This window comes from Xenopus laevis, chromosome 2L (genome assembly GCF_017654675.1).
Source record: "Xenopus laevis strain J_2021 chromosome 2L, Xenopus_laevis_v10.1, whole genome shotgun sequence".
NCBI lineage: Eukaryota > Metazoa > Chordata > Amphibia > Anura > Pipidae > Xenopus > Xenopus laevis.
The window spans coordinates 147287380-147359468 of record NC_054373.1 but is presented as its reverse complement, the minus strand read 5'-3'; the positions used below and the strand labels follow the sequence as shown (position 1 = coordinate 147359468).

Below are 72089 nucleotides of genomic sequence, written 5' to 3'. Positions count from 1 at the left end.
GCATGTACAGACAGGGATGAAGCATGGAAACCGAGGGAAAAGGCAGGCTCTGAAATCTGCTTCAACGGACTTGGGTACAACTGATGTAGGCAAGTACTCTGTACCCTTCTGATTTATTGTATATGCACTACACTGCACAGAATGGCAATATGTTGTATTAGGAAAACATTTTAGGTACTTGAGTGCAGCAATATCATTTACTTTTTTATTTTTTCTAACTGTCCTTTTTCTTCCATGCATGTTTTTTTTTTTTGTTTTTTTTTTTATAGAGGCAGAGGACTGCGTATCCTCACTTAAGTGCACACCAGCTCCATTTACACGCCCACCATTGGCCTGTGTGGAGCTACATGGAGTGGATGTCGCTAAAAAAAATTATAAAATGTATACATTCTCCACACAGGTAGACAAATGGGCCTGTCAATGGTGCTAGTGGGGTGTGCGCATAAAAGCACTTGCCCTTGTAGTCGATGCCTTTTCTTTGCTACTGCCTTAATTTTCATGGATATTTAACTGGAGGTTTATAGTAGCTGAAAACCTTGATAAACAGTTTGTGGGTTATCACTTATTCTTAAAAGGTTACCTTTAAATGGGAAAACCACTGAGACACTGGGGGATTGTTGTTCATCTTCTCTTTTTCTCTTCTTAGTTCTTGGCCGGGTCTTGGAAATAACAGATCTGCCAGAGGGCATCACTCGAGCTGAAGCTGGAAAGCTTTTTACACAGTTGGCAATGTCCGGGGCCAAAATCCAGTGGCTGAGAGACACTCAGGGTCATAATCAAGGGCCCAATGGTGACAACAATGGACCTACAGAAAATGGCCGCCAAACCCACAACAGTGATCTGGCAGCGTTTTACACCATTGTGGCAGTCTTCCCAAGCACCACAGCAGCACAGAATGCCTCAGTACAGCTTAATAACCCAATCAGCCACTTCAAACTGCGCAGCATCAAGAAGAACTATGATTTGCGCATACTAGAACGTGCCAGCTCCCAGTAGCATGTGGAGAAGGGCGGGAGAGGTGTGAGAAAAGTGGCAAGAAGACAGAGAAGGGGGAATAGACTCCTCACAATCCCCCCTTTTTTATCACTCTTTCCCCTTCTTCCCTTTCCTGCCCCCAAAAATAGAAGCACACTGGACTTAGAAATACAGCCTCTCCCTTCCCCAGTTTTCTTTTCTTCTTTCGTCCTTTGCCAGTCCCTTTCACTTGCTTCACTTGGCTCACTATGTTTTGCTTCATTACGGGTGACTAATTCTAGTTATTAAGAGTCATAGACAGGGTAGCAATGATCAAGTTAATCTCTCATCTTTTCAGCCATATTCACATTCTGTAATATTAAAATAAGGATACGATGAAGAAAGCACAAATGATCCACTTTCAGATACAAACATTCTATTCATGGGTGCTATGCGCCTCTGAATAAAACTTGCGTACAATTGTTCCGAAAGGCCGTTTTGTGCGGTTACTTGTTGGAAGCTGCAGGACTAATCAACTTTAAGAAGATCCCCCCGCCCCCATACAGTTTTGAACACAGAAGCAGTAAAATATGCAACGTTTTAGTTTGAGTTGAGAATGCAATGAAGAATGGAACATATGTTTTCTCCCATTTTATTCCACTATAGTGACAAAATATTTAACAAGACAAGTGGAAATAGAGGAAAATTAAGTTATCTGAATACCACATTTAATTATGCTGGATCACAAATTGCACCAAATCCTCCAGTGATGTACAAACGCATGAACATGTGTTGCTTTTAGAAGTCTCACTAAAAATTTTGTTATGCACTAATATGCTTTTTAGACCACTCAATGTGTTCCGTTTGTGTGTGCATAGGCCTAGTCTTAGCTCTAGGACTAGTTCCAGATGTTCTAGCCATATCTGCTGTTCTTCCAGAATGCATTTTTTCCTGTGACTTCCTACTGATTCAAAACAAAGACCGATACAGAGCACATATGATGGCGTTGTGGGGAAGCAGCTGTTGTGACTATGCATGCAGGTGGCAGACAAAGTGTGCAGGTTCCCAAGAGACTAGGATTATTTTACACATAAACAATATACATGGGGTGTTCTAAACATACACTTAAGATATGGACAGTTTGTGAGAATTGAACTGTAACACGCAGTTTTCAGGCAAGCGTGTGAGACACCATATTTGTCTTACCCAGCAATCGGTATACGGCTTGATCTAAACTCATGGAGAATGCTGCCCTTATAGAGCGATAGTAAGTGCAAATGGTGCTAAAAGGGACAGTTTTAGAGGTATCTGTATTCACTTTTCGAAACAGGATAATTATATGCAGGGGACTGCATTGTGTATCCTCTGGTATCCTTTAACATCAACGCTTAGATTAAGAACTAATGTTAGCTGATCCACATATCCTCAGATCTGAAATGAAGGTCTGCTGGAACCATAAAGGTGGAAGTCCTGGCTTCATCCTAATGCTGCTTTGCCAGTGGCCCTGGAACTAGAGTTGTACACCCCAAATTTCTGTCAGTCTACTCTTGGTTCATTCACAGCTTCTTGCACTTTGTTTCACTCTTAATTGCGCAATCAACTTGTTTTACTGATGTTTTTCCCTTTAAAATTTGTGTTTTACACTTTTTTCTTGTTCATATACAGTTTTCTCATTCACTTGTTATTTGTCCTTTGCTATTTCTCTCTTTACCTTTGCATCATTGTGTTTATTAATTCTGACCTCTCCTCCCAGCCTGTTGTTTTTATTCTTCCTTTCCCTTTATATGTTGCACATCCTGCACCCATTGCTGTACCTTGCAGGCACTATTCTGCCTAAAGCGATGAAACCTGGCGCCCCTCCCCCACCTGCCTAACTTCTGTTTAAAGAAACGTTAACCCATTTGTTGATCAAGAGTTGAGTTTCGCTGCACCAGGAACCAAACTGCCACATGCTGAAGGAAAAGACAGAGAAAAATTACAATTTTTTTGCCCAGAGTGGAAAAATCGACCTTTTATTTCTTTTTCTTGGAGTTGGTTGTCCCTGAACATTGTATAGTTTTTTTTTTTTTTTCTTTGATGCTTGTGAGAGTACATTAACATGGGTATTTATTTGCACAGATGGGCTGTACTCACTGTAAATTTTTATTTAATCCAATTTTGTTTTTAAATATGGAAAAAAAAGAAATATGTGTCACATTAAAAACAAGTGTGTCCTTTTCTTTGTAGCTGTGGTAAATGTCCTTTGCAGCTTGTTGATTTAAACACTGACCTGGGACTAGATTCTATCTTGTACCCTCAGTCAGCTTTTAGAATACAAGGAAGTACGTTTGGGCTAAATGGCAGCTTAAAGGGGAATGGTCACGAAAATGAAATTATAATATGTTTCATCATACTGAAATAAGAAACTTTCTAAATACAATCAAATATTCTGCATTGTTTTCTGAAATAATCAAGTTTATCTTCACTATTCCTCTCTCAGCATCGGTTTCTCTTCATTCCGCAGTTGGGTGTCATTGACAATTAGATCCAATATATCTTATAGGAGGAGCTCCCTTTCCTGGCAGATGTATTAGAGCTCACTCAAATAACTGATTCCATTACAAATAAAATCTAACAAAATAACTGCCTTTTGCACAAATCCTGCATGTAGAGAGACATGATGCCTGGTGATTTTAATAGAGTGCGTTCCAATACATCTAGGCAAAAGGAGCCCCCTATAACATATATTGGATCTAACTATCTGACACCCAACTCCTGCACAAAGAGAGAATGAAGAGAAACAGATGCTGAGAGAGGAATAGTTAAGATAAACTTGATTATTTCAGAAACAATGCAGAATTTATTTGATTATATTTAGAAAGTTTTTTATTTCAGTATGAGGAAGCTTATATTAAATTTTAATTTTTGCGATAGTTCCCCTTTAATAAAAAGGCTAGAATTGTACCTTGAGCTTATTCCCAGTACTGACAGCAGCTCTGAGCATTCATGCTTTTGTAGGTGAAGGGGGTATAGATATATAACCTATATATAACTTAATGTATAATTGCTCAGAATGCTCTTCAGAACACTTGCTTCTATTCCTTTTTTTTTTTTTCTCCCTGCTCCAGTAGCCAGGGGGTGCTCAAGGTTACACTTGCATGTAACTGCGAATATCATGAAACTGAACAATGACAAAAGTGCTCTGCAGAACACTCTGAACAATTTTACAATTTAGACCGTAGGCTTCCTGTCCTGTTTAATGTTTTTGGCCTTGGACTGCCTTCTTTCTTGTCTCAGCATACAATACGCATGTATGTGTGTTTTAGCCTTCTTTGGATAATTCTTGTTTTGCCTGAGTGCATTTGGAACAAAAGAAAAAGAACCGCTACTCAAGTGGGGCTCATTTATAACACTGGGCAAATTTGCATCTGGCCAGTAACCCATAGCAACCAATCAGTGAGTGGCTTTTTTCAGCCACCTACTGGTTGACAATGAAAGCCAACCTTTGGTTGCCAAGGCTTACTACCCAGATGCAAATTTGCCCAGTGTTTTTGTCTCTTCCGAACTCAGGCAAGGGGAACATCCAGGAATTCCAGGTGTGAGTCAGTCCCAGACAGTGCTCCTCTGTTTACGTAGCAGGAAGAGGCTCCTTATCCAAAGTTCAACCCAAAAGTTTGATCCCCTCCCCACTAAGCACCCAAAGGAAGACTTCCAGATTATATGGCCCTGTCCTGTACTCCTCTCTTGCCAATAGAGAACACACTGATTCAGTGTTGGCTGGGTAAATCTGCCCCAAGTGTGACATGGGGCCCAGATTGGCTGACTGCACCAGTGTTGAAATGACGTGTATAAAAGGGGCCGGACATCCATCACCTCAATATCAAGTCTCCTCTAGCATAGCTTCCAATTGTATAATAAATGCTACAACATCAGGGCACTCATTTACTACATAACTGTATTCTCCTTCATGCTGTGCTATATTAAATCATAATCATTAAACAAATGCAAGTTGCTAGGCTGTGCTCATGCATTCAGATTTAGTACAAGCAGTGCACCCCATCTAGACAGATTTTTTTTACATTTGCCATGATCTAGTTACATTATACTATGTCCCACATAAGGGCATGGGCAGGAAGATATTGTATTGAATGTACACTGATCTAAAAAGAATGCTCATTAGAAAAGGGTCTAGCTTAGAATTCAGTTGTGTTAATTATTTTCTCCGGTCAGCTCTGTGTTTAGCAATAGGATAGAGAACAAACTGCCAAGCAAAGCCTAAAGCTGGCCATAGACGCACAGATCCTATCGTATGAATCAAGGATTCGTACGATTTTCGGATCGTGGGAAGAGAGTGCCGACATCTTTCGTCCGGCGGACAACGGTCGTTTGGTCGATCGGACAGGTTTGATTTTGACCGACCAATCCTGCCGAAGCCCATTGCACATCGTAATTGCATCTTTCAGCCATACGGCTGAACGTTCAGATTACCCCGATATAGCCATGCTCGTTAATGGCATATCGGGGAAAGATCCACTCGTTTGTCGATGTTGCCAAACGGGGATCTTTGCGTCTATGGCCACCTTAAGTGCCACTGTCAACTTGTGCTTTGCACGCACCTTCCTGCATCATATCTTTAAAAGGACACTTCTAATATGGAAATGGCGTTCTTTCCTTTAATAGAGCTTGCACTTTAAAGGAAAAGTCACATGGGTATTCTGATAGTTTGCCATTTTGTATTGAGATGAAAGAATTGCAAAAGATTTTACCAATGTGCATCTGCATTTTTTTTCCAGTTGTAAGTCTCAAGGGAAAAGTTAGACTAGAGTAGAAAGACATCACATTATATCAGTACAGGTATAGGATCTGGTTTTCAGAAAGCTTGGGGCCTGGGTCACCATATCTTAAAGGGCACCTGTCACCCAGACATAAAAAGCTTTATATTAAAAGGCCTTTTTAAATTAAATATGAAATCCAATTTTTTTTTTTTATTAAAACATCCATACCTGTTATAAACTTGTTTAAAGGTCTCAGCTGTCAGTCATATATCCTATCCCTCCTCTATGCCATAGTCATAGGGGCGTGGGCAGGAAATTACTTTCACTTTCCATTCTGCATTCCTAGAAATCACTGCACTCCCCACATTCCCCTCACTCCTCACTATCTAATTGTGTAGCTAGTGCATGGGCATCAGGTGTCCCATTCTGGCACATAAACAACATTTTGAGATAATGCAAAGCTTGCCTTACTAACAGTGTTAACAAAATGGCCTGCTTGCTATGATTGTGAATTCCAAGATTAAAAATAACCAGATTTAAATACTTTTTATACTGCATGTGAAGTTTATTTTGCTTGACTAACATCATAAATAAGGATTTGGATTTTTTTCTTATAGTGACAGGTCTCCTTTAAGGCTGCTAAAAATGTTTAAACATTAAATAAACCCAATAGGATTGTATTTTCCATCAATATGAATTCATGCAGCTTAGATACCATCGAGTTCAAGCTGCTGTTTTATTATTACAGAGTTACAGGAAACCAGTAAAAAATATAGAAAATTTTCTAAACAGGAAACTAATAAATGTCTTGAATGTATTTCAGAGCCTTCTGCATGATGGGTTTTTAGTTAATGTATCCAATGCCTGTAGAGGTTTTCATTCATTTTTATTTTCTTTGAACCCCTTTGTTACTGCATTGAATGTATGAACAACCAACTACTTAACTGAACTTAGTGCCCCATATCCATCAGCTTAGTCTGGCCTATTTGTTGCTATATCACTGCCTGCTCTTTGCTTGCAGCTGCCCAAGGCCATACAGTCATAGAGGAGGCAGGAGAGCATAGAGGGAACACCTTGTTCATATTTGCTTTTTGGCCTGTTGCGTTGAGACAGAACAAAACTTACTCCATATTATAAGGACTCGTGATGTTGCAAAGTACAGTGTTCAGTGTGCATTTATGTCTCGCGGGCTAATGGCATACAAGGAAGTCATGACAACAGAACTTTTTAAGTCTCTTCCCACTGGCTGTAAAGGTGGCTATACACAAACGAGCGGATCTCTCCCCAATATGCCCACATTGAGATGGGCCCAACGATCAGGTTATAATCCAGCCAATACGGGCAGTCGGATCGGGGGACCACGTCAACGTACAGATTTTTATCCCTGCCCAACCGCTATCTGGCCGTATTTCGGCCAGTTAACGATCGGAGAAGCCTGTTGGAGGGCCCCACACACGGGCCAATAAACTGCCCGCTCAGTCTGGCACCAGCTTTTATCAGCTAGTGTATGGCCAGCTTAATGGTAGTATGCAGACTTTGATCAATTATGGACATTTGGGTTTTTGGGATAATGGCTGGTTGCTTGGAGATGGGCAGTTATGTTTTAGGCCCCTGGCACATAGAGTGTGTTGAAGTTCCTTCTGTAGATTATAGGTGGGTGACCTTTTACTAATAGCCTAGCCAGGGTATCAACTGTAACTCCCCAACTGCTCACATAACCCCAGAATGTTGCCCATCTCTGTAGAAAAATACCTATTCCTTATCAAAACTCATAAGGCCACAGTTGGTCAATTTGTTGCCCATGTCACCACAACCTATATTAGTGCTGAGCTGCTATTTGAATGTTAAAGGGGTGGCTCACCTTTAAGTTCAGTTCTTATGCTGGCCATAGACGCAAATATCTGATTGTACAAATTGAGGATTCGTACGATTTTCGGACCGTGTGTGGAGAGTCCCGACATTTTTCGTCCGGCGGAGATCGGTCATTTGGTCGATCGGACAGGTTAAAAGATTTCTGTCGGCTGCGGGTAATATCGCTGCGCGTATTGCCGATCTTACGATTTTCAGAGGGAGACTGTCACTAGCTTTGTCAGACATAACTGTCGTACGATTGCTGTCAGGGGCAGAACATCGTCTCATCTGTTCTTTTACTACTTTATTTGATCAGAATGGTTAGTGGAGGGTCGTGAGATGGGGAAGTCCGATCGTTCGATGATTCATACAATCGGATCTTTGTGTCTATGGTCAGCTTTAGTATGCTATAGAATCGCTAACTCTAACCAACTTTTCTATTGATCTTCAGTTTTTGGTTTTTTTATAGTTTTTGAATTTGTTGCCATTTTATTCTGACTCTTTCCAGCTTTCTAATGGGGGTCACTGACCTCAATTAAAAACAAATGCTCTGTAAGGCTATAAAATGTTTGTTATTGCTACTTTTTATTACCCATTTCTATACATACTGTATTCCAGTCTCTTATTCAAATCAAGGAAAATTTGGACCTTAGCAAATCAAAATTGTAATTGAGTAGATAAGATGTAGATTATTATTGTTAAAAAAAATGGAGGGGTAGGAGGCTACAGATTATCAAGAATTATTTTAGGAGACTTCTGTTATAAGGGATCTATAGAGTTTAGACAGTGGGGCGACATAAACCCCACATGTAATAAAAGGCACTATGTTTGCCCAGTAGCAGTAAACCATAGTAACCAATAAGAAGTTTGCTTTTAAACAGGTGACCAGTAAATTCTACCTGCAGATTAATTGCTATGGGTTACTGCACCTGGGCAAACTTAGTATCTTTTATTAAATAACCACAAGTGATTTCCCTTTCTACTGTATAACGGCAACCTGCTTTCCCATCACAGCAACAGACAGGAACAAAGAATTTTTGGAACAACTGTCTCAACCTGTTCTTGGAGTCCTTCCAACAACGTTGAACTGGTCTTAATGTAGAATGCGTGCAGGATTTTTCCCCCAACAGAAATACCACCATGATGATTATTAGAATTTAAAAGAATGGCTCACTTCACAATGTATACATGTGTGTTTGTGTACGATATATATATTTTATATATGTTCTATAGTTTAAGGGAGAACTAAACCCCCCATTTTGATAAGTCCCCATTGGCCCCTCTCCGCTGGCCCCCCTCCCTGCCTCCCCCCTGCACAGCCTTACCCCTGAATTCTTTTCCCTCTAGAAATAGCGACTGCAAATGCAGAGTGAGCACAGCGGAGCTCACAGATGCCATCTTCTTCTCTTCGGTAATCTTCATGTCTTCTTTCTCCCCTTCGACAATTTTCATCGCTTCCGGCGCATGCGCAGTTGTCGCTAACCGGATCATTGCTCCAACTGTGCATGCGACAATATGCTGCTCACATCACAAAGATTACTGAAGAGAAGAAGATGGCGCCCGTGGAACTCTACTGCACTCACTCTACATTTGCAGTCACTATTTTTAGAGGGAAAATAATTCAGGGGTAAGGTGGCCAAAGACGTAACACTTACGATCTTTCTTGGAAAATAACTTTACAGGAAAGAGCGTTCGTTTCAATGAACACGTGAAGAGCTGAATTGTTACATATACAGGTAGAAACAATAGATTTCTACCTGTTTCTGACAATGGACATTGTTTGGAGATCAAAATTTTCTGTCCAGCCCAATCGACGAGCCGACCAATGTCCTAGACTTCTGCTGATATCGGTCGGCTCTTTTCCCGCCATACACGCGAATATTGTATGAAAATTCGATCTGTGCATCTATTGCCACCTTTAGACTGTGCAGGGGGAGGCAGGGAGGGGGGCCAATTGGGACTTATAACAATGAGGGGGTTTAGTTCTCCACAAGAGATTATATTAATTAGCTATAGATTTATGGACACAAGGAAAGCATGAGCTTGATATACTTTATAAAGCCACTCACAAATTCTGCCATGTTTGTTCCCCACCACCAGGTCATGGATGAAAAACAACGTAGAACACAAATATAAACAAGGGTTATAGTCTTTCTGGCTGCTCCAATTGTTGGGTATATAAAATTGACTTTGTGAACATATGGTCATGAAGGCGATTACTGAGTTAATTGAATAGTCCTGAGCTAAAGAATAATAAACTAAATTAAAGGAAGAGGATAAAATGTAAAAACTAGTCACAACAACTGGACTTGCTGTGTTTTTTTCTTGAAAACATTTCCCAAGTCATCGACTGGCTTTCTCAAAGCTAGTTGGATGACTGGTGAAACGTCTTCAAGAAACATACACAGCAATTCCAGTTGATTTGACTTATTTCTGCAGATATGCCATGACCCAGATGAATGAAAACCTGCACAAACATATGGCATCCAGCAGATAATGCCCTGTGGTGATGGCATGATTGGGAGAACCATATTTTCTTCTTTTTACATTGAAATAAAAAAATGTGGAGAACTTGACATTTGTGACATCACTACATCATGGCTCTAAATCAGTTGTCAACCTTTTTTCACACATGAGCCATGCTTGTATTGAGACGTTCGTTAATTTTCCTTTGCAAGTACTACACCTGGACACCAGGATAATGGTCAAACTCCGAAAATTAGGTTTATTGAAGAGGTGCACCAAAACTGCACATGCAGCAATCAACAGCTCTGGACAAAAAGCCCCTCATTCCCTTTATTCACACATTTTCATACCCTGACACAAACATCATTAGTATTTTTTGATTATGCATGTAAAAAAAACTGTTGGGGAGCCACACGAGCAATTCCTTGGGGATGCCAAATAAGGGATGTGATAGGCTCATTGATGCTCCATGTGGACTGCTAGCCTGCAGGAGGCTCTGTTGGAGTAAACCTGTGTCTTCATGCCTCCAAAACTTGAATTTACTCAATGGGCAATTACTATGAGACCACATCAATGGGAGTGGAGAGCAACATGTTGCTCTTGAGCCAGTGCTATTCTCCATGTGAAGGCATCATTCCATCAGTAATTAAAGCAAATAAATATTCAAGCATATGATGTAGGTATAATTCCCTGAGTATCTGTGGAAACATCAACGGGATCATGTAGGATGGCATGTGGGCAAACAGGAGGCAGGAACAGCTGATGCTCTGCACATTTTATTATTAACTGCGGAATGTTTCCCTGACTGATTTAGCAGTTCTGTGTCACTGTTTGTTTTGCTTTGATCGGGAAGGGTGTGAACCTGACAATTCTGAGTGTAGCATTAAGCTAACTGTTAGTATATTATAGAATGCATAATTCTAAGCAACTTTTCAATTGGTCTTCATTATTTCTTTTTCAAAGCTTTTTTTAATTATTTGCCCTTTTCTTCTGTTTGCAGGTTTCAAATGAGGGTCACTGACCCCATCTAAAAAAAACAAATGCTCTGTAAGGCTATACATGTATTTGCTATTGCTAATTTGTATTATTCATCTTTCCATTCAGGCCTCTCCTATTTCTATTCCAGTCTCTTATTTAAATCAATGCATGGTTGCTAGGGTATTTTAGCTGAAATTGCAAACTGGAGAGCTGCTGAATAAAAAGCTAAATAACTCAAAAACCACAAATAATAAAAAATGAAACCCAATTGAAAATTGTTTCAGAATATCACTCTCTACACATTTTAAAAGTTAATTTAAAGGTGAACAACCCCTTTAAAGATGGCCATACAGATATATATATGCAGGGCCGCCATCAGGGGGGGCACAGGAAGTACTCCTAAAGGGGGGCCCAGCTGTGCTGTATTTTTCAAAACGGCTGGGCCCCCTTTGACAGTGACAAAGCTATGCCGTCCCTTCCTAAGTCCTGAACTGCCGAAGTCCCGAACAGCCGAAGTCCCGAAAAGAGACGAACTTGAAGTCCTGAAGCTGCAAAAAGCCCGTAGCCACAAAAGAGCCGAAGTTGAAGTCCTAAAGCCGTGAGTTCAGTATTACTGAATGTTTCCTGAGGCCTTGCCAGCTTGTAACAACGAACTTTATTTACACACTAACACAGACAATATCACAAACATTAGTGAATGCAGTACCGGCTACAACAGTAGATGGCAGCACATGTTAAGTGCTGACAGTGTCAGGTATCCCGCGTCGACTAAAATTCACTTTGCAGCATTCAAAGATGGTTTTGGAGGTGGTTTCTGAAATTGCATCTATCTCCCAAAAGTCTGAATAATAATCAACGATTATTAAGTAATCCTGCCCTGGTAATGAGAAGAGGTGGTGATTTCATCTCTAAAACCCCAGTAGTCCCTAACACAAATGGGTACCTTTTCTTTCTGATCAGGCCATTCAGATAGAACTGTTGTCTTTAATGATTGTAAGGCTTCAACTCGTTCAGAATGGTGTTGTATTTGTTGTAAACGTATGTCGGATACTCTTAAATATTCAGCAAAATTAATCTGTTCTAGCTCCTTCCAAGAGGCATCTTCGGCATAGATGGAGAATATTTCATATTCTGGGGTATCAGATTTCACTTGGGTTTTGGGTAATGGTGCTCTTGACAGAAAGTCTGCAATATACATTTGTGATCCTTTTTTGTAAGTCACATTCAGATTATACTTTCGTAATCGCAGCATCATTCGCTGTAACCGTTTTGGGGCTCCTAGTAGAGGTTTCTTGAATATACTTTCCAGTGGCTTGTGGTCAGATTCAATGCTGATTAGGTTTTTTCCATGTAGATACTGATCAAATTTCTGACATCCAAACACAATAGCCAGACATTCCTTTTCAATCTGTGCGTATCTTTGCTCTGTTGTGGACAGTGTGCGTGATGCAAAGGCAACTGGCTGGCCTTGTTGCAATAAAGTTGCTCCTAGTCCTTTTTCACTGGCATCACATTGTACTGTCACTTCCTCATATACATCATAGTATCTTGAGACTGGTTATGCCATTACAAGTTTTTTTATTTGGTCCAAAGCTTCCTCATGGCTGGATTGCCAGACCCATACACTGTGTTTGTCTGTCAGCCTTCTTAATGGTTTGCACACATCATACAAGTGTGGTAAGAATTTAGCTAAGTAGTTACTGTTTGTACATTCTCTGGCTTAGGCATCTCCAAAATGGCTTTTACCTTATCCGGGTCTGGGCGTAAACCCTCAGCCATCAGTAGATGCCCCATGTAAGGTACTGAGGATAGTCTCAGTCTTAGGTTTTGTTTGTTTAAATTTAGGTTCAGCTTTCTGGCTCTTTCTAAGAGACAAATCAGATTTTTGTCATGGTCCACTGTGGCTTCCTCTGCCGTGTCTCCACACCCATACACCAAGATGTCATCCGCAATAACCTCCACTCCTGGCAGACCTTCTACAGCTTTGTGCTGCCTATGCTGATATTCCTCTGGAGCAGTGGCAATCCCAAAAGGCATACGTAGCCACCGGTAGCGGCCAAAAGGGGTCCAGAATGCGGTGAGATAGCTACTGCTTTTATCTAGTTTAACTTGCCAAAATCCATCTTTCACATCCAACACTGAAAAGACTTTTGCCTTTGCCAAGCTTGGCAGTATTTCCTCTATTGTGGGCATTGGATAATGTGATCTTTTTAGTGCCTTATTCAGATCTTTAGGATCAATACAAATGTGTAATTTGCTGGTTTCTTGACTGCAACCATGCTGCTTATCCATGCTGTTGGACTTGTGACCTTTTTTTAAAACTCCCAGTTTTTCTAATCAAATATTTTCCTCTTTTAGCTCAGGTTTAAGAGGTGCTGGTACTTTCCGTGGCTGGTGTTGTACTGGGAGCACTGTTGTATCAACCTCTAAGTGATATTCTCCTGGGAGACATCCGAGTCCATGAAAGAGATCTTTAGAGTCACTTGTGATCTGTTCATATGTTAGGGGCTGTCTTTTAACTTTTTGAGTGTTAGTGTGCACTGCTGTTAGCACCTCATGTTCAATATTCACTGTGAGCAGTCCCAATTTTCTGCAGGTGTCTGCTGAAAGAAGTGGCTTATGAGTACCTTCAACAACCAGAAAAAGAAGGCGATAACCTTTGCCTTTATATGTGCAGTTCAAAGTACACTGTCCCATAGGTATTCATATAAGTGTCATTATACCACTTTAGCTTAACACGGCTTTTCTGTAATGTTGGTTTTCTTTCTTTAATAATTTTGAATAATCCCTGAATGTCATAAGATTACAATCAACTTGGCAAAGTATTTGTCTTCCTGCTTGCTTACTTGTACTGATCTGTAGTTGAACACACCACTGTGACCCTTGGGTATTTACCAATCCTATTTGGTGTATAACAGTAAGCACTGATTCATAAGAGTAGCTATTTTTTGTCTCTGTAGTCAGATCAATTTTGTCATTTGCCCTCTGCATGCAAACTCTGGAAAAGTGATTTTGCTTTTTGCACTTGCTGCATGTTTCCCCATATGCAGGACAATGCTCTCTGCTCTGCCCCTGGGATGACTGTTTCCACAATATTTGCATTTTATGCTTTCACCTTTGTTGCCTTGTGCCTTTGTTTTAAGCTTGTGCTCCTTTCTGGGTATAATATACACCTCCATCTCTGCCTTGCTGTTCTGCATTATTTGTTTTTTCAGTTCTGTGAGCTCATGGCTTCTGCACACGTCTATAGCTTTAAGTCTGTCACTCTTAGCATTCTCTTCCTTGCACTGATATCCTTTGCTCCCAGTACTATTCTGCTCATAATGCAGTGCTCCAAAGTCACATGTTGCTGCTAACTGTCTCAGCTTAGTGACATATTGGTCTATAGTCTCTGCCTGGCCTTGGTGCGTTCTATTAAATATGTATCTCTCATATGTAATGTTCGAGCAGGCATGAAGTGGCTCTGTAATGCATCCAGAGTTTTCTGTAAATCCTGCTTGTCAGCATCAGAGAGTATGAGGTGCTGATAAATGCGCAGAAAGTCTCTCCCCATTACAGAACGTAAGGTAGCCATCCTTAACTTGGGGTCTTTTTTGTCCAGTTCTGTAGCCACCTCATAATCCTCCCACTGTGATCTGAAGAATTTCCAGTTAACTGCCTGATCTCCTGTGCAGTCCATAGAAATTCAGATAGGGAAAGTGTTTGCAGCCATTTTCTTTCCCAGTGCACCTGCTTGTTGCTGAGACAGTCAGATTATAAGCCTTGCTGTCCTTTTTTGGAAACTTTATTTGCTTAATCAAAAGTTCACAACCAAAGTTTCTGCCAGCTTCTGACACCATGTTTCATGATGCCTTGCTAGTAACAACGAACTTTATTGACACACAGACAATATGACAAACATTAGTGGATGCAGTACCGGCTACAACAGTAGATGGCAGCACATGTTAAGCTCTTTATATATGTAAACACTGAACAGCAATGTGTGTTCTTTTATGTTTTTAAATCCCTTGCCACCAATGTATTATTTTAATACTCTATAGGCCCCTACTACCAATGTTATTTTTTTTAAAAATATTCACTGGGGCCCCAATGTTTTTTTTTTAACTTGTAAATGGGTGCCCTGGAGCCAATGTTTTTTTTTTTTTTGTTTAACTTTTTTTGGGGGCCCTGGCACCAAAATGTTTTTTTTAATTTATGGGGGGCCCTGACCACCAATGATTTTTAAAAAACTTTTATGGGGGGCCCAAAAATTTTTATGTACAGGGCCCCATGATTTCTAATGGCAGCCCTGTATATATGCCCATCTTGAGGGCGATATCAGGCTGATCCGATTAGGTGCCTAGGGCCCAATGATCGGATCATAACGAGAAGAAATGGGCGGTCAGCTCGAGGACAGTCCTGTTTTATTATAACAGAGAAAAAGGAAATCATTTTTAAAAAGTGGATTATTTGAATAAAATGGAATCTACAGTATGGGAGACGGCCTTGCCATAATTTTGAGCTTTCTGGATAACAGGTTTCCTGATAACGGATTCCATACCTGTATAATGTACAGATGACACTTTTCCATACCGTGATAATGCCTCTTCAAATTATACCAGAAAAAATGAAATTCAAGTGATTTGTCCTTTGTCCTTTGTTCAGAAATGATTCTTTCCAAAATAGATTTCACGGTTAGTCTAGGGATCACATTTCCTAAAATTATTGTAACAGAATGTTTACAACAGGTTGATGGAATGTTTTGAGTCTCTTGAATTCCATCCACGGAATGCAGTGAATGTGTCGGGTAAAATGTCTTACAGTGTTTACCATATTGATTCGTGTGGTTCCCCAGAACATAACTTTAGTATTTAATTGAGCAAATGTATCTTGGCATCTTTGCAACAAGTCTTTATGAATATATTTCTTCTAAACTGTTTGCCTTTCTGTTTGTCTCCATCTGATGCATAGCAACCACAAACTAGACTGAACCCTGTTCCCCGGCTCACCATTTAGAGGTATGGTGGAAGCATAATATCACTTGAAAAAGGAGAAAAACAAATATTTTCATTTCCAAAGGGAATAGCAATTTAAATATGAATTGTTTAATGTGTGTAACAGATAGAAACTCCTAGGGGCAGATTTATCAAGGGTCGATTTTCGAGGGTTAAAAAACCCTCGAATTCGGCCCTCGAAGTAAAAATCCTTTGAATTCGAATATCGAATTTGAAGGATTTAGCGCAAATGCTTTGATCATTCGATCGAATAAAAATCGTTTGATCGAACGATTAAATCGATTTTAATCGATCGATCGAACGATTTTTATTCGATCAAAAAAAGCTTAAAAAGTGCTGGGGAAGGTCCCCATAGGCTAACATTGCAGCTCGGTAGGTTTAAAGTGGCGAAGTATGAAGTCGAAGTATTTTTTAAAGAGACAGTACTTCAATTATCGAATGGTCAAATAATCGAACGATTTTTACTTCAAATCGTTCGAATTTGACCCATTCGATGGTCGAAGTACCCAAAAAAATACTTTGAAATTCGAATTTTTTTTCATTCGAATTCTTCACTTGAGTTTAGTAAATCTGCCCCCTAGTAATGAATTAACTCCTGTGCTTTTCTCCTGCCCCAGTTTCCCACTTCTCAGTCACCTCTCTAATTCCTGGTTGGGCCTACTGCCTCCATTCTATGGCTGCTTGTAAAGTTTCCGATTTCTCTGTGTCAGCCTTTGCTTCTCAGCTGTCCTGTCACCTCCAGACTTGTCACTCCCTCTCATCTAAGGAGCAGTTTGTTTCATTATCCGAGGAGTGAGCGAAGGATCTCTGTACCTCTCATCTAAGGTTTGGATGTACCTTGTGAAGACAAAATGTTCCAGTAGATCCCCATACGACAACTGCAGGTGCGTAATGTCTCTGCTATTAATGAACACCTAGATGCTGTGTGCCATTTCCATAGGAAACGTTGTTCTTTGTTTGTGTTATTAATTATTTTTGTGCCATATAAAACAAAATATCCTGCACCTGCTTGTTGTCTCGACAGAAAAACCCAAGGAGTAATTTTTAAATTTGTTAAGAAATTATTGTTTAGAGCGGTTTTTAGGGTAGGACGAACATAGAATGCTTTTGCCTTGTGTTTATGGAGTTTAAATACATAGTAAAAAAAAAAGCGTAAATAATAGTGTAAAACTATTACACTAGCAGAAATAAATTGCAGGGATTCTGTTTCGTGTAGTTCAGAAAGAATTGAGGGGGAGAAAGGACAAGATGCCTATTCCTTGTAAGGAAAACATCTTAAGGAATTATCATTGGTTTGATTCCCATTTCTGAGATGCATGACCTACAGCAAGTGACTAAACGATACTAAAACAGATTGTAAGCTCTTCAAACTGAAACTGATATTATTGTTGTGCTCATCATTAAATGGGTATTGTTATCACTGCAATACAGTTTGTTCTCGTACTTTAGGGGGCCGATTCATCAAGCTCGAGTGAAGGATTCGAAGAAAAAAAACTTCGAATTTCGAAGTGTCGATCGCAGCATTTGCGCTAAATCCTTCGACTTCGATATTCGAAGTCGAAGGATTTTAGTTCCTAGTCGAATATCGAGGGTTAATTAACCCTCGATATTCGACCCTTAATACATCTGCCCCTAGATGTGACATTGATTTATTGCAGTTTTGAAAACATTATATTTGTCTTTATGCTTGCATTTGATGTGTATTGTAGACAATACGTTGTGGGTCTACTTCTGCCTAATGGCTGACATTCCCACTATCCTTATAGAACAACATTCTGTTATAAGGGTCAGGGATCACCTGTCTGGAACCCACTGTTTATATCACTGCAGACTTTACAGACCTTACATGGATTAGCCTTTTTGATTTTTGTGATTATTTGTGCCCCTGAGGAAGACCCTTAAGGTCAAAACGCGTTGGGTTCATTAAATATATTTTTTGTATTTTTTGTTATTTCTTCTTTTTTTATCCGTTACTTACAATATTTAGCAGTTTGACTTGGAGACCCTGATGGGGAGCCTCGTATGGATTAGCAGCCTGCATTTTGATTCTGAGGTTGTGCACCTTCTCTCTTAATTCTATATTTACATGGATTAGCTGAGTGCTTGAGACTAAACTTGAAAACTAGGCATGGGCAGTAAAAACTGTAAAATAACTGTAGCTATTTTATTTTGTGATACAGGTATGGTATCTGTTATTCAGAAACCAGTTATCCAGAAGCCCGTTATCCAGAAGGCTCCAAATTATGGGAATTCCATCTCCCATAGACTCCATTTTATCTAAATTTATTAAAAATGATTTCCCTTTTCTCTGTAATAATAAAACTGTACCTTGTCCTTGATCCAAACGAAGATATAATTAATCCTTACTGTATATAAAACAATCTCATGGGGTTCAAATAAAGTTTAAATAATTTCTTAGTAGACTTAGGGCAGGACTCCACAGACAATTCTGGCGCGATCCGAAGCGCTGCGCAAAAACGCAGGTGTCTCGTCGGATGCAATGGAAATAAGGTAAGTAATACTGTTGTTGCATTGATCATGTCGCATTGTTGATGCGACGCGACTGTGGGATGAAGCGTTCAGCGTTTGCATCTGACAGTCTTGTCGCCAACGCTGAGACACGTTCCGACAATAGAATTACTTACCTTATTTCTGTCGCATCCGATGTGACACCTGCGTTTTTGCATCAGATCGCGCCAGATTCATCCGTGGAGCCTGCCCTTAAGGTGGCCATACACGGGCTGATAAAAGCTGCCGACAGACCGAGTCAGCAGCTTATTGGCCCGTGTATGGGGCCCCCCGACGGGCTTCCCCGATCGAGATCTGGCTGAAAGTTGGCAGATGTTGGACTAAAATCCTGTTGGGTCTCGGACCGCATCTGTTCATCGATGCGGTCTTGCGATCCAACTGCCCATGTACCCATCGTTATGATCCGATCATTGGCCCTAGTGCCCACAATCGTATCAGCCCGATATCGCCCACCTCAAGGTGGGCATATCGGGGAGAGATCCGCTTCTTTGGTGACATCGCCAAACGAATGGATCTCTCCGTGTATGGCCACCTGTAAAGTATGGAGATCCAAATTACGGAAAGCCCCCTTATTCGGAAAGCCCCAGGCCCCAAGCATTCTGGATAACAGGTCTCATACCTGTAGCATAATTAAAAGAAAACTATAAGTCTTGCCTAGTAGGGAATATATTACTTTTTAAACATTCTACCACTTTTAAAGCTACATAACCAGTGTGTTGCGGATATGTTTTAAAGGAGCAATTCTAGCATATCTAATCGACTTATTTCCAGAACCTTTCTTCCCAGTGCCTAAGCATAAAACCTTAGGGGGAGTGTCAGTGGCACATTGTCATTGAGGCTGTTTGCCAAGTGTCCCGTTACATTCTTGCCAATGCTGATTAGAAATGGGGATATTTGTGGCAATGTTTCCAATCCACTAAGACTACACCCAAACCTGCCCATAACACCATCAAACATAAGGATATTTCATAATCTAAGACTGTCCTAGTTAAAATGGAACAATTAGTGGACATGAAATTGTCTTTTTCTTGTTTTGGTGAGGCACAATTGTAAAGAACTTTTGTTCAAGGTTAATTCCCATACTATTCCATGTTCGTTGATCTAATGTTATAGGTAGTCTCCACTTAATTTGGTCTTAAAGGGATTCTGTCATGATTTTATTATGTTGTTTTTATTTTTAAATTATACTGTTTACACTGCAAATAATTCACTCTACCATATAAAATGTAATTCCTGAACCAGTGTATTTTAGTTGTAATATTGGTGTGTAGGCAGCCATCTCAGGTCATTTTGCCTGGTCATGTGCTTTCAGAAAGAGCCAGCACTTGGTTGGATGGAACTGCTTTCTGGCAGGCTGTTGTTTCTCCTACTCAATGTAACTGAATGTAACGCAGTGGGACCTGGATTTTACTATTGAGTGCTGTTCTTAGATCTACCAGGCAGCTGTTATCTTGTGTTAGGGAGCTGCAATCTGGTTACCATCTCATTGTTCCTTTGTTAAGATGGTGGGGGAGAAAGGGACAGGGTTGATATCACTCCAACTTGCAGTACAGCAGTAAAGAGTGACTGAAGTTTATCAGAGCTCGTCACATGACTGGGGGCAGCTGCGAAACTGACAATATGTCTAGCCCATGTCAGATTTAAAAATGAAATATAAAAAAATCTGTTTGCTCTTTTGTGAAATGGATTTCATTGCAGAATTCTGCTATTAACTGATGCATTTTGAAAAAAACATGTTTTCCCAAGACAGGATCCCTTTCATCGAACTGCCTCCTGGAGCATCACTCAAGTGTTAAAAAAGAACTCCCAATAAGAAATATGTGTGATCTTTCATTTAATAGCAGCAGTATTTATATGTGCGTGCGTGTGTAGGCATCTGCATATACTTTTGAAGGACACTTTCTCTTTACAGCAATGTTTAAAATGTCAGATACGTCTGTATCTGTGTCACATTCTCTATTTCTTTGTCTTTCTCTGGTCACATAAGATGTTAATTTTAACCCCTCACTTCTAGAAAAGTATAGAGTCAACTGCCAAGCTTTGTGAATTTGCGTGGGATTATGTCCCATCAGGGCATTCAGACAGAGAACAGCTGTTATCAGCCATCAAACGTAGCTTTTAATATCTCCAGGGCTTCAGTTACACAGCTCACCAAAATAGCTTCTTCACAAAACCCCAAGTGCAAGTACTGTCTGCGGTGAATATAATGAATGCTTCAGACGCCTATGGTTTTCATGTTGCTGTATTTGCGTAATTATACTGCATGCCTTGAATTGTTTTAACACTGCTATGGCCTTTACACCCATGATATTCAAACAATGTGTAGGTGACATATAGAAAACAGCTGGTAGGGTGCAAAATGCCAGCAGGTCTTAAACACCCTTGCGATGAAAGAATTTTTAAAGCGCAAGAACATTCAGTTTACATTTGGCCGTGGACAATTCTCAATACAAAAAATGTTGTTCTGCTGCTTCATTAGTAGTGTTGGGTGAATAAATTCGCCTATCACTAATTTATGGGCAATTTCCACATTTCACCGCTGGCGAACAGATTCGTGAATCACAGGCGATAATTCGCCTGCGGCAAAAAAAATCTGGGCACGTGTCCGAAAAGTCTCTTGCCTCAGAATCATGCGTGCGTAAATACTATTCGGACGCCCATTGACTTTAACGGGAGAAATTCGTCCATCACTGTTCATTAAAATACATTTGGCACCTATAGTGAACCTCAAAGAAGGAATATACTGCGCGGAACATACTGATAAACTGATATACAGTTATGGGACATATTATCCAGAATACTCAGGACCTGGGGTTCCTAATAAGGTGTATTTCCGTAATTTGGATCTCCATATTTTCTAAAGATAATAACATTAATTAAACACAATAGTATGGAGGCTTCAGCATCTAGATAACAACCAAAATACATAAATGGTAAATCAATATTTATTTATGGTCAACTATTTTATTATAGTAATAATAAGGAAAACAAGGATGACTGAATACTGACATTTTGCAGCTCAGCTGTTCTGTTATTTCATTCACTGTATTTAAAACTCTCCTGATGATGGTTTATCCTCCAGTACATGCATTGTAACTCACAGCTAACATATTTTCAAATTTCTACACAATTTCACGAAGTGCATTGGGGTCAATGGGAAAGTGAAATGAAATTGCAGCTAATGCATGTTATGTGTTTATCATACACATTGCTCTACCTTGTTAGAGAAGCTCTTTTCCACTATGCTAAAACTGTCCTTTATAGAAAAAAAAAAAAAGGTTTCCGTGTTGCCAATTACTTCCAAACACAGCACCCGGGTAGTTCCTTAAATAGACAGGAGGAAGGCTAGGATCTGATTGGTTGGTGTGGAAGGCAAGGGGTGCATAATAACAACATAGACAGTTTTCTGCGTTTTCTTTTTCCCAGTAAGAATGCAGTTGACAAACCCTAGTGATGGCCCCCTGTGGTGGCCGTGAGCAGTGGTCTCGGTAAGACTAAAGGCCGTTTGGTGTAAGATTTGGGGATGTAGTCTTAAGGTGGCTATACACGGAGAGATTCACTCGTTTGGCGATGTCGCCAAATGAGTGGATCTCTCCCCGATATGCCCACCTTGAGGTGGGCAATATCGGGCTGATCCGATAGTGGGCCCTAGGGCCCAATGATCGGATCCTAACGAATAGTAATGGGCGGTCGGATCGTAGGACTGCATCAATGAACAGATGTGGCCACGATCTGACGGGATTTTTTGTCCCACCCAATCGAGATATGGCCAACTTTCGGCCAGATCTCGATCGGTGAAGTCCGTCGGGGGGCCCCATACATGGGCCAATAAGCTGCAGACACGGTCTGTCGGCAGCTTTTATCGGCCTGTGTATGGCCACCTTTGGATGCACCCAACAGCCCAGATTTAAGGTCAGTTAAGGCTGTGGATTTGTTGTGAATCCTTATTTACTGACCTATATATTCTTGGAACTATGATACACTAATGTTTTCCTATATGTGTAATCTGATTATGATCTACAAGGGCCCTAAACAAAGGTTGGTCCAGGGGATGCTTAAAACAAAAAATCTGCAGTAAGGTGCAATGTAATACATGTATGTGTGTATATTCCTCCCTGTGTTATGGTAAGACTTCTGTTTCATTTTTCCCTCTCTGGATCTGTTGCAGGAAAGTCACACTGCCTTGTGCTGTGCATAGAATACAACTGACCCATACACACCCCATGGGTTTACAGATCAGCACATGTTATGGGCGCAAACACCCACATTCTGTAAACCTTTATGAGACACAAATGACCAGAGAACCTGGAGAAATGGAGTTCAGATCAGACACATACCTCCCAACTGTTCTGTTTTTCGTGGCACAGTCCTGATTTTGACAGCTCAGCCTGCAGTCCTGGATTGTTACTTAAATGTCCTGAGTTTCTGTTTGATCTCCTGCACTGATGCCAGAAAAAGATACACAGTTTTTAAGACTTAATTGAATAAGAGTTTCTTCTTTGAGCCCAAAATACTCAGCACCTGCACTTTGATACAATTGCTACTATTTAAAATAAGCAGGTCTCCTGGGAGAACTGATACTTACAGCTTAAGACTTTTATCAGCAAAACTGTTAGAACACACAAAACCTGACCCTAAAACCTCCATGTGTTCAAACTTTTCAGAACCTGCCAAATTTTGTAAAACGGACATGGTATTTAGGGGGTGTGGCCACAACATGGGCGTGGTCAGAAAAACAGTGCTGCAAAAACAGTAGAAGTGGAAAAGCTGCCTTGTAAAGATGTCCTGTGGGATATGTTCAGCATATAGATACTTCTGGATAAAAAGAACAGGCATTTCAAACCATGGGCAGGATCGGACTGGGTCGGTGGGACACCAGAAAAAAACCCGGTGAGCCCCGCTGACCCAGACCAGCCCCTGACCTCCCCGGCCCCAATCACTGGAGGAAAAGAACAAGGTACACACGCGCAGGACTCCCTCCGAACACCAAGGGGCAGATTCACTAAGGGTCGAATTTCGAAGTAAAAAATACTTCGAAATTCGACCCTCGAATTGAAATCCTTCGACTTCGAATATCGAAGTCGAAGGATTTAGCGCTAAACGTTCGTTCGATCGATCGAAGGATTTTTCGAAGGATTTTAATCCAACGATCGAAGGAAAATCCTTCGATCAAAAAAAGTTTAGCAAGCCTATGGGGACCTTCCCCATAGGCTAACATTGACTTCGGTAGGTTTTATCTGCCGAAGTAGGGGGTCGAAGTTTTTTTTAAAGGGAAAGTACTTCGACTATCGAATGGTCGAATAGTCGAACGATTTTTCGTTCGAATCGTTCGAATCGAAGTCGAAGGTCGTAGTCGAAGGTCGAAGTAGCCCATTCGATGGTCGAAGTACCCAAAAAATACTTCGAAATTCGAAGTATTTTTCATTCGAATCCTTCACTCGAGCTTAGTGAATCGGCCCCCAAGGGTCAGATTATAGTGGAGAATATGCGGGAAACACTGATGGTGCTGCATTAAGGACTATATTTTATTACAGTATGGGACCTGTTATCTACAATGCTCGAAACCTGGGGTTTTCTGGATAAGGGATCTTTCCATAATTTGCATCTCCATTCTGCTATAAAATAATTTAAACATGAAATAAACCCAACAGAATTGTTTTGCTTCCAATAAGGATTAATTATATCTTAGTTGGGATCAAGTACAAGGTACCGTTATATTATTACAGAGAAAAAGGAATTCATTTTTTAAAAATCAAGTTATTTTTCTTCTTATGGAGTCTATGGGACATGGCCTTCTCCAAATTCTGAACATTCTGGAAAATGGGTTTCCTGGTAAAGGATCCGATACCTAGTAAACTATACCTGCTGCACAAGCAATACAGCTTCAAACAGAAAGCAACTTCAAACAGAAAAAAACCTGTAAATGGAAGAATATGTGAATTCACTTCTCAACAGAGGGAGTTTGAAGAGGGCATTAAAGTCATTTAGCTGCTTTACTCCCAAGTAGAATTCCTAATTCATAAGGAGCTCTAATAAATGCCACTAAAGGGGATGCTCACCTTTGAGATAACTTTTAGGGGCAGATTTACTAAGCTCGAGTGAATAGTTCGAATGCAAAAATATTCGAACTTCGAAGTATTTTTTTGGGTACTTCGACCATCGAATTGGTCAAATTCGATCGAATCGAATGATTCAAATGATTTGAAGTAAAAAATGTTCGACCATCCGAAGTACTGTCTCTTTAAAAAATCCTTTGACTCAATACTTCGCCAAATAAAAGCTACCGAGTTGAATGTTGGCCTATGGGGACATTGTAGATAGGTTTTTTTTTTTATGATCGAATAAAAATCATTCGATCGATCACTTACCCTCGAGTTTGAGGGTCTTTAACCCTCGAAATTCAACCCTTGATAAATCTGCCCCGTAGTATGATGTAGAGAGTGAAATTCTGAGACAATTTCCAATTGATTTTCATTTTATTTATTATTTGTGGTTTTTGAGTTACTTAGCTTTTTATTCAGCAGCTCTCCGGTTGGCATTTCCAAATGACCCTAGCAACCATGCATTGATTTGAATAAGAGATTGGAAGATGAATAGGAGAGGCCTGGATAGAAGGATCAGTAATAAAAAGTAACAATAACAATACATTTGTAGCCTTACAGAGCATTTGTTTTTTCTTTAGAAGGGAGTCAGTGGCGCCCATTTGAAAGCTGCAAAGAGTCAGAAAAAAAATGCAAATAACTATAAAAATATAAAAAGATAAATAATGAAGACCAATTGAAAAGTTGCTTAGAATTGGCCGTTCCATAACATAATAAAAGTTACCTTCAGGTTAATTTTTAGTATGTTATAGAATGTCCAATTCTAAGCAACTTTTCAATTGGTCTTCATTTTTTTTTTTTTTATAGTTTATGAATTATTTGCCTTCTTCTCCTGACTCTTTCTAGCTTTCAAAAGGCGGTCACTGACCCCGTTTATAAACATATGTGTAAAGCTACACATTTAATTGTTATTGCTACTTTTTATTACTCATCTTTCTGTTCCAACCCTCCCCTATTAATATTGCATATACTCATTTAAATCAATGCATGGTTGCTAGGGTAATTTGGGCCCTAGCAAACACATTGTTGACATTGTAAACTGAGATGCTGCTAAATAAAAAGCTAAATAACTCAAAAACCACAGATAATAAAAAATGAAAACCAATTGCAAATAATCTCAGAATATCACTCTCTACATCATCCTAAAAGTGAACTCAAAAGCGAACAACCCCTTTAAAGGTGAACCACCACTTTAAATCTATTCAAATTCAGAACTCACTTTTTGTGATGATTTTGCTAATTATGGCCAACAACACAGCACCATCTCTCCCTCCACTGATCAGGAATGCATCATACATACTCAGGGTCGGACTGGGGGGCCCGGGCCCCACCGGGACTCCTGTCCAGGGCCCACTTTGTACCGCCTACTGAGACGCTGCACATGCGCTGCACCGCAAATTGTTTTTTTTTTGTTGTAGGGCCAGGAGATCGGGAGAGGGGGTCTATTTTTTTTCCCGGTGTCCCACTGGGCCAGTCCGACCCTGTACATAATATACATACATTCTATATATACATATATGCTATACTGTATATACATACATACTATATACAGTATCATACATGCTCTATATACATACATACTATATACAGTATCATACATGCTCTATATACATACATGCTATATACAGTATCATACATGCTCTATATACATACATACTATATACAGTATCATACATGCTCTATATACATACATGCTATATACAGTATACATACATGCTCTATATACATACATGCTATATACAATATCATACATGCTATATATACATACATACTATATACGGTATCATACATGCTCTATATACATACATGCTATATACAGTATCATACATGCTCTATATACATACATGCTATATACAGTATATATACATACTATATATACATATATGCTATATATACATACTATATACAGTATCATACATGCTCTATATACATACATGCTATATACAGTATACATACATGCTCTATATACATACATGCTATATACAATATCATACATGCTATATATACATACATACTATATACAGTATCATACATGCTCTATATACATACATGCTATATACAGTATCATACATGCTCTATATACATACATACTATATACAGTATCATACATGCTCTATATACATACATGCTATATACAGTATACATACATACTATATATACATATATTCTATATATACATACTATATACAGTATCATACATGCTCTATATACATACATGCTATATACAGTATCATACATGCTCTATATACATACATACTATATACAGTATCATACATGCTCTACTGTATATACATACATGCTATATACAGTATACATACATGCTCTATATACATACATGCTATATACAATATCATACATGCTATATATACATACATACTATATACAGTATACATACATGCTCTATATACATACATACTATATACAATATCATACATGCTATATATACATACATACTATATACAGTATCATACATGCTCTATATACATACATACTATGTACAGTATCATACATGCTCTATATACATACATGCTATATACAGTATACATACATGCTATATACAGTATCATACATGCTTTATATACATACATACTATATACAGTCTACATATATGCTATATATACATACATACAATATATAGCAGATATGTATAGCCTATCGGGGACCTCCTAGAACCTATTTGGAGTCAATTGGTGGACTTTGAATACAGCCTATTCACCCACAAAAAAAAGATTTTTTTAATAAATTCCGGTTGGTCTTTTTTTATTAGGATTTCGAAGTTATGGGAGTTCAAAAAAACTCGAATTACTTCGAAATTCGACCCTTGATAAATCTGCGTCCAATAGGATTGTTAGGCATCCAACAAGGATTAATGCATCTAGTCCAGTGGTACTTACAGTGCTGGATCCTGACAGATGGAGCCTTTCTGTCAGCTGCTCAGGCTGGGCACAAAACAAATTCTATAGTGCGCAGTGATATTTTGACACTTTACCTTGGTTAAATTTACTTTACTGGGTCAACTCTTTGCACAACTCTCTTTGAATTCCTAGAATGGAGTACAAAGGGCTATGCCGATCTGTATGCACTGCTGCCTGTACCCACTGGCACGTGCCTTGTTTGTGCATCGATCAGCCATGCCCAAACCATGAGTGATGGAAAATGCCAGGCTTACCACCTATGAGGCAATAAGTACAGGGATCCCATGCGCCTCTCAATGCTGTGCAGAATGCAAAGTGCAAGGACTAGTGTGCTGTGTGGACTTCAGTTTTTACGCCTGTACCATTGCCTAGCTCTTTGTAAATTAGGCATTGTGTGCATAAGAGGGAATGTAAAATGTTTTGCTAGCTCAAAAAACCCTGTGCAAAGACGCTTGCGAACGATAGTGACCATGTTTGCGTCCTTTTTGACCTCAACGACTTCATCACAAAGTTTACAAACAAATAGTCTCTGCGAACGTTCACAGTGGATGTAATAACATTTTGCAATCGCAAAACTTTTTTTTCCGACCGAATATTTAACGAAACTTCAGAGCAGATGTTAACCTACTAAACCTTTGCTTAGCTAAAATGCGCAATGTAATATTCGCCAGCGACTGATTTTACATTGCGAGCAGTGCTAAACATTCGCAAAGTCGCCATTTTAAATAATGCTTGCGACTTTTAATTACATCAGTGCTTTGTTTGGGAGCTTTCTGGTTACTTGGTTTCATTAAATTGTACATATGAATTCCATTATTCATGTGGTGTTGCTTCTCACGACAAGCAGAAAGAATGCTAGTGATCTCACATGCTCCCCTGTCCTCTACCAGGTGTGATACTTCCCCCATTATCTAGAGAAAGACTTTACCCATACTCAATGTGGCAGACCCTTTACAGAATAATTTTAGTTTCTTGACAAACCCTAACTTTTATGTCTACATACCTTCTCCTGAGGAACATTCAAGTCCTGCTGAAGGTCACTAAGCCAAGCAGAGTGTACAGTAAATTTAAATCCCTACAACAATGCCAGTAATTATATAATATTCCCTGCCTACTTTCCACTCACTGTCAATCAGCTGGGCTCATAGTGTTCTTTATTTTTAGCTGCCTAAAACCTCATTTGCAGGAACACATGTGTACGGTGGGTGGGACACCAAAAAGGAGGGTAGTATTGATCAGTAGTCATTTATCATACACCCATTCAGAACACACACTAGAAGCGGATAATACAGGAAGATGCAGCAGGTAACATTTTGTCCAAAATGTATTAATTGTTTTTTTAATCAGCCATTACGATTATAAACAAGCTGACTGGCACTGTGTCACGTTGATGGAGACAGTAGCCAGTCTCCGTCAATGGCTGAAATAGGGCTGAAAGATGATAAAGTTCCCACAGAGTAAACATCAGGACAACAAAAGTCTCTTAAAGAAAATGGCTTTTATTTCAGCACACAGGTTGAAAAAGAAAAGCGGTTTTCGGCACCTTTCAGCACTAACAACAGTCTCCAAAAACACTATGGCAGCAGTTTAACAGACCTCTTAGCAGGTAACATCATGTGTCCGTATTCATAGACTTCAATACGTCAAGTTGCCAGATATCTCTCTAAGTCAGATCTCCTGAGAGACTAATTAGCCTTGGTTTTAAGGGCTCCTGATTAGTCCCCTGAAGATAATCAGACCCGGCTGGTCAGCCTGTAGCACCTCACTACAGATGGCTATAGCTATATGCTTTTACTTACAGTATGAATGGAAAGCTATAGTGTTTGCTCATTTATAAACAAAGTAGTTGTTATTCCTTTTTTCTCATTTTTTTCCTGCCATTTACATTCGTCATGCACACAAAGTGGAGCACAAACACCTGTGCCTCTCTGAATAATACAATGCTACCTGCACTGTATCCACGAGGAGCTGGGGGAGGCATATTGACATCCCCTATCCTGTCCCCTAACTTGTGTATAATTCAGATACCAAGTTAGGGAGTGCAACAGGGTGCATGATGTTACAGAGCCATGTACTTACCAGTTGCCTATCTATGTATATATATATATTGCCCTATATTCAGTGCAAGGTACTGTCTGCGCTCAAATCCTATGCACCCTTTGCTCTCTAGCACGTGCAGCATGGGATTTTATAAATGACTTCTATGGTTTTAATGTCTTTTGGTATTTTCTCCATTCTTATGTTCAAGAGAACTAGTGTTGGATTGTGGTGAATAATGATAACTGATGAAAATTGGATATACGTGCGAAAAAGTCATTCCAATATGTCTGTAAAAATTGGCAATTCCATTTCATGTCATAAATCTGCTGGTTGCCCCCATTCCCGACATCATTTGTAATATTTTCCATGCATTTAGATGGGCAACACATTTTCTTGCCTTTTTATGCCAAACATAAGACTGTAGAGAAAAAAATACTACATTTTTGTTGGACCATTTAGGAAATCCAAGAAACTCTTTAGAGTGGTAGATATGGTTGTCTTAAATTGCTTGGAAATCTACTATTTTTGTTTCAATTATTTAATTAGTTTCCATTATGTCTACAACTGAATTCAGACCTTTGTTTACCTATTTAGTTATACATATTTGAGGGATAATGAGCTCCAGCACATCCAGGGTAATGTATATAGTGATGAGATTGTATCAAGAGGGCACCACCCAAATTGGTTTTGATAAAGATTGGTATGGCCTTTGCAAAGCTGACATCTTTGCAGTGACATCTAACTGCATATATAGCTTTAACCATAAGTAATGATAAGTACACGTCACAGCATTATCCTGTGCTGCTGGTAGTTCAGAAACCAGTGAAATGGGAAAGGCTATATATCCCTCCCCTTTATCTCATTCAAGCAATGCTGTACTAGATGCAGCTGTTGTGTGCATTGTCTGTTTGTATGGGCACAGTCACATCTTCAAATCCACCGGGCAGTAGTTAAGAAGGAATATGACGCAAGTTGTGGAACAGTTGACCCATGGATATAAATATATCACAGTCAGTCAACGACTCCTAAACCACAAAGGACTTGTTTGGGGGAGTTTAATCACATTCTAATATTAGCAAAGAGACGTACTATATCCATTTTTAACAAATGACCACATTATGTTGAACAGAGTGCAGTATCTATATAAAGTTTTTTGTCCAAAAACATACAGTAGGGGGGCAAACATGCACTATTATTTGCACCCTGAATTCATTAACTAGAATCTAATTGGACTGGGAAAGGGCTAAAGCCTTTATACAGTTGAATGATGTCTTTCCTAAAGGAACTATTTAAGAGCTGTCAGGACAAAGGGTCAGTTGATGGTTACTGGGCACATAAATCTGCCAGAAGTTTATTGCCCACATCTATTGTTGGATCAGCAAAAGAAAGGATCATCTCCCTAAGATCAAACAGAAAGAAGTCATTATTTTCACAGTGGGTTTCAAAGGCAAACAATTGTGTAACAGCTGTTGACCAGTGATATTCATTAGAACCTGTCTGTCTGGCCATTTTAATAAAACAACAAAAAATAATATATATTAAAGTTGATCACAATAATATGGATATTTTCCTTAGAAATACACAAGACAAAATCCCAGCCTTCCTAATTCACAAGATCCATGGATACCTTGTAAATAAAATGCTTATAAACAGTGCTTAGTGATGTCATCAGTTAGAATCGGTGCTTAGTGATATCATTTCTGTCACATGACTCACTGAAACTTGCATATTGTAATAAAGTGCCCCCTATTGTAAAATATGAGGATATTAGAAGTCACCTTCGAGTTCTATGTCCTGCATAAAAGCCCTTTTCCTTCGGGATTATGCTTTTATACGGTCATGGAATTACTTGGCTTCTTATAATAACCTTATATTTTACAGTAGATCTTCTTGGTGACTTCTAAGATACTTATATTTTACATTTTTATATTTAACAGTTCTTACCCAGTATTATTATTCATAACAATTGCCAACATATTCCACCATGCTGAATAATATAACACTTTTATTTACATTCCTACCCAAGAAGGTCCATCATATAACATTTCTGCTAGACCCTAAAACTCAGCTTGGGATTCGACCAGGATTCACCCTTTTTCAGCAGGATTCAGACGAATCCTTGAGCCTGGCTGAACTAAATCCTAATTTGCATATGTAAATTAGAGGGAGGCAGGGACTTCTTGTCACAATACAACGAAGTAAAAATTTTTTTCCCACTTTTTCCTTTCCCACCCCTAATTTACATATGCAAAATTAGGATTCAGTACATATATATATATATATATATATATATATATATCTATATCTATCTATATCTATATCTATATCTATCTATCTATCTATCTATCTATCTATCTATCTATATATATATATATATATATATATATATATATATATAGTAACTGAATGGACTTACCCACCAGTGACCCATCGGCAAACCACACCCTATTCTCAATTGAGTGTGTTAACCCACGTGTGCCCACAGTTTCAGTTGTCATGATATAATCAATTCAGGGAAATAAACTGTGAAACAAAGATACATAGTATTAACATCCTACACCTGAAACAATTATAACTAACGCAGTAAATAAATGTAACAATATAAATGGTAGCAAATACATCAAGTATTTAAATACTTAAATACCTATTTCAGTGATACACTAGAGGTTACCATAATTTAACTATACATCAAAAAAAAGGGTATAAAGGAACAGTACTCGTTCAAACCTCTGGGAACTACAGTATGAAGCATTTTGATCCAGTATATCTCTCTTTGTAATAGCGATCGATCCCAGTCACCTCCCCTGTTTGGTTCTGGGATTCAATCAATGCCTATAAATCTTAAAGTGGGAAGCCTACAGCATGTCCTTCTTTTAAAAAATATTGAGGCAGGGGTAGATCGAATTTACCAGTTTCAAAAGCCTTTTTAATGGAGGATCTTTCTTATAGCATATTTTGGGTCTTGCCCACATATGTTAAAGTGGTTGTTCACCTTCAAACAACTAGTTGTTTTCAGATAGTAATAGCAATTAACTCCAGCACACGTAGAATGCTTAAGAAGGGATTCTTCTCGTGTTTAATGTTCAAGCCAACAATTTTCGGGGGCGTACCCCTTCGTCAGGTGTTCTGTAAACCCCCACCACCATCCTTAAATGTGTTACACACAAGTATCCCCTCCTCCAAATATGTAAATTCAAGTCCAAAAATAGAATTCAAAAAATAAAAAATAAAGTTTAAAGTCCTTATGGTCCCAATTCTCAAAAAAGAGATAGCAACCTTTCCTTAATTTACTGAGAATACCACCTTTAGGTTCAAAACACTGAACAGGATCAGTTTTCATTAACAAATCTCTTAGATTGGGACCCCGTTTGTAACCCAACATCAGTTTTTGTATCAGAGATTTTGATAACTTCTTATCACTCTGTAATATTGGCCAATGACTATCTACAATGGCTTTAACTTCAGATGATCCTGTAGTATACCGTGATGTAACAATAAAGCGACTTTGCTTATTAGAATCAAGTTTTGGATAGGGGTGGGTGAATTTTTGCAACTTGTTTTGCCGCGAAAATGACGGCCATAGACTTGTATGGCATTGCGCAAATTTTTGACGAAACGAAACAGGTCAAATTCGCCCAAGTATAGTTTTGGATTTAGGTCACGTTGCTGAGACACATGAGTGCGGGCCTTATGTAGGGACGTATTCAATACAGACTGATTGTAACCCCTTTGCTCAAAGCAATTAAAGATTTCCTGTATTTGTATATGGCAGATGTCTTTATCAGAGTTGTTGTGGGTAGTATGCAAGAACTGTGAAAAGGGAACTGCTTTCTTGGAGCTAGGTGGGTGAAAACTTGTAGACTAAAGCAAAGTATTCCTGTCTGTGGATTTTCTATATAATTTATACCCCAACCCATTGTCCTTCCTGTAAATTTCAACGTCCAAAAATTGGATTCGTTGCTCATCATATGTTATTGTAAATCTAACTGAAGAATTCAGATTATTAAGACTCTGTACTATATTTAGCAAATCCATCTTCTCCCAATATATTTATTGGCCTGATAAGCTTGAGTACCTAGATGTAAATGAGATGTACTGTATGCGGGGGGAGTGTATATTCACTGATGCTTTTTTCTTTTTCAAGCTTGTTAGGACTCAGAAGCAGTATGGCTGATACCATCTTCCTCTTTTATGAAGTTGATAATCCAATATAAACAAGTTTATTGCAGTTATTTTAGGATCAGCTCTGAAAAAGCTCCATAAAGCACATTTATATGTTCCATAACATAGAAGTAATTACAGATACTGCCATGGAGTAATTTTTCTTGTTATTCGGTTTTATTTGAGGAAGGAGTTTTAAAGTTAAACTACACCGAGTATTCAAAATACTTTTTGGAGTATTTTACAACCAAAATAGCAGTGATAGGTGGAAAAGCCCAGGTGTATTCAGCTTAATTGTGATTGGACTATCCACAAAACCCAGTGCAGTTCTGCAGGGCTCCCATGCTCCAGAAAGAGATTCTGCAAACAGCAACACTAATTTCAAAGGATATGTGCGGAAATTGCCTGGATATTAGTTTGTATTGTAGATATCATCTATACAATGTCACCAAAACAAGTTAGATCCCAAGTCAGATCCATCTCATTGTATAAAAAAATAGAAGCAACTCAATGACACAACTGACAGTCAAAAAATAAAAACATTATAATGAAGTGTGACCCTATCTACGCAATATGTTGGCGCTATATAAATACATGTTAATAATAATAATAATATCTTGACTTAAATGTGCCTCACTAAGTGAAGAAGGAAGGGAGATGGTGTTGTGCAAATCCACCCCACGAATGCAGTGCTGAAATGAAAATAGTTCACCAGAGATTCTAGCAAACAAAATAATAGCAGTTTTAGTAAACCACGACACAGAGTTAATACGTACAGATCAATGAGTTAGTTTTGTATGTGATCACATGCAACCATAGGTAGATAAGGGTTCTGTGAGACCATTGTGGAGATGCTTGGTATGTTTATGATACAACTTTAGGTTACCATCTTTAGATTACCAGTTTCTCTCCAGTGGAAACTATTCAGGGCATGTGCACTGTGCTGCACTGTGGTTCCTTCACTTTAGGCCAGTGATGCCTAAGAAGAGCTACCTTCAGCTACTTGGGGAGCACAAAGCTGCTCATTCTAGTTTGCCTTACTATCTTAAGTCCCTAGACCATACTCCTGACAAAGCTAGTCCTGTACTAAATACTGACTTTCTATGGGACCTTATAGCAGCCCCTCTGGCATTTGCCAGAACCCACAGATTGCCAGTCCAGGCCTGGCCCAGGGGTCAGTCGACCTCTTTCTTCTAACCATTTGGCCTATTTAATGGTCATTCCCTATTTCTTTATGTCAACAAAGAGGCTTAATAATGGAAGAATAGAGAATAGTATTTAGAGAACAGAGCCTAGGAGAATAAAGAGGTTGAGTGAGGCGAGGAGGTATAATAGGTTGGAAAGTGAGCCCTCAGCCTAAGATTTTTTGGTGGGCCCTGGCATCCCAGTCCGACACTGACAGGGTCCCTGTTCCACAACCTTCACTACAGGGGTTACACCTCTAGGGGAGAATGCTTTATTGGACCTTGTAAACTCCAGGCTCCCCAGACACATCCACCTAGTTCAGAAGATAGAGGACAAAGAGGAAGAAGAACCTATATTAAAGTGTGATGGAAATGGTCACTAACCTTTGGGCCAATAACATTGATATGTAAATAATATAACAGATACAGAGGCTTCTCACTAGCAACTGGGGGAATAACAGGAACTGTTAACACTATGGTTCCCTATGTTTGTATGAAATATTTTGTCAGTATTTTGACAGTTCCAGTAACAGACCAAATACCAGTAAGAATAGTAGAACTTGTATAAATCAAGGAATTCCAACCCACAGCCATTCATCAGTTATTAAACTACAACTACCAAGATTCCAAGGGCGACTGGCTGAAAGCTACATTGCAAATACTAAAACCCTGTACAGGCATTGCACAATATAATACAAGTAATTCATATTTTTTCAAACAGGCACTTATGAACATATCTGTTATATAATAACTCCAACCCTTTCTTCACCGTTGCCTTTCTATACTTCTGTCATCATCAGTAATGTGATTCAAGGCTCTATATTTGCACCAGGTCTAGTAACTCAGATATGATTAGTTAATACTGCCTGCTGATTGGTTGCTAAACCTGTCACCTTTTATTATACAGTATAATTAAAAGGTGCTGTAGGACAGATTTTTTGAAAATGACATGCATGTATTTCTGAATTTACCGTTGAAATATTTGATTTATGTATCATTTCTTACAGGTGCAGAAATTAACTAAAATGTTTAAGAAGAAAGCAAAAGAAGAAAAAGAGTCCCCGGTCCCTGATGCTCAACAAAATGGGGAGCTGCCCAATTCTGGTCCCATCATTTACTACATCTATGAATCAGAGGAAGATGAGGAAGAAGAGGAAACTGAACCTCCCCCAGAGCCCCCAAGGCCAGTCAATGACAAACCTCACAAGTTCAAGGATCATTACCTTAAAAAGCCAAAGTTCTGTGATGTGTGTGCCAGGATGATTGTCTGTGAGTTATACTCAGGTTCTGCCCTGGGTGCTCTTGTTTCTTTTATTCACTATCCTAAGGGCAAAATGGGAGTTTACATGTGTGTATTTAATAGTAATGTATATATATATATATATATATATATATATATATATATATATATATATATATATATATATATATATATATATATATATATATATATATATAATGGCAATACAAGAATGATGAGACTTTACTATTAGTTCTCACTAGGTGGCAGCTTGACCCAACATTATAGAGAAAAAGAATTGTCTCTTCATGTTTCATACACAATTTTTCACACCTAGGGGCAGATTTACCTAGGGTCGAATATCGAGGGTTAATTAACCCTCGATATTCCACTGTCGAATGTAAATCCTACGACTTTGAATGTCGAAGGATTTACCACAAATAGTTAGATCGAACGATCAAACGAAAAATCGTACGATTCGAAGGATTTTAATCCATTGATCGAAAGATTTTTCTTCAAAATTCGAAGTATTTTTTATTCTATTCCTTCACTCGAGCTAAGTAAATGGGCCCCCTAGTCCTTATTGTAGTGTGGTGACTGAGGTCAGGTCATTTGTGCATGAGCAGGAATATTATACCAGATCTAATAAAACATACAGTCACATACAGACCAATGTTCCCTCTCTTTTCATGCAGCCTGTATACAAAATCGACTGTGATGTCCACAAGTAGTTTCATGCTGGCGGCATAACTTGTGTGCGAGTGTGCATATACTATATCTAATTGCTACAAACTGCAGTGGTGGTATTGTCAGATCTATGTCTAGATTCTAGTATATACAGCCTGATATGAGCTTTGGGGTTCAAGCATAGCAATAGTAGTGCCGTCTGGGCTGTGCATAATAGAAAGGGTACTTGGCTTGATTTAGAAACAGGAGTATAAATGTGGGACTGTACTTTTTGCAAGCAGTCCATTATGTAGGGACTTATAAGGGGGTTATTTACTAAACTCCGAATGTAAAAAATCACGAAAAATTTGTGTTTTTCTTTTTATAAAATCAGACTTTTAAAAAAAAAATCACAAATTTTTCAAAATGTATTAAACCCTGAGGATGGAAAAGTCTGCATCTAAAAATCCGGCATCTCAGACCTGTCGAGGTTGCAGATAAGTCAATGGGAGAAGTCCCAATGATTTTTTGATGTGCGCTGGGTTTCGTGCGATGCCCCGAAGTTTTCGTGTGAAATTTCCGGAAAATCGGATGAAAAAATAATTAAAAAAAAAAACGTGAAAATTGGATTTTCTGGAAAATGTAATAATAAATAAGCGTAAAAAACCTGAGTGGATTTGATTGGAGTTTGTATCAGAAAATATTTCGATACATTCAGACTTATATAAATAACCCCATTAGTATACCTAATTAAAACAACAGGCTATGGGCTTGGTGTCTCCTGCCCCATTTTCTAAAGCATCATCCTTCCTTATCCTGCCTTACCACCTGGACACCCTAAAGACACATTACAGCAACTAAATGGGGCTCCCAATAATCTTCTCCAAGTAATAAGGCATAGGGTTCCACTATCCCAGTACCCTAGGATTGTATTCCTATTTGCCAAGCCTTATAAATGATCACATTCTTATTCTTCTCATAATAATATTGTCATTAAGTAGCAATTTCACCAGCTGAGCCAGGAAAATACCAGGCAGGGGCAACACTAGTTACACTACTTTTATATGACTTATGCTATTAAAGAGATCCTGTTAGAATTTGAAAAAAATTTGACTTTTCGAATATCGAAATTTATCATGTACTGTCTCTATAAAACGTTGACTTTCACCATCGAAAACCTGCCAAATTGCTGTTTTAGTCTATGGGGGACCTCCTAGAATTTGGAGTCAATTGGTGGACTTTGATCTTACTTACCTTAGGGGCAGATTTATCAAGGGTCGAATTTCGAAGTCATGGGAGTTTTTTTTGAACACCCATAACTTCGAAATTTGAAGGAAAAAAGACCAACTGAAGTTTATCAAACTTTTTTTCTGCGGGTTAATAGGCTGTATTCAAATTGTTAAAAATCGAAGTAAGATTGTATTCGATCTACTTTGATTCAAAGTTTTTTATAAAAAAAAATTTGATTTTTCAAAGTCCACCAAATGACTCCAAATAGGTTCTAGGAGGTCCCCCATAGGCTAAAACAGCAATTCAGCAGGTTTTAGATGGTGAATGGTCAAAGTTTTAAAGAGACAGTACATGATAAATTTCTATATTCTAATAGTCAAATTGTTTTCAAATTCGAATCGAATTTTGGCCTATTCGATAGTCGTAGTACACAAAAATAGCTTGAAATTCGAATTCTTTTACTTTGAATTTTTCTTCAATCCCTGATAAATCTGTCCCTTACAGTATATGTATGGTTTGATAAAAATAAACCATATAAAACATTTATTTTATTGAATAAAAAATCAGAGGGTTGCCGATATATAAATCTTTTTTTTCTCTTTAAAGTAAACAACAAGTTTGGATTGAGATGCAAAAACTGCAAAACCAACATTCACCATCACTGCCAGTCCTATGTGGAGTTCCAGAAATGCTTTGGGAAGATAGTAAGTAATGACAACCACTATTTCTCGTGTTTTTCTATTAGGAATCTGATCATTTATATTTATAGTTAAGAATCAAGGTAGTTAATCCATCATGGAGCCCAGCTGTGGACCCATATATTTAAGCTCCTAAATTACCATACATACCATACCATATCTTAGTGCCAAGTAACTGCTGTGCGCTGTGTGCTGTGGTACCTTGTGTGCTCAGTGGCAGTTGGGGATCTATAGAGAACTAGAATTTGGAATGCGCACACCCAAATAGATGTTGAGTTGTTAATCCGATGGAGACTGCCCATTTGCAGCCTCCTTAACAAGTCAATACAAAATAAGCATAAGGATTGCACATGCATTTACTATAAAAAGTCAACATTTATTGTATCAAAAACATACATAAATCAGCAATTGTCCCTACATGTTTCGACCACATAGTTGCTCTTCATCAGGGGAAAAATACATCAAAAGTACAAAAAGGGATATCCATTTTTGTAATTTTGATGTTTTTTCCCCTGATGAAGACCGCAGTTGGGGATCTGGCATTGCAGCAGAAATGCACCATTGCTCTTTCTCAAACCATCATGCCTGCCCAGCATAAAAGTAAAGCTTTAATATTCCTTGAACAACAAAAAATGATGCCCTTATAATGTCAGCTATAGCTACTGTATTATTTTCATTTGACTTTAAATGGGAAAATGGGAAATTAAAGTTACCCTACTTAAATGTAGTGGTCATGTCATTCCATGATTGCTTAAAAAATATACCCCTGAGCTTCAGTTTCTTTATTCTCCAAAATTCTTACAGCCTCCTGGATTTCGCCGCGCATACAGTTCTCCACTATACAGTAACCAACAATACGCCTGTGTAAAGGAACTAATGCCTTTCTGTAAGTGCAATTAAACCATGGTTTTTATCTGTTGGTTTGTATGTCTGTCTAGACCAGTGATTGATCCCCAACCAGTAGCTCATGAGCTACATTTTGCTCTCCAACCCCTTGGATGTTGCTCCCAGTGGCCTCAAAGCAGGTGATTATTTTTGAATTCCAAGCTTGGAGGCAAGTTTTGGTTGTATAAAAGCCAGGTGTACTGCCAAACAGAGACTCTTGTAATCTGCCAGTCCTCATAGGGGCTACCAATAGTCAATCACATCCCTTATTTTACACCACCCAGGAACATTTTTCATGCTTGTGTTGCTCCCCAACTCCGTTTTCTTCTGAATGTTGCTCAAGGGTTCAAAAGGTTGGGGATCCCTGACTCTAGACAGTAGGGAAGCACAGGAATCAGGTCTCAGTTAGAAATTTCAGCACTTTTTGCAGAAATTGAATTTGGATAATCCAGAGTAAAATCCAACTGGAACCCATAAAGTTTTATATACAAAATGGGATCAGAGATTATGAAATTTCTTGATATGTTTTCTCAAATTTGAATTTGCAAACTAGGGTTCAGATTCAATTCATTATAAGGACAAATATATATCTAAATATATCTATATATCTATATATATATATATATATATATATATATATATATATATATATATATATATATATATATATATATATATAGATATATATTTATAATCTTTATTTATAGTTTTATGCATGGGGGGAAGGGGTACAGAAAGGACAAATATATTTTAATGGCTTTGATATCTGACCAGCTCCAAATGAACCATATACAATGTATAAAGGGATAATAGACACAATACCATGCAAGATAATTAAAGCAAAAGGCCCAAGTGCCTTTATACAACTGAGGCTACTTCTCAAATTCTAATTGATTAAAGAAGGGGGTACATTATTGACATGTATTTTGATTTCGAAAGAAGCGTAACTCGAATTTTGTCAAACTCGAATTTTAAAGCCCGCACTACTTTTGACGATCTAGTCAATTTAGACGCTGGCTTTAAAGTCAATGGGCGACCGAATAGTGTTGCCGTGTGATGGTTTTGATGCTAGCGAATTTTTGCTGGAGTTTCTCGAATTTATTCACTGGCGGCTAAATGCGAAATGTGCATCTCGGCAAATTTATTCGCCTATCACTAGGAAGGAGTGTATAATCCATGAGGAATGCACAGTGAGAAGGTACATGGAAACTAGAAGTGTGTTGGGATATGGATGGCTGCTGAGACCATAATTACCAGTATCTGCATATAGAGCACAAGGGGACAGTTGGCCTTAGCACCTTTATGCAACTCATGTATAAAATAAAGAGAAAAGGACTAAAACGGACTATTGCTATAACCTATTCAGCCATAAGATTATGTTGAACATTAGAGAAGGTGGTGGGTCCTCAGGTCTGCATCTGCCATCTGGATATCTTTAATATTTAAGAATGAGTCTTAGCCTGGTGCAGACATACCCCTGAAGCCTTCTTATGTAACTCAAATTCTGCCTTTATAGTCCAACAGAAACTCAACCTTAGCAAATAACTGTGAACTTCTCTTTTGATCATTGGAGCAGGTTGATGGTTCCTTTGATCTGCATCTGTGATCTGGAGGTTTGTCCATTTTATAACCTTTCTCCCAAAGTAAAAAATCCCAAATTACAAGCCACTAACAAGGTGAATTAAAATGATTTGTTCCCTGGTCAGATAGTGATATGTCACATGACCACCTGAAATTCAGACCTGTCCTGCTTTCTGCCATTATTCACTGATCAGTAAAGTCCACGGTAACCCTGCTGTTGAGTGTTTTATAAAAGCCATTTATGCCGAGGTTTCTGTTGGACAGGTCACAATAGCTGAAGGTGCTATAAATAATCATATCATTTTTTTTTATTTGCCATCAGAGTGACCAATATAATATATAATTTATTGTATATTTAAAGGAGAACACAAGGTAGAATTACTGGGCTGTGCTAAGTTGTTTGGCCCCCCCCGATTATTCAAATTGCTTACTTTCTACCCCAGGCCTGTGCACCCCTTCTCCAAAAAATAATGGGGTACTTTAGATATGAAAGTAGTGCCATCATATTGTTCCAGTGTCCCAGGCACAATCTGCGCCTATTGTAGCAGGGCAAATGTGCAGTACAGAAATTGGCAAAGCTTTGTCTACCAGAGTGGAACAGTTGATGCCTGGGTCCATACTGCTTGCCCTAAAACCAGCTGTATCAATACATTTATTTAGAAATAGCTGCCCTGGATATGCCAGGTGCTTATTCATAAGTTTCAGTTCACCTGTTCTCAGTCAATAAACATTCTGCAAAAGGGCATGGGATCATTGCGGGAGTGAATCGTGTTACTACAGTATGTAACTGTTACAGAATTTGTACATAAATCTCTGTCTGCTCTCCTCTATCATCCTGCAGATTGAAAACGAGAAAATAAATGATAGAAAAAGTAATCATTTTATTGACACAGCAGGTACGTGGTGTCGCTGGGCTGCAGAGGTCTCTCCTGATTGTTTTTGTATTACCAGCACCCACCTATGCAAGAAGATAAATGACAGAACAAAACCAATTTCACAGGAGCAAACGATCAATATCTATTCCGAGCAGCGACCACAGGGTGGCATTATGGCATCGCTAGTTCAGTATCAACAATGCTTCTTTCCCGAGTGCTATGATTAAATCAGGAATGTGTATGTATATATAAATGTGTAATTAGGACTAAGAATGTAATTAAATTATCCAGTTTAATAAAAGCACATATCATTCTAAGGCTGATTACACATGGGGTGCATTATCCATTGGTGTATTTCAACTGGCAGATCAGCCACTGCCTTTCCCAAACACCCCCCAGCGATGAAATATGCTGGAATAGCGAGGCAGAACATAGGCCTATATGTGCAATAGTCTTTTTACAACACTTTCTCTATAATAGGCAGACAGAGCTACTACAGCAATGTAGTGTTGAACTCCATTTAGCTGCCCAGTAATGAACTGTACATGTTGTGCAACTGCAAATGGCTTTTTATGGAATGGATGGTAGAGAGGTGCAGTCAGGCTACAGACAACTAATGTATCTTGTCTGCTTTGTCGGCTCACAGCTGCTGCTAATCGTACGGATCCAGTTTTTGATACCCTGAGGATAGGGGTCATTATGGCAAATAAAGAAAGAAAGAAAGGACAGGATGACAAGAAGAATGTAAGTAACCAATATGAGTTAGATAGGTCCGTGTTCAGTACTTATTTGCGTTGTTTTAGAGAAAATGAATAGAAAATGAATACAAACTTGAGACAACAGGTATTATACAGTAACATCATACTATAAAGATAGTACACAGTGGTACAAAAGTAAGTCAAGTAAAGAGAGTGAACTGTTTCAGACTGTCAGGGGCACATTCACTAAGCTCGGGTGAATGAATAGAGGGAACAAAAACCCGAATTTCGAGGAGTTTTTTGTGCTCCTCGACTATCGAATTGCGTAAATTCACCTGAGTAGAATGATTCGAATAGATCGAGCGAAAAAACGCTGTGACTATTCGCCCATTCGATAGTCGAAGTACTGTCTCTTTTAAAAATCATTTGACTGCCTACTTCGCCAGATTAAACCTACCAAATTGCTTTAAAAGTCTATGGGAAAGTTTTTGATCGAATAAAAAGGCATTCAATCGATCATTTGATCGAATGAAAATCCTTCGATCGAATATTCAATCGCTCGACTATTTGCCGGGCGAATATTTGCCCATTTGACTATTCGCCAGCGTGTAAATTCGCCCGAATTCCCTATTCGATTCTATTCCCCAGTCGAATTTTGAGGGATTTAACCCCTCTAAATTCGACCCTTGATACATCTGCCCCTCAATGTATGTTTACAAATGTGGACATACCATGCATTTGAGCTCAGATCTCAGTACACACTTTTGTGAAATTAATGATGATGTGACACAAAGGGGGTTATTTACTAAACTTCGAATGTAAAAATCACAAAAATTTGTGATTTTTTTTTATAAAATTGGACTTTTCAAAAATCATGAATTTCTCAGAATTTATCAAACCCCAAGGATTGAAAAATCAGAAAATCCAGCATCTCAGACCTGTCGAGGTTGCATATAAGTCAATGGGAGAAATCCCAATGATTTTTTGATGTGCGCTTGGTTTCGTGCAGTTTCCGGGCAAAAATGTGAGTTTTTGGGTAAAAAATTGAAAAAATCTTTTTTTTCCCTCAAAGCAAATTTTTGGGAAAATGTAGTAAAAAATAAGTGCAAAAAACCCGATCGGATTTGATCGGAGTTTGTAGCAGAAAATATTGAGATAAATTCAGACTTAGACTCCAATTTACTAACATATGAATTTCTATTTTTTTCACAAATCATATTTTTTCTCTAACAATTTGTGGCTTCTTTTATTTCTCTAAAATGCCAAAAAATTTGAGATTCATTAAATGTAAAACCCACAAAAAGCTCTAATACAAAACTTTCACAAGTCAAATCAGTCATGGTCCTATAGGAGTCAATGGGAGCTTGCGCTGCGCTGATCCTTTTTTTTTTTTTTAGCCATTCAAACTTTTTTTTCTCTACTAAATGTCCTAAAAACTCTAATTTCTACAGGTTTTAGAGGTTTTCATATTTTCATTTGGATTGCTCAAGTTTTTTTTATACAGTACATGGGTGATTATGCATCCTGCCATCATGAAACTGTATTTAACCTTACAGGTCACTAGAAAATACAGCCACTTTTTATTTAAAATTGCATTCTGTTGAGGAATGTCTGCTAGTGCTTGTATGAGACTATTAGTTGCATTATTCTGCTTTATCTAGCCTATGCTTGACGAGGAACCTGAGGAACTTCCACCAAAACCAGAAGAAGGAAAGCTGGAAGGAGGTGAGCACAACCCCCAATTTCCAGAGGAGTCAATGATTGTCAGTAGAGATTGTATTAACTTGAAATGATTTTTCATAAGAACTTTAACTCTTCAGTCATGTAACTTCCATCCCTGGTAGCTGAGGCTCTCTGGGGATACCAGGAGTGACAGTTCAAGAGTTGATAGTTTGCAGATTGGGCAGATCTTCTTTAGTGTGCCTACTATGTTATCATCTTGATTTGTTATTTTCATAACTGCTTTGCACAATATTATCCTGATGGGAAGGTTGGAGTTGTAATCTCACCAAAGGTCAATTTTGTTTTTGTTTTCTTTTTCTCTCAGAGAAGGTAATGAGCACCAGTGATACATAAATAAATATAATTCCAAGAACAGTGTGTTAGTTATATGTCTATGAAAAGAAGTGCGAGGAATTCGAATGGAGAGTGTTAGAACCTTTCATGTTCTAACCTGTTCTCTTGTTTAATTCTAGACGTGCCTGATGGGGACAAGAAAGGTGACAAAGGTGGACAGGATGCTAAGGTATTTATTAGAAGTGTTAGTAGGCGGCACTATTAAAGCATTACCTTTTAAATGACACGTTCCTTCACCCAAAAGCTTATGATCTTTATACCATACATGAACATAATTGCCAATTTTATTGGAATGAACTTTTGATACTCAGTAAAATACACAACAAGTCCTATGAAACAACGGTTTTGTCACTGGAACAGGATCCACTGAACCCATGATTTTCAGTTGTATCCAAATACCGAATCTTCCACAAATGTTTTAGATAAATACCAAGCTGAATCTAAAGTCTGTGCTTCATATCCATCTATTCCTTTGACTCCCAGTGGAGTATAGGGCATCCGTGAAGACTCTCCATTCCGATCTATTTGTTGCTATTCTCATTCCACATTTTTCCCATCTTTATGATTTCTTCTTCCACTGATCTTCTCCATGTTTTTCGAGGCCGACCCCTTCTCCTTGATACCTGTGGATTCCATTCTAGGGCTCTTTTTTCTATAGATTCCTCTCCCTTCCTGAGTGTGTGGCCTATCCAACCCCACTTCTTATGCTTCATATTCATTCATGAGAAAAGTAAAAAATATGCACAATCCATTAAAAAAACTTGTACTTACCAGTTGTCAAGAACTGTAACATTACACGACTAGCGATGAGCAAATCCTCCCCGCTTTGCTGAAAATTTTTCGAAACTGCTGAACCGCAAAACACTGACCGGTCAGGTTAGATCATTTTTATAGTTAACAGTGAAATTGATCCATTGTCCAATTGGTTGCAGGGCCAACCAGGCAGGTACAATTTCCTAGCTTCAACTACATGATATCACTTGAAATAGGCATTGTTTGTTGATGGACAAATTGTGCATTTAAAGGAGAAGGATAGCTACGTAGGCATTTCATTGCCAATAGATTAGCTGCAATAATGCAAGCTAGAATGCTATATCTTTTCTGTAGAATGGTTTACCATACCTGAGTAAAAAGCTCTAGAAGCTCTCTGTTTGTTAAGGATAGCAGCTGCCATATTAACTTCCTGCCTGAGTCTCTCCCTGCTCACTCATAGCTCTGGGCTCAGATTACAGCAGGGAGGGGGAGAGAGGAGAAAACTGAGCATGCTCAAGTCTGAGCCCTGAGGTTCAAGCTGAAAGAAGGAAGTCTGATACAGAAGCCCATGTGTAAACAATAGAAGGAAAGAAATGCAGTGTTTAAGAGCAGCATTACTTTGAGGGTTTACTGGTATATTTAGGTGGACCTTTCTGATAAGGCTTACTTTCCTTCTCCTTTAAATGGTCTTTTTAGGTCATACGATAACGAAAAAATCTTTTAAAAATTTTAACATCTAGGGCCACCTTTACAGAACCCCCCAAAATGATATTCCCCTTTAATGCTGAGCATCCTTCTGCACACAGTAACACGTCTTTTCCTATAAAGATGGTTTTATGCCATTCACTAACAAAGAGACAACACCTGTCTTTGCACACAATGGACTAAACCTTTTAACCTGTTCTACTTTTTTAAAGTATTGTACATTTGTATAGTTTGAGTGCTTGGAGTGCAGACTACAGTACATATTGTATTATGTATAGATATCCTTTTTTTTTTATTGCCTGCCAGAGGCAACGGATATTTAGCTGAGTTTTCTTTTTCTTGAGCTGCTGGATTTTGTTCTGTATCAGAGAATGTTTCGCTGTCTGGCTTGAATTCCAGAAAAAAAACACAAGATATAAGATTTTTAGAAAGTGGCAAACAGGTTCACACTTCAGTTCATGTTACTTTCAGAGGATTCTTTCCACAATCACATTTCTTGCTCTGCTGAAGAAAGTTTTGGAAATACAATTTGCAGGAAGAAATGGTTCCATTAGCTTGCTCAACATGAAAAGCAAACACATAAATATATGGACTCTGCCCTCCCCATACATTTACATCATTTGTTACCCATTGCTATTTCATGATATTGGTGGTATGTATTTATTTATGTGTATTTATGAATCTTACAAAAATATATGTTTAACATCTGGAAGATCAACTAGTCTAAGGGTCATTGACTATGATCTCAGATGCAAGTGCTAGAGCACTAAGGGGTGCAAACGTCATTCAAAAATCACTTCCATCTAAGGGAGGGCTGAACTCTGCACTTAGCGTTGGCTTTGGGCACAAGGCAGCATTCTCCTTAAAGGAGAACCAAACCCCTTATTAAAAAAAACCCTACCCCCCACCCCACATAGACCCCACTCCCTCCTCACTCACAGCCTAGCTGCTACCCCGTGCAAAACTGGGAAATTGCTCCAACTGTGCATGCACAGATCCGCCTTACGTGCTTCGGCAATTTCCGTCCATTTCGGCTCATGCGCAGCTGTTGCAAACTGGGAAATTGCTCCAACTGCGCATACGCCGATCCGCCAGTCTCATTCTCAGATTACCGAAGACCCAGAAGATGGCTACCATGAACTCTGATTCCTGAATCTGCACCGAGGGGTAAGTAAAAAGTTAGGGGCATTTGCCCGAGGTAGCAGCTAGGGAGGGGATCTATGTGGGGTGGGGGTAGGGTTTTTTTTTACAAGGGGGTTCTTTCTCCTTTAACTCCTGCCATAGCACTTTGTGAATGACCTCCTCCTGCCTTGAGCTCATGTTATAGTACAGGTATGGGATCTGTTATCCGGAAAAGCTCCAATAGACAGGAATCCATTTTATCCAAATAATCTACAATTTTAAAAACAATTTTCTTTTTTCCTCTGCAATAATAAAAACAGTACCTTGTACTTAATAACCTATTGGGTTTATTTCATGTTTAAATGATTTTCCAGTAGACTTATGGTATGAAGATCCAAATTACAGAAAGATCCCTTGTCTGGAAAACCCCAGCTCCTGAGCATTCTGGATAACAGGTCACATACCTGTATAATATGTGTTATAGATGAGGCCAATGGCAATTCTTGTTTTGCAGTGAGATAAAAAAAATGCATAGCTGGGTGTGGTATATAAATTGTAGTACTCCTATGATTTTAATGCTCCATATAAGCTCAGAGACTGCACAAGGGCCTGCAAAGAGTTTGTCTCTATTTATTATAAAGTTTTAATTGGGGGTAATAAAACAATATGGAAGAAGTTGGAAAGATTTGCTATAAAATATGTGTTTTTAAGTTTGTCAGATGATGCAGAGAGTTGCAAAACAGCATCAGTTGGAGGGCTACAGTATTGCAAAGCAAACATTAATTGTGCCATCTATTTTGTCTTATGTGGAAATGTTGGGGGGACATTCACATTCTACAGGCATTCTTTCACAAAGCCATGCAGTGTGCAGATGACAGTATTATTACAGCCTGATGTAACAACAGGAACAGTCTAGCCCAGAATAATATTCAGTTGTTATTCCTTACCCCCTTGTTGTATGTTACATGTCTTTTACATGGCGTATTCCATTATTGACCAAATCTAGACAAGTTAAGTGAATTTAAGAGATTAGTCAATTTGATTGCACAGTGTAACCTTTCTGCTTCTTTCCATGTGTGTTTATAGAATAAGAAGGCACAGCCTGGGTTCATGCAGTCCCATTATTTTGTGGCTGTGTATCGCTTCAAAGCCCTGGAGAAGGATGATCTAGATTTCCAGTGAGTAGAGCCGTGCTGTTGCTAGTATAATAGAGTCAAATATCTGCATATCTAAAAATGTAATGTGCTCCTGGTAACGTATCCCTATTTATACACCTTGTAGTTCATTAATGAATAAAAAATAGTGGTAATGATTGGCAGCTTACAATTTTAGTGTAACACAATCCTGTATAAAGGTGTTTGTTATAATAATAATAACAACACATATTTGAAAAGCACCAACATATTCCATAGCATTGTACAATAAATGTGTGTATACATTAAACATACAAATTTACATACAAAAACAACCAATACAAGAGGTAAATAAGAGCTTACAATCTACTACCACACTTTAGCCAAAATATGTAGGCTCACTTGTATACCAAGGCATGCTTCTGTATTGTGAGCTTATATATTATGTAAGGACTCATTATACACGAGTCCTATATTTTCTGTTGATTTAGTAAATATATTTATAAATAATTTAAAATCATTAAATAACAAGAAATGAAAAAACAAAAAAACAAAACAGCCATACACAGGTTAATGAAAGCTGTGGGCAGGATATTGGCCCATGTATTAAGCTCTTCTGATGGACTGCAGATATCTCTAAGTTTGGGAATCTTGTTGGGACTGAACTGAATTGGTGCATTGATGTGGTCCTTTCCGAAAGTGTCTCCACAGGCCCCCATTATAATCCTTTCTTTGACCTGTGGGCCAGTTGATTGGATTATCCTGATGTGGCCTAGCATGTTTTTGGCCAATTGGACTAAGATTTGTTTGATTGGTGACTTTGTGAACAGGAGCGTCGTTGAGGCAGGAGCCGCCTGGGGCACCGCCCGTCGCTTGCTTACCTTTTCTGTGTGGGGGTTCAGCGGATGCTGTGTCTCTAGCGCAGAGAAAGCAATTCTGTTCTCTCGCACTACTACAATAGCCGAATTTCTTGTTTTAAAACCAGAAACGTGTCTCTTAGATCATGTGACTTGTGCTCTGATAAACTTCAGTCACTCTTTACTGCTGTAATGCAAGTTGGAATGATATCACCCCTCCCCCCCAGCAGCCTAACAACAGAGCAATGGGAAGGTAACCAGATAACAGCCCCCTAACACAAGATAACAGCTCCCTGATAGATATAAGAACAGCACTCAATAGTAAAAATCCAGGTCCCACTGCGACACATTCAGTTACATTGGGTAGGAGAAACAACAGCATGTCAGAAAGCATTTCTCTCCTAAAGTGCTGGCTCTTTCTGAAAGCACATGACCAGGCAAAATTACCTGAGATTACTGCCTACACACCAATACTACAAATAAAAAAAACACACTTGTTGGTTCAGGACTGGCAGAACCCTACCTTTTACCTAATCCTAATGTTTTCAGTTTTCTCAGAAAGCTAGTTTATGGTAAACCTAAGCTGTTTTATAGACATTATGGTTTTTTTATAGTATAAGTTTGCAATAGAAAATTGAGAATTTTGGTCACTGTTTTCTGATTCTTGTTGGGAATAAAACATACAGCGCCTCTTGTTCATGCAAGACACTAACATTTACAGCAGTGCTTATTCATATATTTGCCACTTGTTGTTCCCATTACCATACAATATAATTACCAACTGGAGCTCATTTACTAATACTGGGACAATTTGCATCAATACAGTAACCCAAATAAACTATTGGTTCTTGATATGTTAACTGCAGCTTACACGATAAAGATAAATACATTTTGGTTGCAATTTGTCCAGATGTAATAAAGTGTTTGGAGGGAAAATATGTCTTCTAGTAAGTTTTTTAGGCTCATCAACAGTTGATGGAGAAACCACCTCCACTTTGTATTATAAATGAAAGAGAACTGGAGAACCTTTCAATAAAGTCAGTGGTAGTTTATTGAAGCACATTCAATAGCTTCAACAAACTACCATTGCCTTTATTGAAAGGTTCTCCAGTTCTCTTCCATTTTGGAGGGAATATAGTCTTCTACTCTCACCATTCAATACATAACAACAATCTGAGATATGTTTATTAATTATCCTAGAAGTGTATATTCTATTTAGTAGAGGTTTGTGCCCTGTTTTTGGATTGGAAAGCAATACAATGATCTATGTCTTCTTCCTGAATATCCTTCTTACATTCTTGTTTTCACAGAGCTGGGGATAGAATCACTGTAATAGATGACTCCAATGAAGAATGGTGGAGGGTGAGCAAATAATATAAAAACTATCCTTGCACAAACACTAGTTTTCTTCTTATGCACCCTTATTTTAATATTATATTATCTTTCTTACTTCTGCAAGTTATAATTCAGAAACAGCTGGTGAGCCACAAGTTGGTTGTTATAATGTGTCCTAGTTGGCTTCAAAGGCGTAGAACTAGAAGCATCATTAGTAAGGTGCTGAAGGTATTCCAGTTATTTTAAAGTCACTGTGGAACTGAGAGAAAGAGATAGGATGTTATCAGTTTATAAGTATGAAGAGGTCACGAGGCTAGGAAACTGTGCAATAGATAAAATCATCTGCTGGTTTTTAACTGAAAATCATACTTGTGACCCTTCCAAGCGACTCCCCATTTAGACTTAAGGAATTGTAGAAATTTAGAACTTCTGCTGCAAAGGGAGCATCCAAGTTAAATGAGCTCTATTTCTGCACTAATGGAGAACTGGAAACTGGCATGGATGTTTCAGAAAATAAAAAAAGCTTATTTAGAAATAACCAGTCATTAATAGATAATCCATTAAGGGAATTACACTGAGAATTTGGGGAAAAAAATTAATGATTGCAAACTTTTTTTTAACAAAACTGAAATTGACTCATAACATCAAACTATAGTGTGTGAATTTTCCTCATGCATTCTTCCTGTTGAAACAGGTGCATTTTCACCTTGCCAACAAATGAGCAAAACTGTGAAATTTTGCCAAAATGGGATGGCAAATTACATTGCTGAGGGTTACTTACCAATTGATCCGCTTATATTACTTTGTGTTACTTGGTGGCTGCATCCTAGAATATTGTTTTGGGTTCTCTTGGTTTTAGGGCAAGGTTGGTGATAAGGCGGGCTACTTCCCAGCTAACTTTATTATCCGTGTCCGAGCTGGAGAAAGAGTGCATAAAGTCACACGGTCTTTTGTTGGAAATAGAGAAATTGGGCAGATCACACTAAAGAAAGATCAGGTAAGTCTCTCTATTAATATGATACGAGTTAATTTAACTTATTGTGCAAAATGAATCTAAAGAGCAACGTGTAGTGTTGGATGCAAATGGCCATGTTTACACATCATGCTTCATGAGTCATTTCCCCCATAATTACAGCTTAATTGCCTCCATGCACCCAATCATGTCGGGAAAAATGTCTTCTGATGCATCAACATGGACGCAATTGCACTTGCTTTTGGCCAAAACAGATGCACGCTTACCTCTAGCATTTTCAGAGTAGGGATTGCATCATTTCTGAAGCGCGTATATAAAACAACATTTGCCTCCAGTTCTGTGGATTTCTGGGGATTAACTTTTGCCTCTGGTTAAAACCATGGAGGATAGCAGGCAAGTTTTGAGCTTGTTTTATTATTATACCCTATAATCTCTCTTTATTCGTAATGGGCAAATTTATTTGCCAGGCGCAAATTTGCGGCAAATTTCCGCCGGCGTCGATTAATGCATGCCCATTGACTTTAATAGGCTTCAAGCCTATGATTAAGGGAGTTTGTTCCCGAAACACGTCAGGGATATTCGTCAGTGACCTGTTGCAATAAACCACCTTTTATCCAGAGTGCTGTCTATCTCTAGTTGGTCAAGCTCATGTTCATAAGTCCTTGTACTGAAGCAAGACAGCAATATAATTGGTGGCCTCTATATCTCATAAAGTGAGATGACAATAAGCCCTTGATATAAACCGTCTGTCATTTATAAAGAGCTTATTAACCACCTTTTAAAAACTGCCCTTTTATTGGGGAAAGGAGGGCTGATGGGGGAATCATTTCCCATTAGTGCTATTTAATAGCAAACATTAGGGACATTCTGATTTTTGTTTTTTTAAAAAAAAACTTCCTGTGTTTTGTATGTTTTGTTTCTTTAAGATCAAAGTAAATTGCTTCTCTAATTATTTAAAATATTGGTAACTACACCTCACTATATACTTATCTCAATAACAGATTGTGGTACAGAAAGGAGATGAAATCAATGGATACATCAAAGTGTCCACAGGGAGGAAGGTAGGGTTATTCCCCCTAGACTTTCTGCAAGAAATCTGAAGAAGGAACAAGATTGAGAGTATCTGCCTGAGAACCCCCAGCAAAGCACATCAGTAGGAACCTTCCCAAGTGCTTCTTACTAAAGGACTATCAACAGTCTGATCCTTCATTCACACCACTGTGGATACTGAAATGAGAGTCTACGAGAAAGCAGTGTTAGTTGCTCCACTGACTCTCTCAGCATTGGGGTAGTTAAGTGTAAGTGAAGTTGACAGACAAAACCTCAAAGGGCTTGACCAGTATTTCAACACCTACAGTTTCCTCCAAAATAAAGTGCCTGTATTCCATAAGGAGGGGATGTTGTTAACCCCTTTTTTTCTGTTGGTGTTCTGGTCACACAGATTCTGTTCAACCATCACTAAACTCAACAACATACACTTTAGCAGTGTGTTCATTAACAAAGGAGTATATATTTTCTAGATTTCCAGTTGTAACTTATGATTCTTCTCTAGAAATCTCCATGCAGCAAATACACCATACTTGTTGCCATTTTAGAGACTTTAAATTGTGCTTTTGTTACCATATTTAGGGCTGCCTTTATGTGCTTTTTGTATTTTTGTGGGTATATTATGTGCTCTCACTGTTTGGTTAGCAATACTATTCATGCCTCTGCATTTATCTATCAAGGAACTTCTTATGAAGCCAGCTAATCCGGTGTTCTTCAAAGCCAAGTGGTAGTTTACAATATGGATTTGATTAAAACACTATAAAACACTTTATGGGATACTAGATAAAATGACTTCTTCTTGACACTAGGGGTAGTACAGAGCTTCAAGCAGATGGTAATTGCAAGTTTTCCTTGCTTCTAGGGTACAAAGAGCATCTTTGCAGAATATAATGTAGAGTTTAAAGGGGTCAAAGCCATGTACTGCCATCCCATATTAAAAGATTCTCTAGGGCAGGGGTCCACAAACTTTTTTTTACCTGTGAGCCACATCCAAATGTAAAAATAGTTAGGGAGCAACACAAGCAAGAAAAGGTCCATGGGGATGCCAAATAAGGACTGTGATTGGCTATTTGGTAGCTCCAAGTCAGGATTTTAAAAATAAGCACCTGCTTTGAGGCCACTGAGAGCAACATCCAAAGAGTTGGCAAACAATATGTTGTTAGGGAGCCACTGGTTGGTAATCACTGTTTTAGGGGAATATTGCACGTTGCTTGGGAGGATCTGTAAAATGAGCATTGTTTTAGGTTAAGTAATTTCCATACATAACAGCCAGGGCTATCTATAGATATCCAAGGCAAAACAGCTGGTGTGGGATTCCTACATTTATATAAATCATGGGTATCCCACCAGCAACTATTTATCTGGACAGCCCAAAGAGAAACGTGTGCTTTATTGCTCTAGGTCTACATTCAACATCCCTTTTCTAGAGGTCATTCTCCACACTGCTGTGCTGCCAGCTTACTCAAAGGTTAAATATTTAGCTGAAGACTAAACATTTCTGATGACAGCTCTGCTAAGAACCATTCTTGTATCCTAATGAAATATGTTGATTGTTATTTGCTGTAGCTTTACACATCCATTCAGAAGTATAGAAGGCAGATCCATTCAGACACCATGAATTGTTGCAATGAACTTACAGAATATATATATACTGTAATTACACAACTTCAAGTTCTCTGTGCTTCATTTCTCTGTCTTTCGTTGGATAAGCACAGGCATCAATGTGCTGCTATATGTGCTGGCTCCATTGTCATATGCAATTGCCCTTCTGTTAATGTGGATCTGCGGAGGAGGTGGGATATAAAGAAAGGTTTGGCACATCTACTTTAATACTTCAGTGTTGCAATCCGAGCCCAATAACATGCGGAGACTGCTGTGGGCCAAGCAGTTTCTTTATTCATGGATTAAATAGCTACACAGGGCTGTCCTCTTAGCAGGTTTGTTGTACATGAGTTTGTGTATTGGCTTCTATTAAACTTGATGATGTTATACAAGTAGTCTGTGAGTCCATCCGAGTGCTCATCTGTCTGCTGCTTTACGCTGGCTGTTGGGTAAGGCTTTATATCTTACATTTCCAGAGACACCCTAGGTATGCTATACACAATCATATACAGATATGTGTTAATTAAGAATGTTAACCATCTGTCTCATTCCATCACCTCTCTCCCACCCTTTGTATTACTGAGTAGCTTCCCCCGTGTCATGTCAATTCTGACCTTCCGTAAAGCCAATCTTGTTGAAGTGATATTTTCCTGTGACATCTGTTATACTCAAGTGCTAACTTCTATGGTGACCTTTATATTTATATATTTTATTTAAAGACATTTTTTTTAAGTGGAAATAAAGATGACTTCTATTAGACATGGAGTTCTTCATCCACAGCTGAAGCATGAAAGTAATTGTGGAACATTCTGAAATCTGTTCACTCCTGAACCTATGGGCAGAATACGTATTTGCCTTGTGACAGGGCAGGTGCTGGGCTATAATGCAATATATATAAATAATAATTATAATCCTAAACTACATACGAGCCATAAATATTCTGTAAATGATATCCTTATAAATAGTGCACAGTGACGTCATCAGTTCTAATCGGAGTGAGTCACATGACTCACTGAAACTTGTGTATTATAATAAATAAAGTCAAGTCACCTTGGGCGTACCAGGACCTGTAGGGATGCAACAAATCAGAATTTGGTTTGGAATTGGGCCAAGATTCTGCCTTTTTCAGCAGAATTCGGCCCAAATCCTTGTGCTTGGATGAACCAAATCTGAATCATAATTTGCAGATGCAATTTAGGGGCGGGGAGGGAAATCACATGATTTTTTGCCAGAAAACAAGGAAGTAAAAAATTGTATCCACTTTTTCCTTTCCCACCACAAATTTGCATATGTATATGAAATTTGCATATGTAAATTAGGATTCGGTTTGGTATTCAGCCGAATCTTTCACAAAGAATTCGGAGATTTGACCGAATCCCAAATAGTGGATTCAGTGCATCTCTAATAAAAACAGCCTGCCTTCAGCCTCGTGTTTTATATGGTAAAGGAATGCTTGATAACATATAATATCCTTATATTTTACAAGAGGGGGTAATTTATTCACTATATAATATTAATTCAAAGAAGAGAGGCCCTACTGTTCTTGGTGCTAAATAGCAAAATGTGCCCCCTTGTAGGCTGTGTCTTAAATCAGTCACTAACCTATTTCTTCAAACTCTTCTACCAAATTCTTTTATTTTAGACTGTTTCCTATGCTATTGGAAGGGCACAGCTAGTTGCTTATATTAATATAATGCTGTATTGACAGCTGTGATTTTACTTCTCTGCTATGTGCACAGTCATTGGAAAAAAAAAAACAGGGTCTCCATTATTTCTTGGCTGCAGTTTGATCCATTGATATAGGCTCATAAAATGACCTGCTTTAGACATGACATGAGGATTTTCCACTGGAAACTATGAGTAATGATTTCTCAGTTTCACAAAGCAAAATGCCATGGAGATAAGTTTCCAAGCCTATCTGATTTATAGCATCTATACAGAGTTACAAAAAGCTGTTCCTGAAATTGGTGAATAGTTCCAGACCCATTACATTATAAAATTCTACACAGGCGCACATTTCTAAAAATAAAAAACCTACAGATATATGAACGGTAAACTATAGAAAAATCCTGTATAATGTTAGCAGTGATATCAGAGCTGGCTCCAAAGTGTTTGCATTTATCCTGGTTTTGTCCTCTAGAAATCCTTCTAAAAGCTAAAAATCTGCACTAGACGTCTTTGCTGTGAAAGGCTCAATTATATAGTAATTACAATTTTATGGACTGTATTTAACAAGCAAATTGGAATTGGAATTGTCTATGTTATATTGGTGAAATTAAGGCAATATCCTTAGGGCAGGTTTAAAAGCCAAAAGGAATGCAACATATCCTATATTTTTCTGTATGTAATGTTATTTAATAACCTGATAATTGTCCAGAACAGAATTCATTATATAAATACCATGTAAAGGTGTTGCAACACTCACAGGAGTCCGAGCTATGACTGATAATGATGATTAGTAGCCACTCCTGGACCTCCCACCTTGAGTCGACTACTGACAGTGGAAGACAGTAGTCTCACCATGGAAACAGCCATGGTCCCTTTGTGCTAAGGGGCATATTTACTAAAGTGTGGATGTTCTCCTTGTCTTACTCTTCCAAAGTTTTTGAGGGGTTTCTAACAGTAATGGGCGAATCTGTCCAAGAAATTTGTGAAATGCATTGAAGTCAATGAGCATCAAGATTGTTTTGACGAGCGGCAATTTTTACACGCGCGACAATTTTTACATACACAACTTTTTTGTCCAAACGCATTAAAGTCAATGGCTGTCAAAGTTATATTTGACAACTGTTTTTCTGCCAACAAATTTTTGCAGCAGTTTTGCGAAACAATTTGCAGGTGGAGAAATGCGGAAATCCGCCCCAAATCCATGCCAGTCGAATAAATTCATCCATCACGTCAACAAACAATGTCATCAGGGAGTCCTAGCATTTGAAGGAAGGATCAGTCTGTTAAACTATTTAGCGAGAGCCCGGATAGAATTTTAAAAAAAGTCAGGTTTGAATCACTGTCTCTCCTGATAACATAAAGTTAATTGACTTAAAAACACAGGTCTGGTTGAAATTACCTTTATGATATTTTTAAAACATCAAAAGCAAACAAATGATATGGCATACATAGTAGAACCTGCCTTAAAGGAAACCTACAGAATACCCTTAGAATGAATACTTAACCAACAGATAGTTTATATCACATTAAGTTGCCTATTAAAGAATCCTACCAAACTGCAATATAAATCAGCAAATATTGTTTTTTTTTATAGCTTTTACCATTTTGTGATGGTCTGTGTGCTGCCTCAGAGATCACCTGACCAGAAATACTGCAGCTCTAACTGTAACAGGAAGGAATGTGGGAGTAAAAGACAAAACTTTGTCCATTAATTGGCTTGTGAGAGTTAACAAGTTTGTATGCCCTTGGTTTGCTTATGTGCACCATGAATCATATAGTCCTGGGGGCAAACCTTATTGAAATGGCAATTTTCTCTTTAGGATTATCCAATGACACATACTACTAGGAAAGTATATTTTTATGAAAATGGTTTATTTAGATAAAGCAGGGTTTTACATATGAGCTGTTTTATGCATTACAGTTTTATAGAGACCTACATTGTTCAGGAGTATAGTTTTCCTTTAACACATATAACATCTCAAAGCATCAATCTCACTGACCCGAACTAAACCAATAAACAGGGGTGAGCCAGTAGCAAAGTTTTTCAGAAATTTGCAGGAGATAGAAGTGGATTGCATCCCTTGCTTGAGCTGACTGTAAAAGCAAATAGTGAAATATTTCACCATCTTTTTGCCCTGTGTAAGTGAAATCTCCAGGCAAAGTGAATCTCAACAGATTCACCTATTGCCGACAGTGAATAATGATGTGTGAATCAGCCCAAATTCCCTTCGCCTGTGAGTTTGCAAAATCTTGGGAAATTTTGCACGGATGGATTTGAAGCAAAATCTTCTGCTTGGCACAAATGACAGGAAATCTCTTGTTTTGCAGCCTGTCCTAGATAATTTGCCAAATTTGGGGGGTGTCTCTGTGATTAGCCTTCTGACTACACACTATCTAGCTGTCTAAATAATAATTGTCATCTTCAATTTCCATTTCCCAATTAATTAAAAAGTTTTTAAATTGAATTATAGTGGTTGGGAATATTAAGTATATTTTAACTTACTCTTTAGTTTGCAACCTTTACAAACCAAATAGGAAATATAGTAATCCAACCCCTCCACTACTCCCAGGAGAACACACATTACTTATGCCTTTTTCTCTTAGGTAGGCTTTTGGTTATTTGTATGGTAGAAGGGGTTTTCATGCTGCATCACATACTCATTGTCATTATCTTTGGGGTCCAGCTATTCTTAAAACAAGGACAGATTTATTGCTGCAATTCAATTTATAGTATGTGTATAGATAATGCAAAACTGAACTACTTTCAAGATGACAAAAGCCAAACAGGGTATTAATTACAATATGTGGTAGTGCTCCATAAATATAAAAACCCTCCATGGTGCACTTATTGGTGGAGCCATAGGTTACTTCCTACACCAGTCTATTTCTCAATCTTAGAATGAGCAGAATGTAGGATCTAGCAGGCCTGGATTTGTGGGGAGGCCACAAAGGCCCAGGCCTAGGGCAGCAAGATCTTTGGGGTGGCATGCCACCCAGCTGCAATCTGGGGACGAGTATTCCTATACATGTTATCCCCAGTGCTCCAGCTGGGGGTATGCTCTCAAGGCCACTGGGCACTAGGACCCAGTGTCCTAGGGGCACCCAAGCCCAAGCCTGGGATCTCTCCTACCAATATATAATTCTCTATACACTATAACTTTTCTTCCTGTTTTAGATTGACATTATTTTTACCCTAGGGCCTTCTCTTCACTGAGGCCTCATGGACTTCTGGTACCATCTAACCTTGGTCAAGATAGAAATGTCGGCTCGCACACCCAGGCCTTCAGTCAGGATAGCCAGGTGCTCAATGCTGGAGGGATCGGCACCCTCCCCAAGGTCAAATAGTAGAAATACACTGGCACACACGGCAATTCAAACAGGGAAATCCCTTGTGTCTTTATTTGCAGAGAAGCAACGTTTCGGGGTGATACCCCTTTGTCAATGCTTGACAAAGGGGTATCACCCCGAAATGTTGCTTCTCTGCAAATAAAGACACAAGGGATTTCCCTGTTTGAATTGCCGTGTGTGCCAGTGTATTTCTACTATTTGACCATCTAACCTTGCCCATAATAAGAATCCTTTCATATACCTACTAGGGAACCCATCACAACATCCCTGCACCTCCTCTCCACACACAGGGCATGCCAAGATATACGTAGAAGGGGCTTCACCTCCCCCAATTATTTCTCAAACCAGCCAGAACTCGAAGGGCTATGATACAAGGTGTTTTGTTTGCCACTGCCATCCTGTGAAAACCCCTCTGTCTGAGTTAACGTAAAGGGAAACTATAACCCTTCCCATAACCAATAACTTTTCTTGTATTGAATTTAGGACTTTACTAAAATAGGGGACCAAATGGTAAAAAACACGTTATGACCATTCACATGGACACACATATTCAAGACTGAAACTGGAAATATGTAATACATCTTACATTCATCAACAGACTTTATAAACCCAAAAATAATTACAAACAAAAAATTAAAAAACAACTTTAGTTTTAGTTAACCACACTCTTTTGCAAAAGTGAATTCTATAAGGTTTAAATTTAATTGCAGCTGTTTTCTGGGTGATTTTAAATATTTAGGGATTTATTTCTCCACTTATTCCTCCATGTTTTCCCCCCTCAGTCGATGAAAACCTCATATTCCATGTTTTCTTCTGAGAACAAGACATACCACTTCTTCTCCTTTAACAACCTCCTTAATAATCCAGGCCATTTTAATTAAAGAGATAGACAGGAGCATGTTTATTCATGGTGCATTTCTAATTATTGGGTTTCTGTAAACGCATTCACAAGAAAGACACCTGTAAAATATGTCAGTAACTAGGAGCAGGCACCCTGACCATTTTAATTTGTTCTGTAATCATGTCATGGTTCGTTAGTGCAACCAACAATTAATTGCATCTAAAAGGTCCTCTTTTCAGTTTATCTACTGAACCTTCTACTCCCCTCTGCATTACACCTCTCATAAACTCGTTATATTAATTTACAATTAATGTTCTTCTATGACTAATATTGTATGTTTACGTGGTATGATTTTCACTAGATAAACATTGAATAAATGTAAAGCCTGTAGAAGTACTCATGAAGAATGATTCTCAGTTTAATAGATTTGTAACATCTGCGTTATGTTCATTCTGTCTATCGTTTCCACATTAGCTGAATTTTTAACAAAAAATAGGCAGAACAAATACTGGTCTATTGAAAAAAAAACATCAACTGGTTGCACAGCCTCAAAAAGCTCCTCCTGCAAACCCTGCAAACATCTACATTTCAGAATACAGGAAACTATAAAATGTATTGACAAGAACCATGGAAATACTGTCTCAGGGATTTTTTTTTAGTTCTGATTTTGTAGGTGTGAATACCAAGGCAGTCATAAAGAGATTTCATGGTCATATTTTGGAGAGCATTGATTTTCTCCTTCCAATTCCCCTTACTGGCAGCTCCTTAGGTTTCTTGGACTCCCTACAGGGTGATGTATTTCTGCCCAACTAACTTCTTAGTAGCGACAATAGCTGACCTTCCTAACAAACCTATATCTTCTCTTATCATGACTTTCTTATCATGGTCTTTTCTGTCACCTAGCACAGCTTGTTCAGACTGGGCTTTGCTAGGATAGGCACATCTTGCAGTTCATGTCCATCCATGGTGTATCAGGCCTTTCCAAATACTTTTTTAGGCTGCAAACATCTGGGGGAATCCTAACCAAGCCAATCCTAGTGGTTGCTAACTTATAGAGGTCAAATTTAGAAAATTACACTTTTTTGGTCATAGCAAGCAGTAAAAAAAAATCCAAAATTATTTTTTAAATATGTTAATAGTAAAAAAATGAAGCAGGAAGGGATGGGACCTTTAATATCAGAGGGGGGTTAGCTGGTTGATGAAAACAAAATAAAAGAGCAGATTCTGAACTCATATTTTTCATCTGTCTACACAAATGAGGAACCAGTAAGTGAAGGTTTCCTTCTTAATAGTCCAAATTCTGGTAATACAACTAATGATGCATGGTTCACACATGAGGAAATTCAAAAGAGACTAGAACATGTTAAGATTAACAAAGGTCCGGGGCCAGATGGTATTCATCCCAGGGTACTTAGAGAGCTTAGCTCTGTGATTGCCAAACCTCTTTACTTAATTTTTCAGGAATCATTGAGATCTGGCATAGTGCCGAGAGATTGGCGAATTGCTAATGTGGTGCCTCTATTCAAAAAAGGATCCTGTTCTCAGCCTCAAAACTATAGGCCAGTTAGTCTGACATCAGTGGTAGGAAAGCTTTTTGAAGGGTTAATAAAATATATGATACCGGACTTCGTAGCAAATCATAATACTGGAATTTGGAATAATGAAAAGAAAAGAATGACGGAGAAGTCCATCGTCAATACAATTCGAACGTACACACACTATAACCAGAGCAGTAATCTCCTCTTAATGGTACATTGTAAAATATACTAAGGTATTATAGTACACAACATTATTTCTCACATACATATCAGTGGAGGGAAAAGGAAAAACAATTAAGAATACCTCGCTCTTAACATCTGATTTACGTGGTGGCTCCTGGGGGGCATTCGTGAAGTTTGGTCCCGTGAGCGTAGGAGATTTTGAACATACTTATCTGTTTCATGGACACTAGTATTGTTGAGTAATAGTTCCGTATCATACCACGTAGTGTATCTAAACGCATATATCGTTAGGTGTCTAGTATGAATCGGGAGCAATTGGATGTAACTCATCCATGTCGAAAAAAATTTGTCAGTAAATTGTTCTTTATTTGTAGTGGATTCCACCCAATCCATGTGAAATATATGGTGTAGCTTTTGTTTGACCAAAGATAGTGGGGGTGCAGATGGGGAAAGCCAATGATGCAGAATGGTTTTCCGAGTAGCAGCCATTAACCTTTCCGCCAGCTGCCTTTCAGAGTGGGAAAGGTTCAGGTGTGGAGGGGGAGTCCCAAAAATCGCCCATGTTAACGTAAAAACGTTTGCTTGTCGAGTCAGAGACTTCCAGTATATCTGAACTTCCCCCCATAATTGTTGAATGATAGGGCATAGCTAAAGACAGTGCACAAGATCAGCCCGGGGTTGATGACATCTCAGACAATTATCCGAATTTAGGGTACCCATATGATGCCTCCTAAGAGGAGTGAGATAAGAGCCATGCAATATCTGTAAAGCCATTTCTTGATATTTGCTAACAGGAATAGCTTGCATTGTTTTTGCGTGATACTGAAGTATTTGGGAGGCCTCTGTTTGCGGGATTACAGAAGTCCATCTGAGTAAAGATTTGTCCTGTGCTTCAGTCGATAGTGAGGTCCTAATAAAGCGGTAAATCTGGGAAATAGTTCTGACTGTATTATATCTGGGCCACAGTACATTTATCGGATTATCTTTATCTGTCGTGGAAAGATGCCTCAACACCTTCGTGGCATAGTGGATAATTTGGTTCAGCAACATATAGTCATTCGCCAGGAATGGGAATTTCTGGAGAAGCTTTTCTTTGGGTAATACAGTGAAAGTGTCATCGACAATATCTTTAACAATTTTCAAATTTCGGTTATGCCATTCCACTAGAGTGTTATTATGTTTCCCCATCGGAAATGTTGGATTATCGAGCCAGGACATATAAGTGGAGTAACAAGGTGTTAATTTAAATCTGCGCCTCACTGAATCATCAGGCCCTCTTTTATCTAATAACACGATACGTATACTGAGATGCAAACCAGGTTTTCTTCAGATCTCTGGACATCTTGGCCACATCTGCTCTGGGGTGAATTTGGGTGACCATATCATAGTTCTAGAACATCTAGGACATCAAATACGATTTTACCCCAAATCTCACCCTAAGTGACCTTTAAAATGGTCTTTCAGTTGTGTAACAAGAATAGCAAATAATTTTTCCTAAATGTCACCCAAAATGACCTTTAATCTAAGCCCTTGCCACGGCTCCCAGATCTACCAAAGTACCAGCCCCACAGTTGAAACCACTATTTTAAGCCTTTGAAGCCTTCTGTTGGACACCCCTGCCCAAAAGATCAACAATAACTTAAAGTGGACCTGTCACCCAGACACAAAAATCTGTATAATAAAAGGCCTTTTCAATTGAAACATGAAATCCAATTTCTATTTTTTATTAAAGCATTCATAACAGTTGTAAGCTCATTTAAAAATCTCAGCTGTCAATCAAATATTGTCTGCCCCTCCTCTATGCCAATGGCATAAAGGCGGGGCAGACAATTACTTTCACTTTCCATTCAGCACTTCCTAGATGTCACTGTTCTTCACACATTCCCCCATTCTCTTCACCGTTTAATTGTGTAACCAGTAAATGGGGGATAGACATCAAGTCCCCCATTCTGGTGCACAAACAAGATTCTGAGATGATACAAGACTTGCCTTAATAACAGTGTGAACAAAATGGCTCCTGCCTGCTTGATATAATTTTGAATTCCCAGACTGAAGGAAACAAGAATCAAATAATTTATATTGTGTTATATTTATATTTATCCCAGAGAGAGACAGAGAAAGAGAGACTGAAAAAGGGGAGGTGAGATGAGAAAGGGTGGAGGGGAGATGTATTTACATAAATACAGGTGACTAGTCCACAGCAATTAGAAAGGAAACAGAAAAAAATGTATTGTAAACCTGCAGTCCAGGATATTCTTAGGACTAGACTACAATAACTGTAAGGACTATTTACATAACCACCCTGCCATGTAGTGTGCACCCATTATGTAGACTAGAGAACAGAAACTACAGTTTCTGGCCTATGGCCTACCCCAGGCCCTCTGCTAGTCTATACACTTACACTAGTGCATACACGTCCTCACAGTAGCAAAGCCTTATATGCCCTACACTAGTATAACATCGTGGCTCAGCTATATTCTTATCATAGGATGCTGACACTTTACACAGGCTCAGTGCTCCTCACTTTTAGTTTACACCGCACAAGTGGTAGTTTGTGAACCACGGATGTAAACATATAACAAAATAAAACAGCCATGCAGCAAATGTGTCTATTATATTAGTCTGATTTTTAAAAAATCCTTTTTCTTTTTACATACCGAGAGCTTGGACATAGTAAAAGCCGTGAGCTCATTTTGTAATTAGATTATGTTTTATGTATGAAATATGCCTGCTCATTCATAAAATATTAGCTAATGAAGCGACAATTGCTTATTCATAAAATATTAGCTCATCAAAGATTGACGCAAGGTTGTGACAAGCAAGAGACTGACTTCTTAGTGGGGGCAAGAATTAATTGGTGTTGGGTGACTCACCCTACTAGGCAGATTGGAGGAGCACGGATCAGAGCTTTTATCTCTTTGCCAACTCTTCTCACAGCACACACATTGTAAAGATTATTTATTATTTGAGCAGATGCATTTATCACCAAGCAATAACCACTTTACCTAAGCCAAATTGGCCAACACAGGGAGATGCATAAAAGCTTCCCTATGAATGAAAACCATTGACAGTAACTGGTAGAGGTGATTGAAGCTTTCAGTACATAATGACTCTATCAACACTTTTACTCTCATAGGGTAAGAAAGCCTCACATGGCTAGGTAGCTCAGGGGAGATAGGGCTAACACCAGTAACACTGGGGGAAGGGGCATGGAGAAGCTTCAGAGACGGAGTAGAAAGTCTTTCAGTTTTGGCCGAAGAACAGAAAAGCATCCTTCTCCCTATTTTATTAGAGGGAGAAATTGGGGTTTACAGGTGCCTTGTTCATGCCAGATGGAACCATTTTATGTCACAGCTATAGTATGAATGGTTCTCAGAGTGGAGAGGGGCTGGTATTTCTTGCTAAGTGGATTTTGAATTGAAACTACCTTCGGCATTGGTCCCAGGAAGTAGGGTTGTCACCATTTCTATCATTAGTCTGGACAAGATAGTGGGTGACGTCAGGGTGATGAAGTAGATGCATGGTTGACATCTGGGGTGAGGCTACAACGCTGCAATCTCAGATTGGCTTTCGTTGAGAGTCCTGTCTGGATTTCCTATTTTGGACAAGCAGTTTTGACTTGGACAGTAGTGATGTGCGGGCTGGCCCAGTACTCATGGGTCAGGCGGGTTCGGGCCGACCTCACCACTTCCTTTGGGACCTTACATTGCCGGCTATCTGCTTCCGACTTTTGTTTTTATAGGAGCACACTCATCATGCCCTGCCCCTTTTGTGACCCTTTTGTGATCATCATGGGACGACACTGGCCTATAAATAGAGGGGAGGGTGCGGGGGCTTGGGTTTGCCTGACCTGCACATCCCTACAGGACATCCCCTATAAAAACCAGGCTGTCCAGTTCAAAAACAGACAGATGCAAACTCTAGTTTGGAGTGAGGCTTAACTTTCGCTCACTTTGGATGCTGGGTCGCCCTTTCATTCCTGTCCAGTTCTCAGCTGGCATTTCAATGGTGCTTGTTAGTTACTGGGTATCATCGCTACTTACTGTATGTCTTAATGTATTAATGTATTTTCAGTTTCGCCTTAGGTCAGTGTGTTAATAAAGCTCTTGGTCTCTATCACTTTAATGAAAAGTGAATTAATTAAACGACTAGATGTAAATGTTAGAATTTTGGTGCTTTGAGGTGGCACAATTGGGACATATTCTGTGAACCAGCATAGCATATTCATTCGATAATAACAGTGAATTAAAGGAGAAAACGCCTTAATTAAAATGCATCAGATATTGTTTGATATATTTGTCATAATTTATGTCTTGGCGCAGTCACTTTAACATATATTGTACAGCTGGTAAAATAATGCAGAGACAGAACATTTCCAGTCTATGAATGATGTCATTTACACAGCAAATGAAGTACAATGCAAATGAAAGGAAAGAGAATGGATGATATACAATGTGTAAATGAGCAACAGCTGTACGGGTGTCATGCCTTAACGGTTATATAAACTCTCTGCTTACTTCTTGTTACCATCTGAAAATGTTTCATTATTTTACTTATGTTATCTTACTGTGGCAACGGGATTATTCTCTTTAATCGAGGACTTCATAGTTAGGGAGAGGCAAGGTAGTAGGTGGTTTTGAGAAGGGTCTTTACATAATTCCAGGCCAGGGAGGGTACTGTAAAAAAATCAGTGGCGTAACTAGAGTGCGCGGGGCCCCCATGCAAAAAAATCTTTAGAGGGGCCCCGGCGCACTCCGATTCCCATCCTACCGCCCACTTCCCTCCCGCCTGACTTGTTTCACACTTTCTCATGGTAAGAGAGAGTGGGGGAGGAGTTTTTTTTTTAATTAGCTATAGAGGAAGCAGACCCCACAGTCAAGCCCCTCTTTTCCCACGGCCCCCCTGCAACTGCAGGGTCTGTTTCCTCTATAGTTACGACACTGACACAAATCTTGGCACCCCATTAAGCCATACAAATTATGTAATAGCTTTCTTTTTTATGTGATGCTTCCTATGGAAAGCTGCCAGCATAAAATGCTACTCAATTACCATTGCTGTTTGTGTTAATAAAATGGCTGCAAGTCTTTATTGTGCATTTCAGGAAAAGTAAAATGATTGTAAAGTATCCTCTAAGGGGCAGATTTATCAAAGGTCGAGGTGAATTTTCGAATTAAAAAATTCGAATTTCAAGCTATTTTTTTGTATACTTCGACTAGGGAATAGTTCAAATGGGATTTGAATTTGTACTGTCTCTTTAAAAAATTGACTTGACCATCTAAAACCTGCGGAATTGCTGTTTTAGCCTATGGGGGGCCTCCTATTGGGAGTCAATTGGTGGACTTTGAAAAATCAAAGTTTTTTTGGGGAAAAACTTTGAATCAAATTCGATCAATTGCGTTATTCCTTCAATTAGAATGATCAGACGAATACGGACCTATTCGATTGAAAACTGACCTACAGTATTTGACCCAAAAAAAACTTCAACTTCATTTCGGTTGGTCTTTTTGAATTCAAATTTCGAAGTTTTTTCAATTCGAAATTTCAATTCGACCCTTGATAAATATGCCCCTCAGTGTTATAAAGGGTAGGCTTGTACCCCAGAAATCAGCTAGAACCATGATAGGATTATATTGAACTGAAGAAGCTGCTCGGATGAGTAGTGAAACGTCTTCAATGATTACTTAGCAAGTCCAGTTGTTTTAGAATTACTTATATTAGATATACCATGACCTGGATGAATTAAAATCTTCATAGTCAGATAGGACTGTTGTTCTAAGACTAGGTTCTAAGAAGGGACAGAGACTACATACATTTACACTGCTTAAAAGAGCAAACAGATTTTTTAATATTTGTTTTGTAAATCTGACAAGGGGCTAGACATGTCCGTTTCCTGGTGATGTTATTGGTGCTATCATGAAACTTTTACTACAGACCAAAATAGCTTGTAGTACATTTATTTTTATGAATAACTCACAAAAGTAGGTTAGAAATAATGATATGGTTAGATGACCATCTTTTGCCTTTGACAACAGCCGTTCCTTGATTTTAGGGTCCAGAGTAACCTTTTGCTCTCCTGTGTTAGGAGACAAAGATAAAGAGATCCAAATATCCATGAATATATATGTTCTGAATACTCTATTCATGGCAAAAGAAACGCACGCCATATAAAACTACTTAAAGGAGAACTAAAGCCTAACTAAAGAAGTAGCTAGAAACGTTGTACATTATATTTTGGGCTTCTGTACAAATCCAAGGCAACCACAGCCCTTTAGCAGTAAAGATCTGTGTCTCCAAAGATGCCCCAGTAGCTCCCCATCTTCTTTTCTGCTGATTCACTGCACATGCTCTGTGCTGCTGTCACTTACTGAGCTTAGGGACCCACTCACAATATACAGTACACAGAATAGAAATGTCACAATATAAGACTGATTAGTAATTAATACAGATAATTATTACATGGCAGCACAGAAACCAGTGATTTAATAATCAGCTCTGTAGCATCATATCAACAGCTGCTCAGAGCCCACTGAGCATGTGAGTGTCACAGACACTTTCCAAGATGGTGACCCCCTGTGACAAGTTTGAAGTCCTGGATCATTGCTGCTATTGACAAGCTGAAACTTTAGCTGGTGCAATAAGTTCAGTATATAAAATATGCCATTTTTAGCAACATTAATTTTTAGGGTTTACTTCTCCTTTAATACTAACACACACCCTTCAGCCAATTGTAATAGGCATATCATTTCAAAGGAAATAGTGTCTTCATGCTTGGCTGAAAATTTTGCAGTCCTTCCTTGACCACCCTCAGTTGGTTTTAGTTTACCATGAACTGTGGGTTCTTGGCTTAGTGCCATCAAATTCTAATTAATGTATGTAGCATATTTTATCAAAAGAACACTTTTCAAGGTGATTAAGGCATAATGAAAAACTGCAACAAAAGTTGACTAAGCCCCGGTGCGGAATTTCTGAGATCCGTCCTGTGCTGTCTGCCATTGACTTCTTAATGTGTCTGCAGGGAGTGTCTGCCATAGGTTGATATATAGATGATCTGAACAATGTTCACATTAAAGCAAGCTCAGATTATATATTTGAACAGCCTGATGGTATAGTGCCGGAGTTTCAATAAAGCTATTTTTTCCCAATAATTAATCATGTGTTACTACAATACCCAAGTGGAAAAAATGGGAAAATCAGTTCTATAATATAATTTATTGAGCCAACATAAATACGTGTATATGGCTCTTAGGTATTCCTTATGCAAACATGCCAGTGTATTTATGTATCTAGATATATATAAACCCAAAATGGGGAACTATCATTGCATAAATAAAGACACACATAAATAAAATAGTAAAATACTATAATATGCATTTTAAAAGTCATCATGGTGGAAAACTAGCCTTTTTAGTTTACAGTTATAACAGCAAATCGAATCTCAAAAAGTAGACTTCTCTGCCTTGACTCAGTGGGCAAATTTGCACCTAGGCAGTAACCCATGGCAACCAATCAGATGATTGCTTTCAGTGTCCAACCTGCAGCTGGCTAGAAAAAAAATAATCAATGATTGGTTGCCATGGGCTACTGCCAAGGTGCAAATTTGCCTAGTGTTTATAAATGAGCCCCACTGTATTTAAAGTACGACATTAGTGAATCTCCATTTTCAAATTACAGAATTATGGGTGAAACCCATAATTTCCAAATCCATGGGGCATAGTTGTGAGCATTTTAATTTGTGACATTTCAAGTGTTTTTTAATTAAAAAAAACTCACTAAACCTGACTGTGTGCTCATTTAGTAAAAAACACTTGCATCTCGAAAATTCAATTGTGGAAAAAAAAACTTGAACACAGCAAAATTGCATCCTACTCATCATTTTTAAGGAGTTGTCCAACATTCAAAAAACGTATATAACCCTTGAAAACGAAAAAAATGCATGAATTTTGCTTAGTGTTCGCTTACAAATCTTGAGTACATTTGAGATTGTGAGTTTTAGAGCAAGACAAACTCCAATTGAGATAAAAAGTCTAATTCTAATGTTGATAAATCTGTGCCAAAGTTTGGGTGTTTTTTCATCTCTGCTGCACATCAGTAATTCCTCACATTCTGTACAGAACCATATGAATTCTGCTGTGAACATGGACTCTTGGGTCTCTTGAACCCAAGTGGAAAACAGTTAAATAACGGTGGACCTTGAGAAAACCAAATGTTACATAAATGCCTCTCAATATGCAATTTGTTTATGCCAGGCAAAGTTCTCTATTCAGAGACTTCTCTGTTTCCAATCTCACAGTGGGAAGACGAGAAAGGGCTGCAGGTACAGTCAATATTTAATAACAAATTCAAGTTGTATTCACATATATTGCATGTAAATATAATCCAGTACAGTTCCAACACAGTGAGATATCTCTACCACAGGAAATCCGGTGGATAGTGAATTGTTTGGAGATCATATGAACGTTCTTCGAATCGATCAGTGGCTATTTCCATTTGTGCTTTTTCTAAATTGATCTTTTAATAACTTCCATTTCATTTGTGGTTTTAGAAAAAATGAGTTTATTCATGATTTCAAAAAGCCCTAGTAAATGGGCCTCCCAGTGTATACTAGATAGAGCAAGTTTACATTCACATAACATACTTGTAGGTTGCACCAATAACAATATTTCATATTAGATTTTCCTGAAAATTTGCTTTGCCGTAAAAAATCTGATTTTCACGTTTTTTTTGGCCTTTTCACCCGAAAACTCGGATTTCTTATGCTTTTTGCCCAAAAACTCATGAAAACTTTGGGGTATTGCACAAAACTCAACAACATCAAAAAATCATTCTCCCATTGACTTATATACAACCTCGACAGGTCTGAGATGCCAAATGTTCTGATTCTGACTTTTCCATCCTCGGGGTATAATATATTCCAAAAAAATGATGAATCTTTAAAAAGTCCAATTTTATACTAAAAAAATTACGAATTTTTCGGGATTTTTGCATTCGGAGTTTAGTAAATAACCCCCGTAATGTATGTATTGTGTTGTCTATGGGAATCTTTACCTTAGTGCTCAAGCTGGGTATTCTGAGAAAAACTCATCATTGAAAGCTTAAGGAGCAGCTTCTTGGCCAATAGACATATTATATAAACATTATATATATGCTGCATTCTGTCTTATTTTCATACATATGTGCTCATACTCCTAATTGCATCGCAATTGCATAGTAATTAATGTAAAAAGAAAAACAGACAGTCAAACAAAGTAGAAAAGAATCCGTTTTAAATATCATCTTCCTTATTAATGCTGTTTTTCTCCCCATTTCTGTCAGAGGGAACACAAGAGGTTGCTGCAGTACATTTGCTCCTATAATTTATCCAGTTTGCCAGAAATGACTCATATCGCTCGCTTTACCCTTTTCATATTGCAATTAACACCCTTTAAATCAATTAACTAATCTTTCTGCCATCCTTGTTTCCCTTGCTCCATCTTTTGATCTGTTGTGTGTATTTCTCACTTCTCTCACTACTCCCTGATTATCAGTTTGCTTTTCATACTATCTGCAGTTCTTTATATCATCAAGCATTCAACCATTGTGTGCTATGAGACATTGCTCCATGTGTGCTACAATCTGCAGGGATAAGGCACGGAGTCGGACCCATACATCTCAGCCATTCACAGCCCTAGTCCTATTCTTTAGTTTAGGTGATAAAAACATGATGTGCTGTAGTTCACAGACACATTTGCATTCTTAGTGATGACTTTTGTCAGGATTAGCCATTGAACACCAGTGCATATCAACAAGACCTTGCTAGGAGTTTTAGTGAAGCAGAGATGCATGGATATTGCCGTTGCTGTAAAGACAGCAAATTCCAGAATATGAGTGGGAGATGTGCGACTGTTATGCCTATTTCAATCTTCCTTTTCCACTCAGGGAAAGGCCAAGAGGAATAACACAGGTTTCTTCATGACTATGAATTTGGGTTTGGAAGAAAGCATATATTATTTTATTAAAGGGCACCTGTTGGGCAAAAATATTATCCCCAACCAAAGGTGCAGACTAATAGAGCCCACACTCCGGTTGGGGGTAACAGTAGTTTATTTTTAAAAAAAAATGCCCCCCCCAG

General features: G+C 38.5%; 2 protein-coding genes across 9 annotated transcripts in view; both read left to right on the top strand.

Annotated features, from left to right (window-relative positions):
- Nucleotides 1-3172, top strand: part of r3hdm2.L (R3H domain containing 2 L homeolog) — an 83009-nt gene extending 79837 nt beyond the window's left edge. For all 8 annotated transcript variants that reach the window (XM_041581094.1, XM_041581090.1, XM_041581091.1 and 5 more), the window contains 2 exon segments: nucleotides 11-89; nucleotides 647-3172. In XM_041581094.1, the coding sequence (XP_041437028.1) occupies nucleotides 11-89; nucleotides 647-996 (429 nt within the window). In that variant the 3' untranslated portion in view covers nucleotides 997-3172.
- A 13572-nt stretch (nucleotides 3173-16744) lies between these two features.
- Nucleotides 16745-55160, top strand: stac3.L (SH3 and cysteine rich domain 3 L homeolog). The gene is made up of 11 exons (XM_018247457.2): nucleotides 16745-16881; nucleotides 35935-36196; nucleotides 38670-38767; nucleotides 39566-39647; nucleotides 42749-42846; nucleotides 44462-44525; nucleotides 44996-45045; nucleotides 48543-48634; nucleotides 50757-50808; nucleotides 51641-51778; nucleotides 52756-55160. The coding sequence occupies exons 2-11, from the start codon at nucleotides 35953-35955 to the stop codon at nucleotides 52852-52854; spliced, it is 1017 nt and encodes a 338-aa protein (XP_018102946.1). The 5' UTR covers nucleotides 16745-16881; nucleotides 35935-35952; the 3' UTR covers nucleotides 52855-55160.
- Nucleotides 55161-72089: the final 16929 nt, after the last annotated feature.

Bases quoted from the DNA above. Each gene is read 5' to 3' on its own strand.
- stac3.L (XM_018247457.2), top strand. From the start codon at position 35,953: ATGTTTAAGAAGAAAGCAAAAGAAGAAAAAGAGTCCCCGGTCCCTGAT. The intron at 45,046-48,542 runs GTATTTATTAGA...GTGTGTTTATAG, and splicing joins AAGGTGGACAGGATGCTAAG to AATAAGAAGGCACAGCCTGG. The intron at 50,809-51,640 runs GTGAGCAAATAA...TCTTGGTTTTAG, and splicing joins CCAATGAAGAATGGTGGAGG to GGCAAGGTTGGTGATAAGGC.